This window comes from Microtus oregoni, unplaced genomic scaffold (genome assembly GCF_018167655.1).
Source record: "Microtus oregoni isolate MIOR12 unplaced genomic scaffold, Mior012 000183F_ref0000375, whole genome shotgun sequence".
Lineage (NCBI taxonomy): Eukaryota > Metazoa > Chordata > Mammalia > Rodentia > Cricetidae > Microtus > Microtus oregoni.
In genome coordinates, this window is record NW_024544841.1 from 420,894 (window position 1) to 490,591 (window position 69,698).

The 69,698-nt window shown below is 49.7% G+C and overlaps 3 protein-coding genes and 1 non-coding gene across 5 annotated transcripts in view; 2 read left to right on the top strand and 2 right to left on the bottom strand.

Annotated features, from left to right (window-relative positions):
* The window catches only part of Lrrc75b (leucine rich repeat containing 75B), an 11,420-nt gene extending 8,134 nt beyond the window's left edge, over window positions 1-3,286 (bottom strand). Inside the window, exons 1-2 of the mRNA XM_041647527.1 lie at window positions 3,073-3,286; window positions 199-327 (exon numbers count right to left, since the gene is read on the bottom strand). Coding sequence (XP_041503461.1) covers window positions 199-327; window positions 3,073-3,249 — 306 coding nt within the window. The 5' untranslated portion in view covers window positions 3,250-3,286. The remainder of the gene's footprint in view (window positions 1-198; window positions 328-3,072) is intronic.
* An 8,006-nt stretch (window positions 3,287-11,292) lies between these two features.
* On the top strand, window positions 11,293-28,527 carry Ggt1 (gamma-glutamyltransferase 1). The gene is made up of 14 exons (XM_041647526.1): window positions 11,293-11,579; window positions 16,163-16,306; window positions 16,804-16,968; window positions 18,660-18,790; window positions 18,923-19,009; window positions 21,496-21,688; window positions 21,970-22,127; window positions 23,112-23,261; window positions 23,767-23,903; window positions 26,483-26,670; window positions 26,902-27,029; window positions 27,131-27,243; window positions 27,336-27,449; window positions 28,251-28,527. Exons 3-14 carry the CDS (start codon window positions 16,808-16,810, stop codon window positions 28,395-28,397), a joined length of 1,707 nt encoding a protein of 568 aa, XP_041503460.1. The 5' UTR covers window positions 11,293-11,579; window positions 16,163-16,306; window positions 16,804-16,807; the 3' UTR covers window positions 28,398-28,527.
* A 2,930-nt stretch (window positions 28,528-31,457) lies between these two features.
* On the top strand, window positions 31,458-52,669 carry Ggt5 (gamma-glutamyltransferase 5). 2 transcript variants are annotated; one of them, XM_041647524.1, is made up of 12 exons: window positions 31,458-31,836; window positions 41,493-41,623; window positions 41,853-41,948; window positions 42,439-42,634; window positions 43,131-43,288; window positions 43,817-43,963; window positions 46,406-46,542; window positions 46,866-47,056; window positions 47,485-47,591; window positions 47,731-47,849; window positions 47,997-48,107; window positions 51,164-52,669. In XM_041647524.1, exons 1-12 carry the CDS (start codon window positions 31,664-31,666, stop codon window positions 51,308-51,310), a joined length of 1,713 nt encoding a protein of 570 aa, XP_041503458.1. In that variant the 5' UTR covers window positions 31,458-31,663; the 3' UTR covers window positions 51,311-52,669. The 2 variants fall into 2 exon arrangements, with proteins under 2 accessions (XP_041503458.1, XP_041503459.1); XM_041647525.1 differs by lacking the exons at window positions 31,458-31,836; window positions 41,493-41,623; window positions 41,853-41,948; window positions 43,131-43,288 and having other exon boundaries at window positions 42,594-42,634.
* On the bottom strand, window positions 50,274-50,375 carry LOC121445396. Its single transcript, XR_005973923.1, has one exon. It is a non-coding gene; the product is annotated as a U6 spliceosomal RNA (small nuclear RNA).
* Window positions 52,670-69,698: the final 17,029 nt, after the last annotated feature.

Here is a 69,698-nt window from a genome sequence, read left to right on the forward strand (position 1 = left end):
GTTCTGTGTTCCTATGGGTCTTCTGCTCAGGTGGGGCACGCAGCACTGCCAGTGGGAAACAGGTCTACCTAAGAGCCCGGCTTTAGGACTCAACAAAACAGCTCAGACCTGCTCCTGAAGCTGCTCTTGAAGACTAGCCTCAGGTCTAAGTGAGCATGAGAACCCAAGTTCCCCCAGGCCTATGCCTGCTGACCTCACCTTCTTGGGGCACTGCAGGTCCCGGGCCAGGTTCACCAGCAAGTCATGGGAGATGGGGTCCACCAGGTTAAGCAAAGCCACGTTCCTGTAGAGGATGTCAGTGAGGAGGTTCCCTTCAAGGCCCAGGTCCTAGGGGTGGTGAAGTGATGGTTGAATAAGCTGGGAGTTAGGGCTTTCCTTCTCCCAGCCAGCCAGAAGACATAGCCCTCGCTGGTTTCCAAGCTTCTAACCATCCCCTCTCCTCCAGTTTCCTGGAATTTCTCAACATATGGTGGCAGTCAAGTGTCTAGAGAAAGAGGGGCCATAGTATGGCCTCGAGGGGTGTGTATGTGTGTATGGGTGCATGTATGTGTATGTTTATATATGTATGTATGTGTATATATGCATATGTGTGTATGTGTATGTATGTATATGTATTTGTGTGTATGTATGTGTGTGTGTGTGTGATAATCGGGTTATTCAGGCTAGTTGTTGGGTGTGTAATGTCTTGTGATATCTCTTACTCCTCTAATAGCCTTGAATGCCAATGTTTCTAGCATTCCCTTTGGGCCCTTGTTTCCCTCCTATCCCCAAGGTCTCTTGAAATCTTTTTCCTCTGGGAGTCAGCCTCTTCCCTAGATCACGTTCCCCAAAGCAGCTCAAACTCAGCTTGCTCATTTGCTGGCCTTATGTCCCTGTCCATCCCTGTAGGACTCACCTAGCGTCCTTTCCCTCTATCCCAGTCATCAAGTGAATCTCTGTTTTCCCTTTGCTGCTGCCAAGCTTCAGACTTCATACCTAGTCACCTTTGCTCAGGGCTCCCAGCCTTCCACGTGCATCCCTGGCCTAGCCGGGTCACTCTGTGAAACACACGTGATCTTTACCCTTCGTTCTGTTGGTGAGGGCTAATAGGAGCCATGCCACCAGAAACTACAGAATCTGCAGAGTCATGGCTCTCTGGACTTGGCCACCACACCCTCCCCAACTTCCTGGGCTTCTTCTCTCCAACCAGACCTCGGGGTCAGGGCCCTGGTCCTTCATCCCTCAGCCTTCTCCAGTCTACACCTACAGGTCTGATGGAAGGCCCAGCATCTTGATTTGCTTTTATTTTTCAAGACAGGGCCTTACTGTATAGGCCTGACTGGCCGGGAACTTGCTATACATTCCAGGTTGGTTTGGGACTCAGAGACCTCCCTGTCTCAGCCTCCTGTATACTGAGATTAAAGGCATGCACACAAAGGGTGTTTTAGAGAACATGCAGGTGGCCTACAAGCACCCAACCTCCATGTGCCATCCTCTCACCCCTAAGCCAGAGAAGGATATGCCCAGTGCTGTCCTGAGCACACGGGAAGTCAGACCAGGCAGCAGGAACACAATGGGCCACAATTACAGAGTTCCTGCAGGTTATGGAACAGGATAGGGTCCTGGATACACCTCAAATCTCAACTTCTAGGATACAAGGAGGGGACTAGGTTGCTCTCTGAGGTTGGTTCACTCCCAGATGCTTCCAGGGAAACCGCAAGCTGGTGCCTTGGGCTCCACCATCCCAGATAGTGATCTGTATTTCTAGGCAATATGCCTGGCTGGCTGCTGCTTGGCAGTTGCTCTCCTGTTTGTATTTTCAATATGGTTCAAGCCACAGATGCCAGCTAGTGGGAGGATCCAGAAGGAAGGAGGCTTGGAATATGGACAGACCCAGACAGAGCCCCAGGCAGCAGCCTACCTTCCACTGGCCTGGTCAGTGTCTCTTAAAGTGACAGCCCCACTTTACCAGACTGCTGAGTCTACAGAGAGGACACTCAGAGGTGGCAGAAGAGCGGGGTTGGAAGTGTCCCTGGATTATCTCTGAGATTCTCTCTCTCTTCTCTCCTCTCTCCCTCTCTCCCCTCCTCTCTCTCCCTCTCTCTTTCCTCATCCTCTCCTCTCTTCTCCTCTCCTCTCATTATAGGTTGGTTCTGAACTTGCTACGTAGCTGAGGTTGACCTTGAACTCCTGATCTCCTGCCTCCATCTCCCAAGTGCTGGGAATACAGGCCTGGACCACCATGCCTAGTTTATCCTTCCTTCCTTCCTTCCTTCCTTCCTTCCTCCCTTTCTTGTGATAAGATCGATAGAGCTCAGTCCTCTCTAAGCAACGTCCCTAGACACTGTCTCTCAGTTTTCCGTCTGGGTCCTGGCTCATCACTTCTCTCAGTTTCTCCAGCTCTAAGCATCTACCTTCATGGTGGGGGCAGCAGCTACTGCAGGGGGTGAGGAGGCTGAATGGAAAGTGTTGTGCCCAGGGGAAGTGCTGGAATAGGCATCCCTGTCACCTAGGGCAACTCCAGACTCAGGATCTCTGGCTAGGGTACCAAATGTGTCTCCCAGGGGCCCAGATGTGGTATTGTCATGTACAAATGTGGTTGTGGATTCTCAGGGGTTCATGCTGCCTGTTAGAATGGGTGGTGCGTGCGCCGTGGCTTTGTCTGGGCTGTCATGATGTCTGTGCCTCCCAGGACCCTTTCTCTCTGATTCCGTGCTTCCTTTCTTCCTGCAGGATGGGGAGCTGCGCTCTTCCCATTGTCCTTCCGCATGAGATGCCCCTGCCCTCACCCACTCCAACTCTTGAGGAGGTCCAAATGCAGGCTCTTAGCTCCAGGCTGGTGGTCCCTCAACACACACAACACACCAGACTTCAAATCCCAGTGCCCCAACGTGCCAGCCCCATCTTTGGCAAGCAATCCCCTAGCCCCACCTGGCCCTCCCTTTCATCCGCGCCCACCCTCCATGCAAGAACCTAAACATCTGCAAAACCCACTATGCACGCTAGGAACCCACCCGCCCCCGAAGCTCGTAGCCCCGGCTCCGCCCTGACCCCCCCCCCCCCCCCCAACCCGGGCTATCCCGCTCCTCTCGCCTGGCGCAGGAGGCGCAGCAGCTGCCGAGCGCGCTCTGGTCGCCGCTCACGGAGCGTGGACTGGATCTCTCGCAGCCAGCGCACCCGGCGCTCGTAGGGAGCGGGCCCGGAGCCCTCTGCCGCAGGGGCATCAGAGCCGGCCGCTGCCCTTGCCCGTCTCCCCAGCCGCGCCCCCATGGCCGCTGCGGGCGGGCGCCGAGACGGTGGAAGGGAGGCGGGCTATCTGCGGCCGCGCCCCGCCCGGGATGCGCGGGGTGGGCAGCGCCGGGTCTACGGCTGCGCGCCCAGGCACTGGCCGCCAGCGTGGAGCCCAGGATCACTCCTCTTTGGCAGAGGTTTCCCTGTCGAGGGCCCCGCCCGCGAGGGACCTGGCGTTGAAGTTCTTTTCTGAGGCAGCCAGGGGAAATGCTGGGGACGAGGTGGCATTTGGCACCTCTCAATCAGTGCTGACTGACTGGGGGAATGGTAGACCGACCGTACAAAAAGTGCTTGAGGCGGGTGAGGGTGCTTTAGGCAATCCCAGCACCCGTCTTCAGGAATCGTCCCTGCGAGCAAGTGTATCTGTCCACCCTGTGTGGATGTTACCAGCCTTGGCAAATCCCGAATGACATTTCCTGCTTTGAGGGGGACAGAGACAGGCCTGTGCAGGTTGAGCATGGTTGGCTTCCTCTGACCCTCATGCCTGAGCGATGAACAGGCGAAGCCCAGCTCTAGGCCCTGTCATATGTTCCTAGTTGTACCTTTTCTGCCTAACAAAAGGGGATGGTGGTGCGTGCTGGGGGTCCCTGGCTCTAGCTCTAGAGGGGGTTTCCTTAATAGACCCTGTTGGAAGCCTGGCAGCCCTACCTAGACCCAGTTCTTAGCGTCTCACATTATATATACGTAGGAGGGGGCATTTATGGCTCTGCATTCTAGCCTCCGCCCCCACCCCTACCCCTAATTAAGGAACGTGTCCAGCCTGAGTCTGGGATACCCGGCTGGGCGAGTGTGCAAGCCTAGTTGAAATAAGTGCAGGGAGACCCATTCCAGGGCGTTTAGTAAGGGATGCCTGCCAGGATCCTTCCTTCCTTTGGGTCAAGCGTTTCTTGACCAGAAGCTGGAGGTGGAGGTGGAAGACCCCAAAGACAAGCCAGAAGTCAGCAGAATGGGAGTTACTTGACCACTCGCTGACACCCTGTCACCTCTTTTACTAACTCCTAGGTTTCCTCCGCGCCCCCCCCCCTCGGCAGCCTCCCATCCCCTCCTCTGAAGCAGTATTGTCCTAGGGCCACCTTGGCACGACAGGTTTCCTCCCTGGCAAACCTGCACGACTACCCAGGCTGCCCTCCCCTAGAGCCAAGGCTGTTGCTGAATTGACAGTGTGTAAAAGCCAGGGCTTTGACCGGCAGCCCAAGTGTCCCAGGGACTTCTCAGACTCCTTGCCCAGATCTGGGGGCCAGGTAAGCTCTCTCCCTCTCTCTCTTCCTCCCCGCACCCTTGGGGCTGGAGACAGACTTGGATGCCTCCCAGATCCTGACCATGTTGTTTCCCGAGGCTCAGCCAGGGCTAAGTATCATACCTTGGAGTATGAGAAGATGAAGGTGGGAGCCAGGGGGGAGGAGAAAGGAAGGGGATTGAGTACCACATTAGGAAGGAATACTGGGCATGCCTTAGTCCTGCGGCAGGTAGAGCATTGCCCCCAACCCTCCTCAATGACCCTCCTAGCCGAGAGATTCCTAAAGAACTTTTTCCAGGAAAAGAGGAAGTTTGGTATCTGGCCCCAGATGCCAGGGGGTGCTTTCCTTTGCCTGCCTTCTGGGTGTCTAGTGAGTTGTCTTTTGGGCACTGTTTTCTGGCTTACTCTGACTTAGACAAGAGCCCTCATAGACAGAACTGTCCCCTCCGGAGTGGGGATGTCTCCAGTCTCCATGTTTACTGAACTAAAGGCTGCTGGCTCTCTCTTCTCCTGGAGTTGTCCTGGGCAGCAGGTTTGTGGCAATCTCATGGCAAGGCAGACTAACTAATGCTGCCATCTCCATCACTAGGAATGATGTGGGGCATAGGGGTTTGACCTAGGGTCCTTTAGGGCGACCTTGCCACCCTTACAAAGTCCATGGGGGTATTAAAAAATGAGAGGCGGTGAGTCTGAGGAGGAGGACACCATCAGACTCTAGGCCTTGATGAGGACGTACGTGGCTCTAAGTGGGAGCTGCCTGAAGATAAGTATTGGCAACAGTTACACCATGATTGCTCTAAGCCCTTAACTACACCTGTGATAACCCACTGGGAGTAGACAGGAACCCAAGGTCTGGGTGACCCAGCAAGTAGGGTGGAGGGCTACAGAAGGGCATGGGACTGAACCAGCCCCACCTTTGGGGTCTTTTTCCATCCACCCAATGAGAAAGCACAAGTACACACACACACACACACACACACACACACACACAGAGAGAGAGAGAGAGAGAGAGAGAGAGAGAGAGAGAGAGAGAGAGAGCCAACTCTAGGCTGTTATCTCAGCAAGAAATTATAGCGTCCTGAGCTGAGCTTTCTGGTAACCATGATAAAGGACATTATCTTTGTGGTGTGTTTGGTTTTTCAGTTTCATTAGCCTAGGCTGGTCTCAGTCACGTCAACTGAGGATGGTCTTGAACTCCTGACCTTCCTCTGTCCACCTCCAAAGTACTGGGATTACAGATCTGAGCCATCACAATTGGTCACAGAGTGGTCTCGTAACCTTCACTGGGAAGGAGACAGTTTCCCTGAGCTTACGCTATCAGGAATGGGTTCTCTGCCTTCAGCAGGAATTGCCACAAAGGTAAAGGAGGCAATATCTGATTCAGATTCCCTGGCGGCTGAGTGCGTAGCCATATACGACGTAGGGTGGAACATTACTTTCCTGCGGTTGCTACAACCAATTGCACCAAGTTTAGTGGCTTAAAGCAGCCAAGTTCTGGGACTGGAAGCCCGGAATCCAAATGTTAGCAGAGCCATGCTCCCTTGAAGACTATGGGGCCAGATCCCTCTTTGCCTCCTCTCCTGAGCTGTCTGGCAGTCCTTGTGGCTGTGTGGCTTGTTCTTGTCCGACCTCAGCTTCCATCTAAACAGGGCTCTCTTCCCTGTGCAGCTGCTCGAACGGCCATCTTTGTAAGACCACTAATTACTGCATTTAGGGCCTACCTGAATCTAGTATGATCTCATCTTAACCAATTACCTTGTGAAGACTCTGTTTCTAAATAAGGGCATACCCTGAGCTCCCTGGTGGGGATGAACTTGGTGGCGGGGAAAAGAACACGCCACAGAAACCTCCACAAACCCCAGTTTCCTTGTCTGTGAAATGACAAAGGCATTTTAAGATTAGAGACATGAGTAAAAGGAGCCCGCATGGCGCAGCACTGCGTAAGTGTGCTTTTCTTTTCTAAGCAACTAATCCTGTGTAGCAGTCTTTCTTCTTTTGGTGCTGATCCCAGGGTCTTTTGCATGCTTGGCCATCCTTCTACCTTTGAGCCACACCTAGCTAGCGCCTCTTGACGGCTTTCCAAGGAGCCCACCCATGCACCCCTCAGCTAGCGTCAATCTCTTCCGGAGCGATGGCTGGGGGCTGTGAATGCTGCCCAGACTATGGCACAGGAAGCAGGAGTGGCAGCTTGCCCACAGAGCTGAGCACAAATAAAGATGGAGGAAGGTAGTGTTGAGATAGGGGCTATGCCGGAAGAATGGGCCAAGGTAGCAGCCTGTAAAATGGCCTGGCAGGAGCATTGAGTGCAGAGAGAAGGCAGGGCAGGCACGAACAAAGCAGGAATCTCTCTGCAGGGCAGAGGGGGCCTTTGAAGGGTTTTCCAGTGGGAGAGGAAAGTTCTAATTTACATGTTGAACAGCCCTGGAGTTCCATTAGAGAGACAGCAACATTATAACCTATGACTGGGTGTCACCAGGTGATAGGAGTGGCCCATAGGGGAGGGTGGGGGAGGGTATTAGGTGTGGCTTGGAGGAGGTCACAGATAGCTCCAATTGGAAGGGACCAGTGAAGGCCTCTGAGGGGCTGGACTCTGGCTTTTGTGGCTGGTAGAGGTCTGAGGAGGGCAGTTGCTTGCTCAGGTTTAGGCATGTTGACCTTGGGCATCTGACCCAGCCAGCGGCTCCGACTTGGATTCTGTAGGAATAATATAATAATAGCTCAGCATCCAAGAGGTAAGAGAGGCAGAGGAACTGCCGCCCAGGAAGGGAGCTCTGGGAATCTGGGTAAGCTGAGCATGGTCTGTATGGAAAATGTGGGGCAGTTTGGGTACCAAAAAAGTCACAGGGAATTGGTGGGTGAACAGGAGTGCTTGGCTTGTGGTCCAGGAGACGGTGGGACAGAAGTGAGTTGGTTTTCTGGCAGACTATAGCATGGGATGGGAGGGCCAGGACCTGGATAGGACAGGGCTTCTCTCCCAACTCCTTGGAGATTCCAGACACCACAGAAAATTACCAGGTTATACAATAAATGCCACCTGAGAAGGGGGGTGGGACAACCCTAGGGGGCACTCTGTGCCTTGCTTCTGAACTGTTCATCAGGCAGAACAGAAGCGACTTCAGATCTGAGTACCGCAGCCAGTCAACACTGAGGCTTGGGAGAGCTCCCGAGTCTCCTGAAGTCTGTCTGTCTCATTGACTCTTCTAGTTTCTTATCCTCTCTGGAGGGGAAACTGAAGCCAGAAAGGGAAAGGCTTCCCAGGTCCCCATACCAGCTCCCAGTGAGGTCAGGTTTGAATCAGGGAGACTTGAGGACCCATGTCTCTGTGGTTCTACCCTTGGAATTTGGAGTTGGACTTGTCCTACCAAGTGCCAGGCCGGTACTGCTGCTGAATGCTCCCCGGCGTTAAGCCGACGGTTCTGGAGAACCACACACTTGGCTCAGGTTCCGCTCACATCAAAGGTGAGTGCCGAGTGGTACCAACCCGTGGGATGACAGGACCCCATTTGAGGACTCCTTGATCCAGCCATTGTGGTCTGTGTGGTTCTGAGAGGTTGTAGCCAGGTCGCCACAGGGCACGGGTGTCCCCCTGCCTCTCTGATCTGTGGCCTCAGATGATAAGAAGGGTTTGCAACCAGACCCATCTAGAATGAGCTGACTCTTGTAGCCTGTAGAAGGAATCACAAGAGACAAGCTAGGACTTGACTCTGGAGAGAACTCGCCAACCACTCTCGGAGACGATGAGCTCCCCAGCGGGGCGGATGTGCAAGCTGACATTTCTAGGGTGCTGGAAAGTCAGACTTTCAGATTCTGTGATGATTCTAAAGTTGATCAAATTGTTACGATGGTTGAAGTCTGAAGCCAGTTTCATTCCATCAGTTTACTAAGTGGGGGCATAAAATGTCCCAGATGGTATCCTGGTTCTCGGCTTCCCGGGCGCGGAGGGCAGTCCTGTCTCAGGAGTTCTAGAGCGTGGGGAAGTGCTGCTTACATCTGGATCCACCCATTTTGCTTACTCACACTGAGTCTGCTGCTTAGACTATTGACCTCAGCTGTAATAACCCTTACCCACTGGGGGCTCACTACCTGCCCAGAGCTTCCTGGCATTCAGGTGTGGTCAGCCTTCTGGACCTAACAGTGACATAGGGCGTGGTTGGAGGCCACAGTGAGATGCCAGTTTCAGGAAGTGGTTGGCACAGCCTTTCCTTGATAGGTTTCTGTACTGCTGAGTGGCCGTGGGCAGAACCCCTCCCCAGCCCACTGAACTGAAACATTTGGTTTCCTGTACTGACAACACAAGTTAGCTTACTTGGTTTTCTCAGATGGTGTAGGAGAAGATGACCCTTTTGAAACAGGATGTACGTTGGCTGGGGGGGGGGGCACTTTGAACCCAATTCTCTAGAATATTCTCTTGAGAGTGTAAATGGAGACTGGCCAGGGGAACTGGAGTAACTCCTGAGTCTCCCCCTACCTGTGTTCCGAAGTCTCCAGTCTGGCCAAGGCCCCTGAGGCATGGACTGATGGTACCAGCACAGAAGGAATAATTTTAGGATGAAAGGCACGGGGATGGTGGCGTGACACCCGCAGGCTACCCTGGCGTGCAAAACCTCCTGCCGGGATCAGTACACCAAGAGCACAGGTCAGCGAGCCCTCACCCGTGTCCCCACCAACACTCCCTTCTCATGGCTGCCCTCTGCCCGGTTAGTTCCCTAGAACTAGCCAAGGAGTAAGAGGCACCCACAAGGGTCTTAATGAGCAAGCCGGGGTTAATGGGTTACCCAGCATGGTGATATATTCACCAACCTCCCAGGGCTCTCAAAGTCCAGACTGGCCTGGCTTCCAAGGTCTAGGCTTGTAGGCTTGGCTGCTCCTCTTTCCGGCCCTGACACCTTAGAGTTCAGTATGGGGGTACGGGAGGTCAAGAGTCTCCACACCATCCACGGAGCCTTTGCAGGAAGACTCTAAGTCCGCCTCCAGACTCGTGGGTGGGTTTCCTCCAGCGTCAATCCAGTCTCAAACCTAACCCTGATCCTTTTCTGGGGCTTCCGTCCTAGTGTCCGACCCTCCGAGGCCCCGGCCTCCCTACCTGGCTGAAAGCACTGTTTGGTTTGTTTTTTAATTTTATTTCCTGTGTATGGTGCTTTGCTTGCATGTATGCCTGCGGACGGCTTGTGTGCCTGGTGCTCCTAGAGACCAGAATAGAGAGAGAGTCAGATCCCCTGGAACTAGAGTTACAGTTATGGGGTCACCATGTGGGTGATGGGAATCAAACCTGGGTCCTCTGGAAGAGCAGCCTCTGCCTTAACCATGGAACTATCTGTTTGTTTGCTTGCTTGCTTTAAAACCTTTTAAATTTATTTTATTGTTTTGGAGCTAGAGAGACATCTCAGTGGTTAAGAGCACATACTGTTCTTGCTAAGGATTCAAATTCAATTCCCAACACCCACAACAGGCAGCTCACACCGCCTGTAACTCCAGCTTCAGGGGACCTGACACCCCTCTGACTTTCTCATACACAGACATACACATGTATACATAAGTAATAATAAAATATTCTAAATTTTATTTTATTTTTTATGTGTGTATGTATTTTGCCCACGTGTTTGTCTATGTACCACATACGTGTAAGTGCCCAAGGAAGTCAAAGAGGGCGTCAGAGTTCCCTGGAACTGGAGTTAGAGATGGTTGTGAGCCACCATGTTAGTGCTGGGAATTGAACTTGGGTCCTCAGAAGAAAGGGTAGTCAGTGCTCTTAAGATGAGCCGTCTTTTCAGCCCCAACATTAATCAATTTAGTGTGTGTGTATGTGTGTGTGTGGTATACATATTTGTGCTACAGAGTGCTTGTGAAGACTGGAGGACAGCTTTCAGAAGTCCCTTCTCTCCTTTGCCATGGGACCACGGGACTACGGGACTTCCATTGTCTCCTGTTCTCTCCCACCGTCAGGCTCAGCGGGAGCACCATTATCTACAGAGCCACTGTGTAGATCCAGAGAGCACAGGGTTATTCCCAAGCAGGTTGGGGGCCTCTTAGAAGAAGACTTCAGAGAGACGGGGAGTAGCTGGCGGGGGAAGGAGTTGACTGAATGAGGGTAAATGGAAGAAAATTGGACAGGCTATAGACTGTGAGATCCCAGGGCCTAGAGGTTTGGGATTTCCCCTTCTGTTGGAAACAAACCCCATCTCATTCAATAAGAGATTATGAGGGCTTAAATGGACCTTCCCCCACTTCCCCTGCCAAGTGCCCTACCCCCATTTCCTTTACCCAGAAAACTGAGGGATTAGGAAAGACTCTTGGGTGGTGAGACTTCCTCCAATCCAGTTAATCAAAATATTTGGAGTAGCAGCCCCTCCCCCGCTCGGGGGCCCAGATGGTCCAGAGGGCCAGCCTCCTCCTGGTAAGACTCCTTAGATCTGGTGGGGCCTCAGAGGACTTCAGTCATAACTTCTACTAGGTTAGGGCATCTGGCTGTACCCCAGCTCTATGTGACCCCTACTTGAACACAGAAGCCATAGCTGTCCCTTCTCTTCTTTAAGGTCTACTTGTCCCTTTGGGCTCAGATTTCTCCTTGGGAGCCTCCCAGGCTCTGAGCTGTCCACAGCCCTTTCAGGTCACATGGCCTCAGGGATTGGATTTGGAGCCAACCCTCTCTCTACCTGGAGTAGCTCCTGTACCTTTAAAACCTCCTCCCAACCCAGGCTGGCTGGGGGAGGGAAGGGAGGAGCTGGGTCACAGCTGGGGATGGGGACTTAGTCTTCCGCTGCTGTGGGACCGTGTGGAACCAGGACTGAATGCACCACATGTCTGGCTGTGCCACAGCTGCTGTGTGACCCCCACAAAGCCCTCCTCACCCTCTCTGAGCTGCTGGACACCGTAGGTGGGGCAAAATAGTCTTGGGGACCCCCCAAGAATGTATGAAGACTTGGTTCTGTCCCCTGGCTCTACCAGGCCACTCTGGGGGCTCTGGTGATCCTCTCAGAACCTCCCTGTAGCCACCTGCGCAGCAGGCGTGTACCACACTTCTGGATAACGGGGCAGCAGGCTTCTGTGCCCTGGTCCCTGTGGGTTCACACAGGTAGGCAGAGCCCTATTTCTTACCTGACAGTCGGGCTTGAGGGGGCCTGCCCAGGCTTTCCTCTCTTTCCTCTGCAAGTGTAGGGTGGTTGTTAAGGGTTTCAGGGTGGGGTCGCAGACTCTTCAGAAGAAGACTTTGGGCCCCGGAAGCGAATTTGGGATTAAGAGTGAAGAAACTGAGACCCAGGAAGGGCTGACAGTCCGGGCAGGAATGATGGTCAGCCTTCCACAGGCACAGGGCCCTCCAGTCTTGCCTGCCCCTCTCTGGGTTTGGGCTGGGGGTGGGGCAGGGACTGTTGTGCAATGAATTATTTACTCTGTCACCTCTAGGTCTGTGCCTAGGTGTTTTAAGCTCTTTCATCAGGTTCCCAGCAAGCAGTACTTTTCAAGTCATTGGAAGAGTATAGGTGTGTGTGTGTGTGTAAAGGGTATAGGTGTGTGTAATGGGATATAGGCATGTGTGTAAGGGGGTATAGATGTGTGTGTAAGGGGATTGTAAGTGTGTTTTCTGATCCTATGCTGTCCACACCAGTTTGGGCAGCAAATTTCAGGCAGATCCTAACTTTAGATTTGGGAGAAGTAAGTGTCCTGCCAGAGTACAGACAGGTCTGGGAGGCCAAAGAGATCTGTGTTCTTGTACCCAGATGTCCTTATAAACATACAGAGTGGAATGGGGTGTCCTGGCCCATGTGTGATCTGCAGACCTCCCAGGCAAACTGCTTTCGGCTAAACTTCGGTTTCTTTTCTTTTGTTTTCTTTCTTTCTTTTTGAGATGTCTCCCTACATAGCTCTGGCTGACCATGAACTCACAAAGACCAGTCTGACTCTGCGCCCCCTCACCCCACCCCGTGCTGAGGTTAAAGGCATGCGCTGCTATTAAACTTCATTTCTTGTGGGTGGGTATGTTTGACTCCTGTGGCCTTGAGACTTCATAGCAGCCCACACACTCCAGTGGACCAGCAAGATTAGCAGAGACGTTCCGGTCTGGCTGTCCGTCTGTCTTTCTTGAACCTACTTCTCTGCTGTATCTTGGGAATCTGCTTTAGTTGGCCTAGATTCAGCTCGGGGTGTATGTGTGATGTGTGTGTGTATGTGTGTGTGTGCTGGTGTGTGTGATGTATATGTGTGTGCAGTAGGTGTGTGTGTGTGTATTAGTGTGTGTGCATGTGTGTACATGTGTGTGGTATGTATGTGTACAGGATGCATGTGTGTGATGTGTGGGGTGTCTGGAGGGGTCGCACCGGCAGCATGGCAGCAATCAGCATCTCTGGGCTTGTGAGGTGTGTATACTAATGGATACAGGGAATCTAACACACTGAGTGCCGGAGTCAGGGAATTGTTCCTCTTGGCCAATGGGGAAGGGATTAGGATCCCAGGAGGGATTAGGATGCCCCTGAGGCAGACCTACAACTGGGTCTAGTTGGAACTTCATTGGTGAGCTTGTCAGGGACGTGCAGCAATTTGGGGCAGGAATCAGTGGCAGGATTGCCCTCTGGGTTGTGTGACTTTAGAACAGGTCGGGTCTTCTCTGGGTCTTGTCTTTCTAGGTTGCTCCTGTCACTGATTGAGCCTGTAGAGCTAATGTTCCTTGATTGGTAGCTGAACCGGTCTGGACGCTGAGGCCTTAGGCTCTGTTCCAGGAACACACCTCTGTCACTGACCAGTAAAGTACACCAAGACCTCTTAGATCTGGGCTATGGTCTAGTGCCAGGGGGCACCCCTATTCCACTGCCTCGGGAACATTTCAAGGACATTGTGTCTGTCTCTACAGTCACAGAGGGTCTTGGTGGGCTTTCTGGAAGGGCTCACTGGTGGCCTCTGCCCTTTGGAGGGGACCAAATCCGAGAAAGGGGAGCCCCTTTCCCAGGCTCTTAGCACGTCCCACTTCCCCGCCCAGGGTCCTCCTGGGGATGTGTGACCTTTAGTCACCTGGTGACAAGCCTAGGCTGCGCCTCCTCGCTGCCTTGCTGTCAATACTGACCATTCTCCCGGCTTGGCTGGACCTCTTACAGAGAACTCCCTACTCCACACCCCACTCAGAAGCCTCCAGCTGCCCTTCTGGGATGCTGGGCATCCCTTAGCTGACCTCTGGTCCCTTGGGATTAGGTAAGCGCACGGGTCCTGGAATACTAGTGATCCTTTCCTACCTTTGCCCTGAGGAGATGTCCAACCTCAGATCCTGATATCAAGTCCGGGTTGGGGCACTGAGCTGTTCTGCAAGGCTGACAGGCTTGGCTCTGGCTGCTTCTGGGGGAGGGGGAGCAGTCAGTTCTATGGCCAAGACGTCCTGGGTGGATCCTTTTACCTCTTCCTCCCCATCCCAGAACCATCATCTGAGGAAGGAGGGTCTCTCTCTTGGGTCCCCATTGCCTCCAGGGCCTCTGGGAAATCCATCAGAGTTACAGAGAGGGAGGGTTCTGGGTTTGAGGAGCAGTGCCTCAGTTTCCCTCCCAACACTGGTTTGAGTAGAGCCGGGGCTTCTGGCCTTCCACATTCCTTTAATGGATCTTTGAGAAAACTTGGGGTGGAGGGGTGGGAAATGAAAGCCCAGGCTTCCAGCAGGGTGTCTTCCGCTTGGACTGGGACATCTGTTTACAGGAAGGGCCAGCCTTCCCTGTCACACTGTCCCAGGAGGAAGGGACGGGGTCAGGGGTCAAGGCTGCCCACTTCCTTCCCCAGACTCTTTGGAAGAGGGAATCCTGCCAGGTGCCCTTCTAGGGCTGTTCAGTGGACAGAGGCATGGGTGGGTGGACACAGAAGGGTGAAGCATGTAATAATGTAGTCACTGAAACTCCTTTTAGTTTATAGCTCCAAACCTGGGAGAAACGAAGCCCGAGATGCCCCAGTTAGATCAGAGCGGCATGAGGGCACAGAGTGGAGCACTGGTCATGGCCGTTCCCTACCCTACTGCGTGGATGGGAGTGTTCTGTGCCAGTCATGAATGATGCCATGTATTGCTGGTCTGGCTCCTAAGACCCCTTGAAACCCCCAATGTGGCTTTCTCACCAAGAATCCTCAACCCTGACCTAGGCTCACCCCAGGGCTCAGGGTATGTACCCAGAAAGCTTGCAGGTCTAGAGAAGGGCTTAGACTGTCCCTTGAACAACAGGAACAGGGCCTGGTTGCCACGATGGATACGAGGAACCCTCCAGCTGCCTCTGGAGGACCAAGCTGGCCAGAGGAATTATAGGAATGAGATTGTGACCTCAGGTTAGATCCATGCCTGGATTCAGGCAGGGAGAGCTACACGGGATGGTACTGGGGACTTAGGATGGCATCCCCTCTGCCCAGGGCTCAGTTCTCCCCTCTGCCTCAAGAGTTGCAAATCTGCTTTCCCACATAAAATGAGGCATCAAATCCTGTTACACCACCCGCCACTCAACCCTCCAAGTGTGTGTTGGGGGGGGGGGCGAAATGGGGGAGGAGGGCAGGAGCTCTCCTATTATGGAGTTGGTAATTTTTCTTCTCAGGTTTGGGTACGGGGCAAGAACGCCATCCCTAGACCACGGGATACCCTGTCTGATTCTGAACTCGGGGACTAAAAAAAAAAAGGGGGACAGAATAATGAGAGAGAGAGAGAGAGAGAGAGAGAGAGAGAGATCCAGATCCAGAGAGTGGGAGGTAACCCAGGACTTCATGAAAAGGCTCTCTGGTAGATGCCACCCTTTGGAGGAAATGGAGTCTGGGAGAAGGGCACCCCGTACTTTGTCAGTGCATTTCTTCTTCTTGTGGGGTTACCTTCCTCCCCCCAGCCTCAGAGTAAGGCTGGGACTTTCTTTCTCTGTGTGTCTGGAAGGAAATCCCCAGGGGAAATAGCTAGGAACCAATTTTTTTTTTTTAAGATTTTTTTACTTTGTTTTCTGCGCGTGAGTGTTTTGCTTGCGTGTTTGTCTATGTACTATCAGCATGCCTGGTACCCACAGAGACCTAAAGAGGGCATCAGAGTGAACTGCCATGTGGTAGCTGGGAATGGAACCCAGGTTTTCTGGAAGAGGAGCCAGTGAGTGCTCTTAATCACTGAGCCATCCCTCCAGCCCTCTCCCAACACCCCCCTCTTTTCCGGAGATAGTATCTCATGCTGTAGCACAGGCTAGCCTCAAACTCACTAGGTAACCTATGCTGGGCTCAAATCCCCGACAATTCTGCCGCCTCCGCTTCCAGAGCGCTAGCGTTACAGGTGTTAGCCATTACGCTGTTTAACAGTCCACACGCGTTCTCATTCCAAAACACCCCTGCGATTGAGGGAGTGAGGATCGCGCCCTACAAAGGAGCCCCACAGCAGGTGAATACCAGCTCCGGCCTCAGGAAGGGCCTGGACCCTTGGATCCCTTTGTTCACGTGCCGCTCTTACTTCCAAATCCTGGGCTTACACATGAATGCCCAGGCACCTCCCTGCCCTGTTCCGTGACCCTTTCCCGGGGTAGCGCTTGAGCGAAGTCATGCGTACACACAAGTGGCTGGCGGTCTCTTTGGCTCCAGAGTTCAATGGGAGGCAGAGAACCAGCTAGAGGCAGAAGGAGATCATCACATCGGGCACTCCAGGAAGTGCAGGGCCCATTTCAGGTATAACTTTGTGACTTTCAGGAGTCCAAGGAGGTGGCCTGCTGCAGCAGACTCGGGGAAGACTGACCCTAGTTTTCTGCAGTGTGCTGGGGAGTGCTTGCCTGTCTACACAGCTGTTTTTCAGGAGCCACCTCCCCAGGGAAGGTGTGGAGCTCCTACTGGACGGTGAGTCCTGACCTGTGGAGCTAGTCTACTTACTTCAGGGCACTGTTGGGTCTCCTTGGAAGGCCACTCTAGGGGTCCGTGGACAGGGCCAGGCTCTCAGCTAGGGTAGGGGACCCAGAAGGAATGGGGCGTATCCTCTCCTTTTTGGAGTTTATCTCAGGGCAGTAGCATCTTGGCTTCTGTAGGCAGTTATCCAAGGCCTGTGGAGTCTGAAGGGTCTCCTTGGGAGGGTCTGTGCTGGGAATGAGGTCCATACAGGAATGAGCTCTGAAGATAAACAGGATTTGCAATAGCAGAGGTGGGATCCAGAGCTCCCGGCAGAAGGAATGGCCTGGCCAAAGGTCTGAGGGCTGGACAGCCCATGCGTGTTCTAGAAGGCTAAAAGGAGGCACAGGACTGTGTCCCTGAGGTTTGACTTCAGACTGTGCCCTGTGGGGGATGGTCTGGGACTTCCCAAGGCACTGTACCTGACCCTACTACTTCTCCCTGGGCAACAGAGCCATGAAGAATCGGTTCGTGGTGCTGGGCCTGGTGGCCGTGGTTCTGGTATTTGTCATCATTGCCCTCTGCATCTGGCTGCCCTACACATCTAGGAAGCCCGACCATGTGTACTCCAGGGCAGCGGTGGCCACAGACGCCAAGCGCTGCTCAGAGATTGGACGGTAAGTAGGTCTGCCGGCTCTAGGGCGAGGCGCCCTGGAAGACGGTGGCTAGTGAGCTTGGACAAGACTCGGGTTCCCCATCCAGAACTGGGCAAAGAGTGTTCGATGGACAGGGAGCTGCCCACCCTTTCCTTGGACTCTCTTGGTAGCCTCTGTCTAGGGGAAAAGGGACGGTGGCTCTGAGGCAGGCTATTACTTTTCCCACAGCCAACTTGGGCCCCTCTTCTCAGTTTTGTCTCCGAAAAATGCTGCCATTCCATTCCTGTTTTTAGATTGTTTTTTTTTTTTAATTAAAAATACTGATGTGGCCAGGCGGTGGTGGCGCACGCCTTTAATCCCAGCTCTCGGGAGGCAGAGGCAGGCGGATCTTTGTGAGTTCGAGACCAGCCTGGTCTACAAGAGCTAGTTCCAGGACAGGCTCCAAAACCACAGAGAAACCCTGTCTCGAAAAACTTAAAAAAAAAAAATACTGATGTGTAGAAGTGTTTTGCCTGAGTGTATGCTTATGCACCCCTTCCATGCCTGGTGCCCTTGGAGGTCAGAAGAGGGCATTGGATCCCCTGGAACTGGGGTACAGACAACTGTGAGCCGAGATGTGCGGCCTCGGGGTTGAGAATTGAACCCAGGTCCTCTGGAAGAGCAGTCACCAAACCATCTCTCTAGCCTCCTGCCATTTTAGACTTTTATCTCATTATATGTAAAGGTTCTCATTTAGAGACATAACCAGAAAAAAAACATGTTATTAATAAAAATAGCCTATTTTTTCAATTAAGTCATGTATATTTGTTTGCTTGGAAAAAAACCCTACATCTTCAAAAACCAAAATCTTTGCTAGGCATGGTAGCACACGCCTTTAATCCTGGGAGGATTAAATCTCGGGAGGCAGAGGCGGGTGGGGATCTCTGCAAGTTTGAGGCCAGCCTGGTTTACATAGTGAGTTCTGGAGCTACATAGTGAGAGCCTGTCTCTCAAAAAAAACAAAACAAAACAAAAAAACCAACTTTGGAGCTAGAGAGGTGGATCAATGATTCAGAGTGTGTGCTGCTCTTTCAAAGAGCCGGCCTCCAGTTCCCCTACGCCCGTATCAAGCAGCTCACAGCTGCCTGCAACTTCAGTCCAAGGGATCTGATGGCCTCCTCTGACCTCTGTGGGTACCTGCATTCCCCCACCCTCTCTCTTTCTAAGATAAAACAAATCTTGGGAAAAAAAGCCACTGGGTGGTGGTGGCGTATGCCTTTAATCCCAGCACTCAGGAGGCAGAGGCAGGTGGATCTCTGTGAGTTCGAGGCCAGCCTGGTCTACAGAGTGAGTTCCAGGACAACCAGAGCTGTTACACAGAGAAACCCTGTCTCAAAAACCCAGAAGCCAAAAATTTCACCTGTCATCTCAGCCCTTAGAATGAAACCCTGTCCCAGTAAAAATTAAAATAGGCAAACAAGCAAGGAAGCCAAAAAAATTGGGCTAGCTAAACTCGGCGGCTCGGCTCCCTCGGGAGGCTGAGGTTTGAGGCCAGCTTGGGCTTGTATAGTGAGTGTGACGCATTGTGAGATCCTGTCTCAAAACAGAAGGACCTAGTGTAGGCTCGTTCTTCTTTGGTCATCCTTTGGGCAGGGTGACCAGGGAGGGTGGCAGGGTGGTCCTGAAAGATTGGGAAGCCCTCAGACTCTCACCTTCCTATGTGCCGCCCGTAGGGACATACTCCAGGAGGGTGGCTCCGTGGTGGACTCAGCCATCGCGAGCCTGCTGTGTATGGGGCTCATCAATGCCCACAGTATGGGCATCGGGGGCGGCCTGTTCTTTACCATCTACAACAGCACCACACGTGAGTATCCAGGGTGAGAAGGGTGGGTGACTCAGTCCATCCCTCTTAAGACACAGTGACTTGGGACCACTGGGCTCCCTTGACAGGAGGAGTTGGGGATAACCCAGCCTGGCGATGTCTTTCTTCTTATAGGGAAAGCTGAAGTTATCAATGCCCGTGAGGTGGCTCCCAGGCTGGCCACCACTAACATGTTCAACAGCTCGAAAGACTCTGAAGAAGGTAAGCCATCGTACGGGCCACAGGTGTGGGTATGCAATCACAGGGCACACGCACCTGTCTGAGGCCTGGGGACAGCTCTGGTACCCGTGACACCCTCCTATAATGAATGGTTAGTCACCATCGTGAGGGTAGGGGTAGGTTCTTTCATTTCTTCTCCGTTCTACACCGGGCCACCTGTGTGTGTACACATGGAGAGGATAATCACAGCGGACCATTGGTGTCACAGAGGACCCGGGTTTGATTCCTGGTACCCACATGGTGGCTCGCACCGGATGTAAACTTCAGTCCAGGGGAATCTGATGCACTTTCTTGATCCCCTGCACCAGGCCATGGTACATTCAGGCCAAGTATTCACACAAACACACACACACACACACACACACACACACACACAAATCTCTTTGTAAAAACCCAATTAATTCTTCTTCTTCTTCTTCTTCTTCTTCTTCTTCTTCTTCTTCTTCTTCTTCTTCTTCTTCTTCTTCTTTCCGAGACAGGGTTTCTCTGTAGCTTTGAAATCTGTCCTGGAGATCTGTCCTAGCTCTTGTAGACCAGGCTGGTCTCGAATTCACAGAGATCTGCCTGCCTCTGCCTCCCAAGTGCTGGGATTAAAGGCGTGCGCCACCACCACCCAGCAACAAAATTACTTCTATATTGAACACATACAGAGCTTATTCCTTATCAACACCCCTAAGTTGGTTAAGTGGGCAGCTAGTTACATAGCCTTTCCACGGCATTATCGACTATGAGTAATTGCCAGGCAATCAAATACACAGGAGGGTACTTCGTATAAGGGATGCCGGCATCCGTGCTTTTCAGCATTCTTGGGGGCTTCTGGATGTTAAGAGATTACTCACGCTTCCCAGGGGTCACTGGGATTGCCCCCTTGCCAGGTGGTTTTTGTTGTGGAGGCTCTTGTATCCTCCCTGTACCCCTGGGGCTGGAGAGAAGACACCATGCTTATCCTTTCCTGCAGGTGCACCTGGTGCACCACCAGCACCCGGCAGAGTCTTTCTCTTCTAACCAGGCTTTAAGTGGGGAAGAGACTTTCTCAAGCTTCTCAGGGAGGTGAGCGGGAGTCAGTGTTGGAGATACTACTCAGAAGGGCTGGAGTAGATTTCAGAATAAGAAGGTGGAGGAGTGGGGGCAGGTGTGGCACCCAGGAAGAAGGTTCTTGGGCAATGCCCTCTGCGTGGCCTCTTCGGATTCCTCCCCTCACAACTATCTTTGGCTTCACATTTCTTGAGAAACTCAGGATGTATAGCAATGAAATCTCTTGGGTATGAGAATGCTTATAGATGCTTAGAATTCGCTGTTTAACGAATGGAAACCTCTTACAGTGCTGGGTACTGTTCCTAAAGCCAGGCTGCAAATCAGAGACGATCGATTGTTACTCATAGCCAGGACAAGTTCCAGGTGGCTGGGAGACCCGAACACAGGGCAGAGAGTCCGGCTTTCCCAAGTCTTGTGTACAACCATAGACCTGATACAGGATCTCCCATATGGAAGACACATCCACTCATCTGGGGCAGCGGACCTTAGTGCGCAGCCACCTGCTCCCATTCTGTACCCTGTAAGAAGCGTTTGGCCAACACTTCTTGCCTGTGGAGCTCAGCTATGATCTTAAATTTCATTTTGCCTAGAATGGGGATGTTAGCGCAGAGGTGGAGCCTTGCTCAGGAGGTCCTGGGTTTGATCGCTAGCACTGCCCTGGCAACAAACCCCTTCCCTTCCAAGCTGCTATAGGCCCAGCATTAAATGGGCCAGAAAAAGTGCCTGGGATGCTGCTGGGGGTGGTGGTGCCGGTGCTGCTGCGGGTGGTGGTGGGGCTGCTGCGGGTGGTGGTGGGGCTGCTGCGGGTGGTGGTGGGGCTGCTGCGGGTGGTGGTGGGGCTGCTGCGGGTGGTGCTGGTGCTGCTGCGGGTGGTGGTGGGGCTGCTGGCACTGCTACTGCTGCTGTTGCTGGTGGTGGTGGTGGTGGTTTTTAAAATGTGGTTCTGGGGAGCAAACCAGAACCAGATAGGCACTCTACCACAGAGTAACTACACACTGGCCCTTTGCTCATTTTCCTTTTTTATTTATTTATTAACTTATTTATTTTTAAAGATTTATTTATTATGTATACAGTGTTCTGCCTGCATGTATCCCTGTAGGCCAGAATAGGGCACCAGATCTCATTACAGGTAGTTGTGAGCCACCATGTGGTTACTGGAATTGAACTCAGGACCTTTGGAAGAGCAGGCAGTACTCTTCACCCCTGAGCCATCTCTCCAGACCCATTTTCCTTTTTGAATTTTTTCTTTTCTTTTTCTTTCTTTCTTTCTTCCTTTCTTTTTTTTGAGACAGGGTTTCTCTGTGTTGCTGTCTGCCTCTGCCTCCTCATAGTAGGGATTATGGTCCGAGTGACCAGTCTCTCTGTCTGTCTGTCTCTCTGTCTCTGTCTCCCTCTGTCTTTCAAACTCTGATCCCTTCATCCCTGGTTCCTAGGTGGCCTTTCAGTGGCAGTTCCTGGTGAAATCCGTGGCTACCAGTTGGCACACCAACGGCATGGGCGACTGCCCTGGGCTCGCCTCTTCCAGCCAAGCATTGAGCTAGCCCGCCATGGCTTCCCTGTGGGTAAGGGCTTGGGAATGGCCCTGACCAGCAAACGGGAAATCATTGAGAAGACACCTGCCTTGTGGTGAGCAGTCTAAGTAGCCCAATCTGAGAGGGGTTGGGGGAGCTGTGTGCTCTGCTTTTCAGGAGCCTGTCGTTCAGTGGGGTTAAGTTGTTAAACTTCTCACTGCATGTGTATAAGACACATTGAGAGCCTGGTTCAGAAGTCACAGTGTTGACTGTGGCCCGAACAAGATGGGACCCTAGAAACCCCAAGTGAGAGAATAGCCCACCCGGGCTCAGCGTGAGGTCTGACGGGCCCAGTTTTCTGCATCTGCTGTCTTACACGTGGCCTCTCTGCCCCAGCGAGGTGTTCTGCCGGCAAGGGAAGGTGCTTCGGGAAGGAGAGATAGTGAAGATGCCGAGGCTAGCAGATACGTTGGAGATCCTGGCCCAGGAAGGTGCCCAGGCCTTCTACAATGGGAGCCTCACAGCTCAGATTGTGAAGGACATCCAGGAGGCTGGTGAGTGGCCTCGAGTGAGGAACTTCAGGGGCAGGAGCGCTGAGTAGGGCCCAGGCTCTGAGGTGCTTCCTGCCTAGGTTGGCCTCTGCGCCCTCAGGGAGCACTTGGCAGAGGAGGGTCAGTGTGGATTCATAGCATCTGGCTCATCCCTAGCAGCCAGGCTGCATAGGAAACTTGAGTGTGAAGAGGGTATAGTAGCCCTTAGGGCTGAGGAGGGGGTTGAGACTGAGGCTCTGGGAGGAGGACCTGTGAGAAATGAGCTGCAATGGCCGTGAAGCAGAGAGTGTGGGCCAAGGGGAAGACTCAAGGAGGGTTACAAGGTCTGAGGAAGAATTTCCGGGAGGGGTCTTAGCGGGGCATTGGGCGGGGCAGCCTGAGGGCTTGGCTGTGGCCTTGTCCGTGTTATTTTTTGTCCTGTTTCGCGAAGTGCGGGAATGAACCTGTTGACATTACCTCCGCAAATCCTACTTAGAACCAGTTCCTCAGAGAATCCGGCGTTTTCTTTCATCTGCTCCTTAGTTAGTGAGGGAGGGGCCCCATAGAAGGAGGAGGACAGGGGCAGGCAGTCTACACTTGGGAAAGACCCTCTGACTGTAGAGACGGAAGAAAGTCGATCAGGAGGCTGTTGTGGAGCCTGGCATAGGTGGACGCACCATTAGTGTCCAGGGCTCCCAGGGATGGTCAGGGCGACCAGTGTAATGGCCCCATGGTCCCTTCTGTTGTTATAGACCATCTCCTCACTATGGTCCAAACCTGCCATTCTACTCAGTGGTGACCAACTCCCTTCTTAAACAACCCTAACCCCACGGTGTACCCTTGACCATATTTCTTGGTTTCGTCCTGTACTCTGCCCAGTGGTAAACCAAGTCCCACATGGTACAGTCCTGTCCTCAGCCATGGTACAATGCCACCCCACATCCACTGAACTGTCCCCAGCCATGGGACAGTGCCACCATGCATCCACTGAACTGCTGTCCCATGCAGGAGGCATCATGACGGTGGAGGACCTGAATAACTACCGTGCTGAGCTGATTGAGAACCCAATAAGCATCAGCCTTGGAGACTCGACACTCTATGTGCCCAGTGCCCCACTCAGTGGGCCGGTGCTGGTTCTCATCTTGAACATCCTCAAAGGTGAGCTCTGTCTCTAGCCCCGCTAAGGGGCAGGCGCACTCTCCAGGATCACTCTGCTGGTGCTCCGTACTTGCTGGGTCTCTTTGCCCTGTATCTTTCCATCAGTGAACTGGTAGAGGGTCCACCCTGCCTCATGGCTGTGGCCTCCTGGAGGCAGTGTTGGGAGTGCAGGGCTCCGCATGGCGGGTGGGAGGGGGCAACAGTAGCTGGAAGAGGAAAGATGTTTAGGAAGAAGAAGAGGGTGGTAGAGGCCTTGTCCAGAGTGCGTTTCTGGCTAGTTTAAGTGGTCTTCCAGAAACCTTTGGACCCTTGAGCTGCTCCCCTCACGTCCATGTTGGTATGCCCTTGGCTTAGCCGCATCTTTCTCAAATGGCCACTGCTGTTGGTTACTGCATATTTCTTTTCCAAAGGCGAAGTGTAGGGAACATAGCTCAGAGATGCATTAACCCCCCCGAGCCCCTCCAGGCCCCAACTGCCTGCCAATGTGTGCTTGGGTACCACTCAGGATACAACTTCTCTCCGAAGAGCGTGGCAACCCCTGAAGAGAAGGCACTGACCTACCACCGTATCGTGGAGGCCTTTCGGTTTGCCTATGCCAAGAGGACCTTGCTTGGCGACCCAAAGTTTGTCGATGTGTCTCAGGTAAGGGGTTACCCCACAGTGGGTGGGAGACCTGCCAAAGGGGTACTGGGTGAGCACTGAAAGACACCCCACCTCTAGCTTCGTACATGCTTTCTGAACCCATTAATACAACTAAGTCTGATTTCAGGGTAGACTTGTTACACTACACCCTGACCTCCATTTTGTAGAGCTCATAGTGCAGGGTAAACTGAGGAAAGCAGACTTAAGAATGGATAATTGGTGTGTTGTTATCCCCTCTCCAAGTCCCCCCCCACCCGAACCCAGGTTCCTATCTCAGATCTTTCACACATGCTTGGGCCTTTGACCTAGAAGATTCTAGAACTCTCTATGCAGAAGCAAGGAATGGGTGGAAAGGTTGCATCCTTCAGGAATAATGGGGAATGTTAAGACTAGGAGGGCAGAGAGCCTCACTCTGTAATCAAAATGGCTTCAAGGTCAAGGCAACTCTGTTACCTCAGCCTCTTAGTACTGGGGTTAAGGGCATGAGCCACCAAGCCCAGCCCCCGCTTTCTTCCCTTTTGTAAAAATGTACCCACAGACAAGCCGGTCTAAAACATCAGTGCACATTGGCATGCTTTTCCTGGAGCCCCTGCTTGACTGCAAGCGTTCGGATAGAAGTCTTTTCCTTTCTCTTTTCCACCTCGTTTGCTATCCCCACGCTCATCCCCTGAATGGGTTAACCACGCCACAGTCCAGGGTGCGCTTCCTACGAGCAGCAAGGGCTTCCTTCACTCACAGAGTGGGAAGTCAACCTCAAGGTCACATGACTCACATTATCTGCCGGTAGTGGGGCCCCCACCCCAGGGTCTCAGTACCTTTTGGGTGCAGTGTTCATCCAACCACCCCTTACACTTTGCCACGGTACTTTTTTGTTGGAAGACCATTTTGTGGCTGTGTCCAAACCCGAATGCTCAGAGATCTGCCTGCCTCTGCCTTCTGAGCGCTGGAATTCAACGCTTATGCCACCATGACCCGCAAGGCCATAAGATTTATTTGATGCCAGTGAGAGCGTGGTGGAGTGTGGAGAGAAAAGAGAAAGTTTGAGATTGCCCAGACAAGAATGTTTTAGGGCTATGGGGGAAGGGGGACAGGGTATCTTGCGTGGCGAGGAAGAGAGGAAAGTGCCTTGTTAGTGTAAAACTTAGATGACATGGTGGAGGTGAAGGCGGGGTGCAGTTAGTTAAGATGGACCGGTAACCCTAGGATGTTCCAGTGTCGGTCCGCCTGGGCTCTGTACATTTTCACTGGAGGAGTGAGAATGGCACCTGCCATTCTGGAACCTGGGGATCTGGGGAGTGCCTTAGAGTTACAGAATCACAGGCAGGTAGGGTGTCTGGCCTTGCACTATAGCGACAGGGACCTGGAGTCGGCTAGTAGGTGGAGCTAGAGAAAGCTGCCGGGAAGCCTTAACTGAATGTAGTCTGGGGTTTAGCATCTTATTCCTAGAGTCTGGATACCTGGGGAGCCTGTTACAGAAGTACAGACAGACTCTTAATAGAGGATTTGTCAATAGCTGAGAGGCAAGGGAGACAGGCAAAGGCTGCTGTAGGGTAGTGACCTGATTGGCTTTTAGCCTAAAACTTACAGGTCCAAGGGTCCCTTTCTTCCTGGCGGCCCCTTCATTTCCTCTTCCTCCCCATCTTCTCTTGCCACTAAGCTTCATTGGCCATCATGTGTCCATGCTGTGTTTGTGTCTTGTTTGCCTGTAAATTTCACATATGAAACTGTTCATGGGCCCATCTCCCCAAGCCATGTTCTCCAGTGTGTCTTGGGTGTGTGCCCCAAAGCAAGCAAGTCCTTACCTAACCCCTGCATCTGCTCCTCTGGCATTTCCCAGCTAACGGCAACTCCAGGTCAAAGACTCAAGAACATCCTCTATTCTTTTTCTCCCACCCACAGTGGTATCTTTCTCTTCAGTCTGGTTGTCCACAGCATTGTCCATGGCCTCCAGAGGGACCCTATGGAAATGTTTCCCAACCTGCTTACTCCTCTACCCCAAGCTTCTGTGTGTCTTATAGCAAAGACCAATGTCACTCTTTATAGACCAATGAGACCTTCAGAATGGGTGCATGCTAGCCAACACCCTGCATCCATTATTCTTTGCTATCCAGGGTCTTTGCACTGACCTTTTAGGTTTCATTCTGGGCTCTTTTAAGGTACTACTTGCACCAAAATGCCTTCAGTTTCCTCCCTTCCATCCCTGTCTTCTGGCCTCTCATTTCCAGAATTCTCCCTGCCTGCTAGGGGGGCAAGACCCGTGAGTCTCTTCCCTGTTGATTCCTCAGCTCTGAGCACGTGGCACAAGTCCCATACATAATTGCACAGACCATAGATCGTGGCGAGAGTCCAGAGGCTTGAGGAATGGGCAGACATCAGCTGGAGGTTAGGGTGAGGGTGTCAGACAGGATTTAGGAGGTACTGTCCCTGGTGCTGGGGAGGTCCTGGTTTAGCATAGAGGTAAGTTGCAGTCAGATCCACAGCTGGGGCTTCTGGAGGCTTGCTGGGACAGTCCTGTTGTATGTACTCCCTCCACCCTCCTTCCTCCGAACCTCCTCAGGCCAGCTCTGGGGTCTCGGCAGGTGATCCGCAACATGAGCTCAGAGTTCTACGCGTCTCAGCTTCGGGCCCGGATCTCTGATGGAACCACTCATCCAACCGAGTACTATGAGCCCGAATTCTACATTCCTGACGATGGCGGCACTGCTCACCTGTCCGTGGTTTCGGAGGATGGCAGCGCCGTGTCTGCCACCAGCACCATCAATCTCTAGTAGGGGCTGTGCGGCTGCTGGGCAGTACTGGGACATTGGCAGTGGGTTGGGGCTATCTTTATTTCCTATCAGGGCCTCCCTCTTTCATTTTGGGAAACAGAGGCTCCCCCTTGATAGCATGCCTGGGGTTGTCCCCCTAGGGGAGTACTCTTGGCCTGGTGTGGGTGGGCACCAGGTGGGAAATGGCTGGGTTGTATGTCTATTGTTATCTGATCTGGCCCTATCTTCAGTTTTGGCTCCAAGATCCTCTCTCGGGTCAGCGGTATCCTATTTAATGATGAGATGGATGACTTCAGCTCACCCCAATTCATCAACCAGTTCGGGGTGTCCCCCTCACCAGCCAACTTCATCAAGCCAGGTGCAGGGTGGGAATCCTGGGATTAAGGGCTTGAGTTGGGAGGGGGCTGGTGCCCTGACTGGCAACCGACCAGCCTCTCCGTCTCCTCCTATGGACCACAGGGAAGCAGCCACTTTCATCCATGTGTCCGTCAATCATCGTGGATAAGGACGGCAAGGTGCAGATGGTGGTGGGCGCCTCAGGAGGCACACAGATCACTACATCCACCGCACTGGTATATGCCTTGGGCCCAACCCTTCCTGCCCCCCTCTCTCCCTGCCCTTGTTCCGGGGCTGTGCTGACCTCTTGGCTGCCCTCTCCCTGCAGGCCATCATCAACAACCTGTGGTTTGGCTATGACGCGAAGAGAGCCGTAGAGGAGCCCCGGCTGCACAACCAGCTTTTGCCCAACACCACAACAACAGAGAAGGACATTGATCAGGTAGGCCGACCATGACAATAGAGAAGGACACTGATCAGGTGGGCCGATGACAATAGAGAAGGACTTTGATCAGGTAGATTGATGACAATAGAGAAGGACATTGATCAGGTAGATCGATGACAATAGAGAAGGACATTGATCAGGTAGATCGATGACAATAGAGAAGGACATTGGCCAGGTAGGCCAAGAGCCGAGGAAACAGAATCATGGTGTGGGATTAAAGGACATCCTTGACTGGAGACTTGGCCTCTTTTCAGTCACCAGAGCAGAGTGGCTACTATCCCCTGTCCAAGGCATATGGTCCCCAGGCCCTCAGCATGGGTCGTCTTGAGCCCTTGCTCAGTGACAGCCCAACAGCTTGTCCCAGGAGATCTTACTGTAGTGATATTTTATTTGTGTTTTAATAAATAAAGCCTGCCTGAAGTACAACAGCCCCACTGGTCAGCCTCACAGACCAGGCAGTGGTGGCACACACCTTTAATCTCAGTAGCCACACTAGTTTGCCATAGAAGTCAGGTGGTAGTGGTGCACACCTATAATCCCAGCCCTAGAGAGGAATATAAGACAGAGGAGACAGCTCTCAGCCTCATTCTGAGATTCCTGGAGCAAAGGATCACCATTTTGGACTGAGATAGAGGTAATTGTGCTGCACCTTAGAAGCCCAGGTGCCTCTCTCTAGTTCTTCCTGGTCACTTGACCGGAAGTAGCACTAACTGGGCTTGTGAGGCCCATGACCATACAGGTCTAGTTTCGGCCACATCCATGGCCTTATTGAGACTCTTTTTGCCCTCTCACCCCCAGGCGGTGACTGAAGGCCTGAAGACTCGGAACCACTACACGGAGGTCACGCCCACCTTCATTGCCGTGGTCCAGGCCGTCGTCCGAACAGCCAATGGTTGGGCAGCTGCCTCAGACTCCAGGAAGGGCGGGGAGCCAGCTGGCTACTGAGAGCTCAGAAGAGGCAAGACCTACCTGCAATCCAGAAACGAGATATTGATCAGGAACAAGAGTTGGACTTTGGAAGACCTGCTGCCCCTGAGTGAGACAGCAGCATAATAAATGTGGCCAACTGCCAAGCTCCGGGAAGTCTTGCTGGGTGGACTTTCAGTATCTTGGCCTTTAGTGTCTTGTTATGAAATGGAGACATCTGGCTGGGAGAATGATTAGGCAGAATCCTAAGACCTACTACCTCAACCTTTAACCTTTAACCCAGTGTGTTTGGGAGTTGGGGATCCTTATCCTAAATTGTCCTAGGCAGTAACATTTCCCAGTAGCAGCCACTAGAGGGCGCCCCGACCATGCCGTTAACTGGGATAAAGCAACCCCTTAGCTGCGTGGAAACCTTGAGACTGCTTCACATCCAGGGTAGGTGTGGGCTCTTGTTGCCCAACACTTTTGTAGGTAAAACCAAAAGGGAGCAGAAGTAAGGCAGCTTGGCCAAGGCCATAGCTGAGGTCACTTCCTGAGCACAGACCCGGAGTGAAACCCACGCTTGTCTTGCAAGAGGCCCAGTTCTCAAGTTATCGGAAACTCACAGATCCATGAGGAAAACACTGCTCAAAGTGGGTGGGCCCGGAGGAGCACTGTTAGGCATGGTGTCCCTCCTTGTCTTAGTCAGGGCTACTATTGCTGTGATGAACCTGAGAACCAAAGCAACTTAGGGAGGAACGGGTTTATTTGGCTTGCACTTCTACACCGCAGTTCACCATCAAAGGAGGTCAGGACAAGAACTCAAGCAGGGCAGGAACCTGGAGGCAGGAGCTGATGCAGAGACTCTGGAGGGGAGCTGCTTATTGCTCTTCCTGGCTTGCTCAGCCTGCTTTCTTACAGACCCCAGGACCCTCTGCACCAGGATGTTCCCACCAGCAAGGGGCTGGGCTCCCCTGCGTCAATCCACTAATTAGGATAATGGCCTGCAAGCTTGCCTGCAGCCTGATCTTATGGAGTCGGTTTCTCAGTTGAGGCTCCCTCTCTGAAGACTCTAGCTTGTGTCAAGTTGACGGAAAACTAGCCAGCACATGCCCAAAGGGCAGCCCCTTCCGATGTCCCTAGGTCTGTAGAACTCATGGCCGTGAACACTAGGTCAGGAGACCTCGAAGACGTGTAGAGAAGTGGGCCATTGGGGTACTCACAGCTGAGGAGCTAAATATTGCCCCTAGAAGTGAGCACAAGTTGGGGTTCCTGAGGGAAGGGGCCCAGTGGCTGGAGGAAGGGCCTGGGAGCTTCCAACCTGTCCACAGGAAAGCAGGAATTTGTCCTGTAGTTATGCTCCATGTCTGGGCCCTAGGAGTCTCCGTCTCTGGGGTTCCCTGGGGAAGACAGAAGCTGGGCCAGAACGGGTGGCAGTCACTCCTCCGTCCGTGTTTGCAGGGGAGAAGGCAGGCTTCTTAGGCCAGCATGTTGAGGTGTGGCTTGTCACAGTGTTCCGTGCCCCATGGAACTGGCTAGAGAGGTTCATGCCCCCAGGGTGCTAGAGGAGTACCTTACTCTCCCAGACCTCTGTGGTTTAGCCCAGAGCTTCTCTGTGGTTTGGGAACTTGAGCAGCTTTTCCATCCCATTGCCATTTCCCCGTCGCTTCTGGAGTAGAGACCTTCAGAGCCACCAGAACAGGCTTCCCCCCAAGTTCAGTATGATACCAGTTCTTGGAGAAGTCTGACCAGGGCAGGGTGGGGGTGGGGGAGATAAGTTACCCTTGAGTCTGCTTGTCCCTCATTGCTTTGTCTCGAGAGCTTTGAGGACCATGACCAGTGGGTGGGCTGGCCCACACTCAGGAATGTGCTCTGGCTCCTGGTGAGCAATGACATGGCCATGCGGGGGACAGTCGGGATAGGGAAGATTCCCACAGACACTAGTCTCTCCCTCTAGGCAGATGTGGGAACAGGCTTACAGGAAACGGTGTCGCTGGCCCACGCTGAGCCGGGCCTCTGGATGGGAGGCCCTGTGTAGATGTAGACATTCTCTCTCTGGCCCTCATTTTTGGGTGGTACCAAGCAGGGAGTACAAAGATGCGAGAGAACCATGCTCAGTGGAAAGATGGCAGATACTGAAACTCTGAAAGTCCAGCCCTGAGCGCTTCTGCCCTGTGAGCCTGTTAAGTCTGCTCAAGAGAGCAGCACCTCGCTGAGGCCTCTCTCCTCCAGCTGCTCCCACTTGAACATCCTGAGGTCACGCAAAGACAGGACCCAAGCCAGACCGGCAGGAGGAGTAGGCTCACCAGCACAGGCCCAGTTCTGAGTACCACTGTACCCAGGGAGGCAGACTAGCAGCCAGTGGGGCTCTGAGCTGCAGAAGAAGTGAGGGTACCCGGGCAGGACAGACTCACCCCCGAGAAGTCTAACTTTGCATTTCTGGGTCACCATGTCCTAGAGTGGATGATGCAATGACACTGGGTGCCAAGGGCTACACATGTGGCCCATCTGCTCACCCCCTTCCTCCCCTTACACGCCTATGTATGGATGAGGCTGTGCCAGGCTGTGGTAAACGGTCCTGAGTGGCTGCCCTGGTTCACTTTCAGCCCCTCCCTATGCCATGTGGGTGCCTAGATTGAGCTGATGCTTAGGTAGGACCACCTGGGGGTATGGGGCTGAGCAAAGGAGTTCCACCCTGCAGGAGACACCCTGACCCTGAGCAGGTGGGAGCCAGAGAAGGGCTGAGAGTTCTGGGTGCCATTCTGGATGTAGCAAGTGTCATATTTCAATGGCAGTGGGATGAGGATCCCCCAGGGGCCGTGGTGCCGGCAAGAAAGGCCGCAGGCTCCACTGGCAGTGAAAGAGTTAACAGCAGCAGCTGGCCCTTCTCATCAAGAAGAAAACTCCCTGTCCTGGCCTGCCTCCAGGGCCAAGCTGTAGGAGCTAAAAACTGGAAGTTCAGACCTGTGGCCAGATCTGCCTCTGTAGCAAGTACTGGAGGAGGGTCTGTCTGTTTGTCTGTCTGTCTGTCTGATGTTTGTCTCTCCATAAACCCATCAGGCTTCCTGCTGATCCTCTGTAAACCTGCCTGCCCACCTAGCTGTAAGCCTGTTATCTTTTCTGGCCAGCTGTCAGGCCTGTGTGATAATTTATCTCTATCTCTGTACCCATTGATTTTTTTCATCTGTCTGGTTGCTCGAGTTTACCTGTATACTTTCTTTCCTGTTCATCTGCCGGTCCGTTCATTTCTCTGTCCATTGCCCTGTGCCCACCTGCCTCCCTCTCTCTTCCTGAACCTCTGAGCCATGGCCTGGAGTCACAGGGCCACAGTCTGCCTGGTCCTGCTAGGTCTGGGTCTGGGTCTGGCCATCGTTGTGTTGGCTGTGACCCTCTCTCACCACCGTGCCTCTTGTGGCCCCGGAGCCTTTGCACATGCTGCCGTCGCCGCTGACTCCAAGATCTGCTCAGATATTGGACGGTGAGTAAGTGCTGGGTGTGAACTTGGTGGCTCTGAGCAGCTGACTGCTCCTGGAGACTGTGTGACTGTGGTAGGGACCCGTGAGTGCCACGCTGACTGTGTGTTTGGCCTCTGACAGCAACCCCAGGGCCCTTGTGTGGAAGGCCCTTGTAGGTGCGTCCATAGGGGAGGTGGGGACTTGGGACAGCGTTGCAAAGGTATTGTGACACTATTGCTCAAGAAGACCATCTAGACAGTGCTGGTTGGAAAGGTAAACTAAATGAGGCCTGCTACCTTGTCCCTGCCTGTCCTGAGCAAGACTGGCTCTTTTCCGGGAGCCTGGGTAACAGGCTACAGGGTTCCATGTGGAGGTCCTGCCCTTCCTGCCATATACAACGCTTCCCAGGGCCGGGCTACTTCTCCAAGTCTTTCAGAACAAGCACACACATACACATGCACACACGCACGCTTGTGCACACATGCATGTACACACACAACACTCTCAAGGACATATGCATGCACACATGCATGTACACATGCACTCGTGCACACGTGTGTACACACACTCACCACACTCATGCACACATGCATGTACACACACATACACGACCGGTGCCACATCTACCAGGACCTCTCTATGGTAGACTCTGGCCTCCGTGAGTGGAGTCGCTGATGACGGTTGGTGGACTAGGAGAGCGTGACAGAAGCCACAGTGGGTGTTTCCTGACCTTTTTCCAGGAAACCCAGCCCATGAAGGCTCCTGCTACCCACCACGCTGACTGTGGCAGGAAGCCACCTCTGGTCCCCTAAACATTGAGCCCCCTAAACCTGGGCAAGCCTCTCCTTCCTTCCAGCCATCTGGGCCTCCTTCCCATCATATTAGCCTGGTAGCCCACTGTGGGGGCCCAAGTGCTTTATACACCCAGGGCTGGGGCCTGCAGCAGGGAGAATAGTGGGCTCAGTCCAAAACACCAGCCTCGCATGCTTTCTTTTGCTGTTCTTGAATCCACCCACCCTTCCTTCCTTCCTCCCTTAATCCACCTGTCTAGCCCTTCTTTCCCGCCTCCCTTGCTCATAGTAGCTCCCAAGCCTGCTGACCTGGTCCTCTGAGCTCCCAGACTTTCTGTCTCCTCCTTCACGTCTCCACTGAACTTGGTAGTAGCTGGGACTAGCCGTTCGGATCAGTAGAAGCGGTCCTTTCTGCTCCACATGCTGTTCCCAAGGGAGGCAGGAGTTGAGATCAACTGTTTCTTTGTGCATGAGATGCACTGTCTACTTAATCCTCCCAAAATGCAAAGATGTAAATGAGGTTAAAGTGTGTGCACATGCACATACTCAGGCCCCACAGAGAACCTGCCAGACAGGCAGCCCTCTCTGAGGAAGTTCTCTGAGCAGTGCTTGGTCCATGAGGGCTGGACTGCGGTTGGTGCTTGGAGGAGCATGGGGCCTGTACTCTCTTGCACCCAAAACTCTCCCTCAAGCTCTCTCTGATGAAAAGCGGATGTGGGTTCCCCTCCTGTGTTTTGTCAAACAACTCTCTCTGCTTCCTGTTCTTGTTTTAAGAGCCTAGGAGTGGGGAGGGAGCCTCCGGCCCCAACTACTTACTGTGAACAAAAGTTCAGGGACCATAGCCAGGCGAGGCCTCGGAAAGGCGCCCCAGCTGCTGTGACCCCTGGCCAAGAGCTTTTCATTTGATTTAGGAAGTCTGTCCAGGGGAAGAACCTGGGCAGTGTCATGGCGGGCCATCTCAGTGGGCCTGGGGTTTTCCCCTGACTTTTGCTGCTGCTGCTCCCGCCAGGGTGGGAAGACTGTGGAAGGGGCTGTCTTCCTCAAGTCCCCTGCCCATCTGCTTTTACCTCAATCTGTCCAGCTCTGGGCACATATTGACCTCAGCTTTATTTACCAAAATTGCAGAAGGTAGGGCTCCCTTGGGGTTCTGGGGAGCAAGTTTCTGGAGGGTTCCCATCTGGAGTGCAGCCTGTTGTTTCATGCCCACCTGGTGTCTGAGGGTTGCATTCTTGCCTCAGAGGAGAGCAGTAACACAGACCAAGCTATAGCACCATGTGAGCCTCAGTTTCCCATCTGTGACATTTATGCTGGTACCTCCCTCATAGGATGGCTGTGAGCATGCAGGTAAGTTCACCCCCCCCCCCACCACACACACACAATAGACATGTTTCTTCAGTAGCTCTGTATAGTGTCATCTGCCTGGGTTGATCCAGACATAGCCAACATCCCAGACCTAAGGGAAGATTAGCGCGTGGCTCTTATCCGGGTCCCTCCCTTCCAGGGCCTTGGCTTTAGTTTCTACTCTTATGTCCTCCTGGCCTGAAACTTGTTCCATGTCCTTCTTGGTCTCGGTATTCCTGGCCACCTCACCGGGAAGTGACGGCCTTCTCTGACCGCCGGGCTCATGACAAGGCGTGCATGCAAATGCCCGTGTGAGTGCACACACGTCTGAGTGAGCATGTCACGGAAGTAGTGGTGACAGCAGCCTGCTGGTTCCTTGGGGACAAATGATATGAATCATTCGCCTGCTGACAAAAGCGATCACATTTCTCAGCTGAGGAGAGTCAGGCTCTGGACACCGAGCTACCTGCCTCTTGCAGCTGGCTAGCAGGAATATAATCCTACTGGAATAGGACTACTATGGTCCCAGGCTCCCGGCTCATGCCTGTGGTTGGGGGTTAGAGATACATGTGGGCAGGTCATGAGCCCTTCTCTTACCTGCGACATCTGATGTTTTTGTTTGTCATATGTCAGATATGTGAGGGGCGGATGTCTGGCTCAGCGGCACGGCTTTACTTAACACGCATGAGGCTCTGGGTTCCATTTCCAGAATGGAAAAATAATACGTGGTGAACACCTCTAATCTGTCATGGCCTGGGGACACAATGGTAACCAAGAGGGACAGGGTCCCGCTGTTGGGGAAGGAGATGCAAACAGATCTATAACTATGTTAGATGGTTGGGTATGGTAACTGTTTATCTGAAGTTTTTGTTCTGTGAAAAAAAAATCTCTGTCTCTCTGTCTCTGTCCTACCCACCCCTCTCTCTCTTTTTCTCCTCTCCCCTTTCTGTGTTGATCAGGACAATCCCCTTGGCTTAGTCAGCCCCAGGATTACAGTTGTGAGCCTCACGCCTGACAGCATGGGGCGCTTCCGCTACTCTCTTCCTGCCATTTTTTAAAGATTAGCTTGTACATTAGATCTTCTCCTTCTCCTTCTTCTTTTTGAGATTTATTTATTATGTACACAGTGCTATGTCTGCATGTATGCCTGCGGGCCAGAAGAGGGCGCCAGATCTCACTACAGATGGTGTGAGCCACCATGTGGTTGCTGGGAATTGAATTCAGGGCCTCTGGAAGAACAGCCAGTGCTCTTAACTCTGAGCCATCTCTCCAGCCTTAGATATTTTTTTTTTATCTTATTTCTCTCCCTTTAAAACACAGTGAGTATTTGTATTCCTAGCATAAACTCCTTCTTTTTTTAATGCTCACATTATCACAATATGACCAGTCGGTGTCCCTTTAAGACAGAAACTATATATTTTCTACTTTTTAGATTTATTTGTTTTATTTTTATGTATATTAGTATCTTGCTGCATGCAGGGAGCTGGACAGGATCGCCATTACAAGATGGCGCCAACATCCTGTCTTGTTGGAAATAAACAACTCCATATTTGGCTATGCCTTTGGGAGCTGCGTGTCCCTTGCTTCCCGCATGCACAGTGGTTTAGAGTCCTTGGGCCTATCCTGATGCAGTCTAGTGTCAGCTGATGGTGGCAGCCAATCACAGGGCGACCCGTGTGCCTACTCCCTATATAAGCCGCTTTAGTGCTCTAGGGGCCCCTCGCTTCCTGCTCTCCCTCAACCAAGGGCACTCCATTAAAGCGTGATCTGAGAAGAATCCTCGTGTGGTGGTTGTTCTTTCTCGCTGGTCGAGAAGTTCGCCGCAGCTGCATGTATGTCTGTGTATCACGTGTGTGTCTGGTGCCTTCAGAGGATGGAGACACTGAATCCCCTGAGACTGAAACCACAGGAGGCCATGAGCCACCATACGGGTACTGGAAGTCAAACCTGGGCCCCGTGCAAAAACAGCTAATGCTCTCAACTACAGAACGACCTCTCCAGCCCACAGCTAAGTTCTTTCACACGTGTGTTAGTCAGGTTTCCATTGTCGCAACAAACACCTCAGATAGTCACTTGTAAAATGAAATGCATTTGGCCTGCTGTCGGCAGGTTTGCCCACTGCCTGTTTGTAGTAACAAACACCTCAGATAGTCACTTGTAAAAGCCCCCATTACCTGCTTCTTTTTTTTTTTTAAATAAGAGTTGCCTTGGTCATAGTGTCTCCTCTCATCAATAGAATAGTAATTAAGACACATCAAAAATATTCCACGATCACCCAAGACTGCCAAGTTGGGAACTAGGCATTTCATACATGGGGGAATCTCCCCATCCTACACTCATCAGTCTTGGAGACCATTCCTGTCTACTAACTCAGGACATCTCAAGATCAATTTGCATATTCCATTGACCAGACCTGAAGTCAATCAAGGATGGTATGCATGAAGGAATTATGCATATGTATTTCAGTTATTTTATATTCTGGTTGGCCTAGAATTCACTAAACAGACCAGACAGCTTTGAATTTGCATTTTTCTCTGGCCTCTGCCTCTTGAGCACTGGAATTACAGCCATGAGTCTCCGTGCCTGGTTTGCGGATGGTGCTCGGAAGTAAAAGCTGAAAGCTGCTGCTTCCATTCAGAAACTAGAGAAGTCATGTCTGGGAACCATACGCTTCCTGGTAGCTCCAGTTCAAATCCACAATAGGGTTCTTCCAACACACACACACACACACACACACACACACACACGTGCACACACACACACGCATGCACATACACACGCATTGCCATGGATATAGAAATCTACAACAAGCTCATTATTTGCTTGTCTAAATTTCAGAATTGTTTCAACAACAGTATTAACGCTAATAATTAATTTGATGTTCAATGTTCGAGCAGACTAGATGTATTAGTTATTTTTCTTTGCTGTCATGAAACATCACGGTCAATGCAACTTCAAGGAGGAAGAGTTTATCTGGGGGCTCACAGCTTCAGAGGGGTAGAAGTCCATCACACTCCTGATGCAGAGCATAGCAGCTGGCAGGCAAGTGTGGTGCTGGAGCAGCGTTTGAGACCTCACATCCTGATCCACAAACTGAATCAAGCTGAATATTTTTTTTGGTTTGTTTTTTTCAAGACAGGGTTTCTCTGTGGTTTTGTAGCCTGTCCTGGAACTAGCTCTTGTAGACCAGGCTGGTCTTGAACTCACAGAGATCCGCCTGCCTCTGCCTCCCGAGTGCTGGGATTAAAGGCGTGCGCCACCACCGCCCGGCCTGAATATTTTTGAAATCTCAGAGCCTGGCCCCCAGTGACATACCCACTCCAACAAGGCCACGCCTCCTAATCCTTCTTAAATAGTTCCACCATCTAGGGACAAAGTATTCAAACATATGAACCTATGGCGGCCATTCTACCTCTACTACACCAGACAAAGTATATTTGTTGCTGTTGTTTTGGTTCATGACTTATAAATTACATACAACTAAACATAAAAATGTCCTTATGTGGGGCTGGAGAGGTGGTTCAGAAGTTAAGAGCACAGGCTGCTCTTCCATAGGTCCTGAGTTCAATTCCAAGTAACCACATGGAGGCTTCTATCTATAGCCATGAGATTTGGTGTCCTCTTCTGTCATTCAAACATATATGTAGGAAGAACACTATGTACATAATAAATTAATAAATCTTTCAAAAAAGTATATGTCCTTATGTAATGGAGCATCATGTGAAAAAAAATTTAAATGTTCATTTATTTTTCTAATACAGTGATTAGTTTAATATATTATTAGATTTTAAGGTTTTCTTTCTTTCATCCTTTTCATTTTTACTTTGGAATAAGAAGTCAAAGGTACTTAAAAGGTCATGTTCCCACTCTTCACCATATGGGCCAAGCAGAGGTATGAGTCTGTGTGTGCGTGTGCTCTATGCAGGTGCTCATGTATTTGTGTGTGCATGTTTGCAGATGCACATGGAAGCTGAGGCTGGCACGGGGTATCTTATTTTGTCATTCTCCATCCTGTGTTTGGAGACAGAGTCTCTCAAACATCGAACACACCAACTCAGCTAGGACTTCCAAGGGCTGATTTTTTTTTCTCCCTGAGACCAGGTGTCTCTGTGTAGCTCTGACTGTCCTGGAACTCACTCTGTAGACCAGGCTGGACACAGACTCACAGAGATCCGCCTGCCTCTGCCTCCCGAGCGCTGGGATTAAAGGTGTGTGGCATCTTTAATGGCCCAGTTCCAAGTACAGCCATTAAAGGAACGCACCACCATGCCTTATCCTGTTCTTAGTTGTTACTTGTTGGAATGGTTTTTGTTTGTTTATTTTGATGTATTTGGGCAGGGTAGCCCTGGTTGGCCTGGTACTCACTATGCAACCCAGTTTATCTTGAAATCATAGCGATTCTGCTCCAGCCTCTGAGTACTGGGATGACAGGCAAACATCCCAACACCTCGTTTGGGTTTTAAGGGTTTTAGATTTTATATTGATGTTGCAGGGCCCAACTTCATCAGCTGTGACCCCATATGGGGTAGGAAACTCAGCGTAGGATCCCCCAAATGACAACTGTAAAAGATTTCTGAATGAATGACCAAAAATTATTTCAAAATTAAGTAAATTCTAAATCCGAGGTATTCCTAGATCACTGGTGTTGCACACATGCAGCCCTGGTTCTGAACATGCGGCATGCGTGCTTTGTATTATGTGCATCAGCTTGCCATAAAGCACAGGTGAATGCTGCCAGAAACCCCTAGGCAGCCTACACTCTGGCTGTTGTGTGCTGCGAGTTGCCGTGTTTTACTATACGTGCTGTGTCTTCTGCTCTTATAGAAACATAATGCTTTTAAAGGTGTTTACTGTTTTTCTTCATCGGCATTCCTCAGTATATAGGAGCCAAGTTAGAGTGTATTATATAGTGTGAAAATGCTTGATTCTAAAAGTTATTGTTCCAATTGCTGACTTGAGTTTCAAAAAAAATTGTTAAATACATTTTGTCTTGTGATTATGAGAGAATTTTTAAAAATTTCTGAGAATTCCCTAGATATACTTTGACCATCTTATTCTACATATTTATGCAAATGTCTTTCTTAGTATTGATGATGATAAAGCCAAGGTGTCAATCAACTGAAAAATGCTGAAGATGTTCTCTCTCTAGAAACATAATTAATTATTAATTTGGAGTTTAGCTCATTATGCAAAAATAAACAAGCATATCCATGTCATTAATATGCAGGTTTGTTTTTTTATTTTTAATAAGTGGAAAACACAGGTGTGGTGACACATGCCTGTCATTCCAGCATGCTGGAGGTAGAGGCAGGGGGATCAGAAGCCATCTTTGTTGCATATCCAGTCTGATGTCAGCCTAAACTGTATGAGACTCTGTCTCAAAAGGTTAAAGAAAAAAAAAGGCAATTGAATGGATACTAAAAAATTGTTTTAAAATAAGTATCTTCAGTACTTACACCAGTAAATATTTTATTTATATACCCAGAGTCATACAAAAAAGTCTCACTCAAGAAAGGTGACCCCGTTCTTAAAGAATACTTTTAAGAAGCTTTAGTATAGTTCAACACAAATGAAAAAAAATCCAGGCCTGGTGGCATAGGCCTATTTTCCCACCTGAGGGAGACTGAGGCAAGGGGGTTACAAGCTCAAATCTCGCCTAGGTTACCTAAAATACACACATGCACACATACACACATGCACACATACACACACACACACATTGTCAATAGCAAAAGCTTTGTCTGTGTCTGTGGCTAGAAGCAGTTTTAAATTGATACATTTTAGTGACTCTTCAAACCATGGCTTGGTTTGTTTTTTATCCACAGCTTTGTTTTTTATTTTGCTTTTGTTGTTGTTGTTTATTGTTGTTGCTTTTTAGACAGGCTCTCATTGTGTGTCCCTGACTGTCCTGAACTTACTACAGAGACCAGATTAACCTAGAACTCAAAGCTCCGTCTACCTCCCCCTCCCAAGTGCAGGTATTTTTTTTTTTTTTTGAATTTTCGAGACAGGGTTTCTCCATAGGTTTTGGTTCCTGTCCTGGAACTAGCTCTTGTAGACCAGGCTGGCCTCAAACTCACAGAGATCCGCCTGCCTCTGCCTCCTGAGTGCTGGGATTAAAGGCGTGCGCCACTACCACCCGGCTCAAGTGCCAGTATTAAAGGTATGCACCACACACCACACTTGGCCTCAGTTCTGTCTCTGAAGTGTTAGTGCCTCTCTGTTCTCTCCTGTCATCGCAGAACTCCAGGGTCCCAGGATTTCTACCTTCCTTTATCTTTTATATCTCTTAATTTACTTCTTGCACGTTCTCTTTTTCTCTACCCTGTTTGGTGTGTGTGTGTGTGTGTGTGTGTGTGTGTGTGTGAATGTACATGTGTGTGATACGTGTGTGAAAGTATGTAGGTGTGTATGGGTGTGTCTGTTCTATTGCTGTGAAGAGACACCATGACCAAGGCAACTCTTACAAAAGAAAACATTTAATGGGGGGTTTGCTTACAGTTTCAGAGGGTTAGTCCATTATCATCATGGCAGGGAAAATGGAGGCAGGAGTGCTAGGCATAGACAGAGAGGAAGAGCCTGGACCTCAAAGCCTCCAACAAAGCCACATCTCCTAATACTTCTAATCCTTTCAGACAGTTCTACTTCCTGGTAACTAACTATTCAAACATATGAGCCTATGGGAGCCATTCTCGTTCAAACCACCACAGTAAATACGAATGTGTGTTTGTGTATGCTTGTGTGTGTGTGAGTGTATATGTGTGTATACATTCGTGTATGTGTGTGAGTGTATATGTGTGTATACATTCGTGTGTGTGTGAGTGTGTGTATACATTCATGTGTGTGTGTGAGTGTATATGTGTGTATACATTCATGTGTGTGTGTGTGAGTGTATATGTGTGTATACATTCGTGTGTGTGAGTGTATATGTGTGTGTGAGTGTATAAGTGTGTATACATTCGTGTGTGTGTGAGTGTATATGTGTGTATACATTCGTGTGTGTGTGTGAGTGTATATGTGTGTATACATTCGTGTGTGTGTGAGTGTATATATGTGTATACATTCGTGTGTGTGTGTGAGTGTGTGTATACATTCATGTGTGTGTGTGAGTGTATATGTGTGTATACATTCATGTGTGTGTATATGTGTGTGTGTGTATATGTGTGTGTGTGTGAGGGTGTATATGTGTGTATACATTCATGTGTGTGTGTGTTGGCACATGTACCATAGTGAACCTGTGGGGGTCAGAGATAGTTGGAATGCTCCAGGGGATGATGACAGCAGAATCATTTGAAAACAGAGAACAACCTTATATATGGTACAGGGAAGTGTAAATGCCTTCCTGCTTCGCAATCTATTGGGTATGAAGATGGACTAAGGAGTACCTGGATTTGAGGAGGCAGTGTGTTTTCTCATCTAACTTGGGGTTTGGGGCCAGAAGATACACCATCAACCTGTCACTGTTTCCGAGTAATCACCAGTCACATGAGCCAAGGAAGAGATGGGGTAGGAATGCCAGATTGCTGATTCTGTGTCTTGTCGCCTAGAGCCATCCTCCAGCAACAGGGCTCACCCACGGACGCCGCCATCGCTGCCTTGATCTGTACTGGTGTCGTTAACCCACAGAGCATGGGTCTGGGCGGAGGGGTCATCTTCACTATCTACAGTGCAACAACAGGTGGGCCCTGTGTGATTCCCCGTGGGGAGACAGACTTATCTTTAATCACGGGGCACTCATTTCTTGGGCTTTCTTGCATGCTTCTTCCTTGGTACTCCTGGTACTCTTTGCCCTGGCTTTGCCTCTGTTGTGTGGAGCCCTGGTGGTAGGTGGCATTTTAAGGGTTAACAGAGATGGAAACCAAGACCTAGAACAGGTTGGAGCCATCTCTCACCCGCCTCAACTCCAGGGAAGGTGGAAGTCATCAATGCTCGGGAGACAGTGCCAGCCAGCCATGTCCAGGGCCTGCTAGATCAGTGCACAAAGGCCCAGCCACTGGGCACAGGTAAGGCCTTTGGAAGGGTTCTTTAGACAACCTCACTGACACCAGTATGGGCCTGTCCAGAATACTCCCCTGCCAAGGGTCTGTATGACTCAGGCCGTGATACTCTGACATTGGGACATTGGGGATGGCCTCTGGACATGAGGGAACTGTGGACCCCCTGATCTCCTGTGGTGGGTTAGAGGTCTTCTTTTGGGGGAGACTCTGAAGAAAGGGGTATTCTGAGGGGAAGACCAATCTTGGGACGCTCAATGGGTCTGGGCTGGTGGGACAGGGATCCTGGGTCTAGTTTACTTGAAGGCAGAGTAAACTCCAGCAGGTAGCCTGGTGCCTTGGTGGTGGTATTCTTACGTGGACTTTATATGGAAGGCATTGGGGAGCCACAAGCAGTCTATGCCGAGAACGGTGTGGTCAGGCATGGGCTTCAGAAGCTGGGCGAGCAAGTTGGTGTGAAAGGGTTGTGCCAGGCTGAGGTTGGATGCGTATTGCGCAGGGGCCCAGTGGATTGGGGTTCCTGGGGAGCTCCGTGGCTATGCTGAGGCCCACCGCCGACACGGCCGCCTGCCTTGGGCTCAACTTTTCCAGCCCACCATCGCTCTGCTCCGAGAGGGTTTCCGTGTGCCCTCTGTCCTCAGCCAGTACCTCAGCCACAACTTCCTGCGGCCCTTCTTGTATTCGTCATCCCTGAGGTGAGTGGGCACTGTAACGCAGCTCTCAAATTCACATCCTGCCTGAGCACAGCCACCAGACAGCTGTGTCTCGTCATTCTTCAGCCAGAGGGTCGAACCTGAGGTGCCAAGGCCCTTATAGCCAGGGTAACCAACGCTTTCCTCAGGCTAAGCGCGGCTTATCCCTTCTGCTCTGCCTTCCTTCTGCTTCTCTTTGGGAGTGGCAGACAGTCCTCAGCTCACCCCTCTGCCACCTCAGTGATAGGTCTGCCCAGTAGGTGACAAAGTGACTCTGGGTGACACAGATAGACCAGAAAAGTTGCAGGGCCAGGAGTGAGGGTGGTGATCCAGCCCCAGCTGTTACCAGAGAACCAATCCCTAGTGGTTCTGTGCTGGGGCCGCCGCTGTTCCCCCAGAAGAATCCTGAAGATTTCTCTAGAGCCCAGAGGAATGTGAGTGTCCTCTGGGAGCTGGCGTCAGTCTGAGGTTGCCTCCTCCCCCTCCCTCCCCATCCCAGACAGCTCTTCTTCAATGGGACTGAAACCCTGAGATCTCAGGACCCATTTCCGTGGCCTGCCCTGGCCAACACCCTGGAGACAGTGGCCATGGAGGGTGCAGAGGCCTTATACACAGGGAGGCTGGGCCGCGTGCTGGTGGAGGACATTGCCAAGGAAGGTTAGCCACGCACCACGCTGACGCCGCATCACCCAGCCCAGCTAGGGAAAGAACCACGTTCTGGGCATTGGGGTGGAAGTCCCACCTTTCCCCAGGCTCCTCAGGACGACTGGGTGCTCTGGGATTCAGGAGGGTGCTGCTGGGGTTCGGGAGAGGCCAGGTGCCCATCTAGTCCAGCCTAACCATGGCTAGCCTTTGGGGTCTCTGCAGTCAAGAACCTCAAGCGGCAGGGCTTTCGGCATGTCTGCCTGTAGAGGAGCAGTAGCAGGCTTGGGTGGCAGAGTTGGCCATCTTTCTCTTCCTATTTCCCACTTGCCTTCCTCTGGTCTCTACCCTTCTGCCCTATACCACTGGGTGCACTGGTCCCCTTTGGGACTGCACCATTTGCTGGCGAGAGGAATTCTTTTGGGTGTCCCTGAGACACACTGCAGGCAAGAGCAATTCCTTTGGGTGTCCCCCAGAAGCATCGCAACTTTCTTGCCCTTTGGCAATCTCCATTTGCACCTGGAGCTCACCGTCTCTCTCCAGGAAGCCTGCTGACAGTTCAGGATTTGGCTGCCTTCCAGCCTGAAGTGGTGGCCCCCCTGGAGATGGCCCTGGGAAACTACACCCTGTACTCACCACCACCGCCTGCAGGGGGTGCTATTCTTAACTTCATTCTCAATGTGCTGCAAGGTAAGCCCTTCCTCAGGTCTCCTCTCTGTCCTTGGGCTCTGCCCTGCAGGGAGCCTGACCTCCTGGTTCACCCCTGACTTTGGTGAACACATTAGCTTTCTGTCATTGTAACACCAGGCTGGATGCGGCTACTTATTAAGAAAAGTTTATCGCTGGGAGTTGAGCTCAATAGGAGAGTGCTTGCCAAGCTTGGCCCCCATCAGATGAGCCCTCTTATAAGAACTACCAGAGTCACATGTGGGACACTTCCCAACAGCAAACTCCCTGTGACCTAAAGTCTTATCAGGTCTTCCTTCTTAATGGTTCAGCCACCTCCCAATGCGGACACTATGGGGATCAAAGCTCCAATCCCAGTGGACCCTCAGGGACACCCATGACATAATCCCATCATAGCGTATGGCCCTTGACTTTTTCAACGTACACTACATTCACAGAAGCATGCTATCCACGTCAGGACAGTGAGTTTTACAGTTGGTCTCTGTCTCAGGAACTGGCCCAGATTGCAAGGAAGGAAATAGCATCCTTTCCCTTAGTGCGTGTGTGACTCAGTCTCAGGGCATGGGAGCAGAAGGCCCTGCGGGTAGCGAGCTGCATGTCAGGTGTGTATGCTCCGGGTTGACACGCAGCGCAGGGAACCACAGCCTGCAGGGCCTGCCTGAGGTCTCACAGTTCCAGAAGCCAGAAATCACACAGCAGGTTATACACAGGCCAGGCTCAGTCTGGAGTCTCTGGGGAGAATCTGTTGGCTCTCCTCACCTTTACTGCATCACCCTAGGCTCTGCGCCCAACAGTTCAGACAGGTACAAAGCCTTCGACATGCCCCATGTTTCCCTATGGCTACACTTGTGATTAAAAGTTTAATTATAAATTAGGGACAGTAAGACACATCCTTTCACCTACAGGAAGCCCTAAGTGATTTCTCTTTGGTCTATACAAATCATCATCATTGCCATCACTGGTTAGCTTTCTGTTACTATGCCAAATATCTGGGATTAAAACCCACTTATAAAGAGAAATGGTTTCTTTTGTCTCATGGGTTTGTAATTTCTGCCTGTGTTTGGTTGGCCCCACCGCTTCTGGGCCTGCAGTGGGGCAGCATGCTATGGCAGGGATGGGTGATAGCGCAAAAACTCCCTCTCAAGGCTGCTGGGAAATGAAAGACAGGGAAGGAGAACACAGCCCCATCTGAGCACATGACCTAACTCACCATCCTCCCAGGCCCCGCCTTTTAAAGTGTTCACCATTCCCCAACAGTGTCAAGCTCAGAACCAAGCCTAGATGTTGTGCACCAGGGCCATTCATTGTTCAGTAACAGAGGTCACCTTGGCATAAGTCCTTCAATATGGTGACAATTGGTTTCAGCGTAGAGAGGGTTACTAAGGTCTGCTCAGAAGTAGAGCTCATGTCTAGCATGTCCTATCTCAGTACTGGGGCAGGTATTAATAAGGGATTAATAGCCAGGCAGCAAATACAGTGTGGCTACATTAGACAATAGAATGAGTCACGTCCTTGGTGTGATGGAGCAGGATGGCTCAAGATTTAATCATGCTACACAGAATGGCACTTAAAATGGACGAATTGTTTATTCTGGAACTTTCCATGTAATATTTGCAAGCTATGATTGACTGCAGGTAGCTGAGATTGTGGAAAGTCAGATCACACACAAGAGGGGGACATCTCTTCTCTTCTGTGTCTGACTTATAAAGTGTGGGGGCTGGAGAGATGGCTCAGAGGTTAAGAGCACTGCCTGCTCTTCCAGAGGTCCTGAGTACAATTCCCAGCAACCACATGGTGGCTCACAACCACCTAAAATGGGATCTGATGTCCTCTTCTGGCCTGCAGGTATATATGCAGACAGAGTACTCATACCTAAAAAGTACATTTAAAAATGTGTGCTGGGCAGTGGTGGTTCACTCCTTTAATCCCAGCACTTGGAAGGCAGAGGCAGGCAGATCTCTGTGAGTTCAAGGCCAGCTTGGTCTACAGAGTGAGTTCCAGAACAGGTTCCAAAGCTACACAGAGAAACCCTGTCTCGAAAAACAAAAACAAAAAAAGATGTGCGTGGCTTGGTGCAGTGGCCCACACCTTTAGTTCATGTACTCAGGAGGCAGAGGTAGTTAGAACCCTGAATTTAAGGCTAGCCTGGTCAACAAAGAGTTTTAGGACAGCCAGGGCTACATAGAAAAACCCTATCTCAGTGGGGGGGAGAGACACACTTGATCCTCAGATTTAGGGCTAACCTACTAATCTATACAATTCAGGGTAAATATTGCCTCTCAAAATCCTTAACATATTTTGCCATACACTGTGATAGTAATTCTTGTGCTATATAAATCAATATTCATGGATCCTGAGAGGTAAAGAAATGAGTATATATTTTGGGGGGCCAACATTCACCTCACTACACAAGGTAACCCCCTTGGACCCCCACTACCTCCCAAGGGTTCAACTTCTCGGCAGAGACGGTGGCCCAGCCTGAAGAAAAAGCGAACATGTACCATCACCTTGTAGAGACACTCAAGTTCGCAATAGGGCAGAGGTGGCGGCTCTGGGACTCTTATAGTCGCCCGGGGATACAGGTAAGGCTCCCTGGGACCGATGGTGTCCTCTTCCAACCCTTTCCTAGAATACAGCATGGAGGGAGGGGCAGCATTGGCATGGGGAAGGTGGAGGAATTTCTTTGTAGTTCTGGGCAGGGATATCCTGGCAGCAGTCCCCAGGGCTGCAAGGGACTCTGAGGTGGTAGCTATAGTGGGTAGGATCTGGCCTTAGCATGGGCTCAATTACCTTCTACAACAGACTGGAGAAAGGGTCCTCCCAGGGGGAACGAGTTCACCCTACGCTCTGCTTTGAGGACCCTGCCTGGCTCCTCATTAATTTGCTATCTGACTGCTCACTCCAGAACACCTCCCAGAACCTTCTTGGGGAAGCTCTAGCCCAGCACATTCGCCAGAAGATCGACGGCCGCGGTGACCACCAGCTCAGCCACTACAACCTGATCGGGGTCAGGGGCAACAGGATGGGCACTTCTCATGTGTCGGTGTTGGGAGAGGACGGCAGTGCTGTGGCAGCTACCAGTACCATCAACACACCGTGTGTGGGACCTGGGGAGGGGCAGGGGCAGACAGGGCTCAGGGGCAGGTGGGTAGATTCCTCCTCCTTTGCTCTTGACTCCAAAGTCTCCTTTGACCCAGTTTGGTCTACACCCTCCGACCTCTCCTTGTTAGTCCCTAAGCAGGCAACACCTCCCTTTTGTTTTTCCCACTGTCAAAAAAGATCTGGCACAGGGACGTCCTTGCTGACAAAAGCTATTATTTGGTGGCCCTGAGCCCGGTCCTGTCTGGGTTGGGCCTTACACAAAAAGGAGTCCTGATGGGAGCCAAAGGGGATCTTTGAGGTCCCTGAGTGGTTCTGGGCTCCGGTGTGCTGGAAGCACTTTTGTAAGGGATCCTCAGAGGTTGCAGCCCTGTGTTGCTGGGAGCCAAGGCCCCAAGTTCAGACCCCACCTTACCCATCTGCAGCTTCGGAGCCATGGTGTACTCACCCCGGACAGGCATCCTCCTTAACAACGAGCTCCTGGATTTATGCTGGAGGCACGGGCCAGGTTCCACTGCCACTCCTCCACCTGGTAAGAGAGAAAGAAGGGTAGGTGGGCCACTAACCCCTGGGCAAGTTACCCCCATCACTGAGTACTGTTAACTTAGCAATGTATGAAGGTGGGGTAGGTGGTACCCCTAGAGGGTGTGGGTGATGCTTGTTGGCCCCAGTTCCAGGTGAGCGCCCACCGTCTTACATGGTACCCTCCATCTTGGTCAACAAGGCACAGGGATCCAAGCTGGTGATTGGTGGGGCTGGTGGGGAACTCATCGTGTCTGCTGTGGTCCAGGTAAGTCTGAGAATTCCTGGCTAGAATGTTGCCTCTCTGGTGAACTCCCTGGGGTGGGGATGGGAGTGTGGCAGTGGGATATCCTGTGTCCCTTCTCTGTGTCCTCTTATTTCTTTCAGACCATCACGAATATCTTATTTCTTTCAGACCATCATGAATAAGCTGTGGCTTGGCTTTGACCTGACAGAAGCCATTGCAGCCCCCATCCTACACGTCAATAGCAAGGGCTATGTGGAGTATGAACCCAAGTTCAATGAGGTGAGGCTGAGGTCCCACCGGCCTCCTGAAACCCATGTTGTTCTCCCCTGTAAAGAATTCGGTAACTTCCTGTGCCAGAGAGACACACTCCACCTCCAGGGCCATGAAGACTTGAGAAGTTTAACGGGAAGACAATAGGTCTGTCCCATGGCATCCAAGTCAGAGAGTAGGCTGTTGCCTGAGCATCTCCTGGGCTGAGGACTTCAAAATCTTGTTCTGTGTACGCCGTTTCCAGGAAACTAGCTTTTCTGACTGTGGTCAGTTAGCCGCTCCTTCCTGGCGCCTTCTTCCCTCATGTGGTGAAACTCAGAGTCAAGAGTTTATTCACAAAAGAGCTCAGTTTTCCCGTGGGATTTTGTTCTGGGTCATGGGAGGTCTTTCTGCCCTTATGTCCAAACATCTGATTTCCCCACTAAGACCCTGGAGCATGACCAGTGGCTGAAATCTCTTTACTCTCTGGTTACCACCTTCCTACCCAGAAAATTAGCTTTCTGGGAGTTTTCTGAAGCTCAGTGGATGCACTGTGTGGAGCACATATAAAGATTAGCAGCTTTGGGGCTGGAGAGCGGGCTCAGTGGTTAGGAGCACTTGCTTGGTGGTTCTCAGCACCCATACGGCAGCTCACGACCACTCTGTGAACGCTGTAAGAGATCCAACACCCTCTTCTGACCTCCACAGGCTCCTGCGTGTGTGTGTGTGTGTGTGTGTGTGCGCGCGCGCGCGCGCGCGCACGCACGGAGGGGGAGAGTAGATAAATGTTTTAAAACAGGGGCTGAGAACCAAACCTGGGTCCTCTGCAAAAGCAACAAGTGCTCCTTAAGTGCTGAGTCATCTGTCTGGTCAGGTTAGATATGTTAAATATATACATGCATTTTTGACTTGTAATATTTTCAAATTATGGTGGATTTATTGGGGCACATCACCCCATTATAAGTTGAGCAATCTCTGTAGTGTTGAGAACTTGTTCAGATTCTGAGGTTCAAGGCATAACCCCTTGGACTCAGATTCTTGGCATTTTAGCATCTGCGCAGGGTTCTCCCAGGGACCTGAGACGTTCTCTCAGAGCACCGGGTCCAAGGAACTAATGTCTAGAGGATGTAAGAGCCAAGACATGTTCTTTTAAGCTCGTACTGCTTGAGCCTTGGCCGTTGACTCTTAACTGAAGATCCATTGTCAGTGAGTATCAATTCTCAAGACTTGGCACTCTGAGATTCTTGGAGCATTCGGAAGATGACACAAGGTCTGGGAGCTGGGACAATGAAATCCAGAGCCTTGTGAAGCCAAGCTTGTCAGCACCCTGAGTGTTCAAATGTCAGTTATGCAGATGCAGGCTTTCGCTGGTGAACCCCATCAATCCTGGCTTAGAGACCTCAAGTCTCCAAGGACCCTCATAAGCAAAAGCCACCACCAAGGCGAGGAAGGGCTTGGAGTTTGGCCACTAAATTCTGAGAAACGGAGCCTCCAAGGACTGAAAGTGTAACTCTGGCTTTAGTACTGAGGTCCTCAGCCTCTAATGTCAAGGTCACTGGGCAATTCATAGAGGAAACACGGAAAAATTAAGAGCCCTCAAGGCGTGGCTACAGATCTCACCTTGCCAGTGGCTCAAGTCACATAATGTCACCTGGGCAGCAAACGATTATAAGGACTTCAGAGATGCTGTTACACCTGGACATCTGTAGAGTATCGGGTCACCGTGAACAAAATTCTTGGCCCATTAATCCGGAACAGCATATGGAGACGTGGGGCTGAAGAAATATAGTTTTTAGGATTTTTGCTCCCTTGTAACATGATAAATGGCAGTAGTGGGGGTTCATACCCCAAGAATATAAAGTCCTTAACATCTTAGAAATCAGAACTGCCGGGCAAGGCCCTTCTTTAGTTTCTACCTCCAAGTTCACAGATTTAGTATCTTACACCTGAGAATTAGGGCCCCATGTTCTGAGTGTCCCCCACTACTTCCTCCAGGGTTTAGTTTTCTTGGATACAAACAAATTTGTTTGCTTTAAAGACAGAATTTGGCTCAGGCCAGCCTCAGACTTGCTATGTAGCCGAGGCTGATCTCAAATTGACAATCCCCTGCCCCTGCACCCCTACCTGGCTTGATATAGGAGTGAGTGTGCCTTTATGTTTATCTATGCATTCACACACACACACACACACACACACACACACACGAAATGCTTCATGAATTTACAAGTCATCCTGAGTGAGGGCCATGTTAATCTTTCTGTATTGTTCCAGATTTAGTGTCTATCTGCCGAAGCCAGCACAGTGCAGTGCACGCATACCCTGGACAAATGGGATCAGCAGCCTTGGGTCCTCCTAGACACCCCTTATTAGCCATAAAGTTATAGGCACCCCCAGGTTCTATATGGTTTGGTACTACTCAGGTTGGTGGGCCTGGGTACCTAGTATCTAGTGCTTTGTCCTCCTCAAGGTCCCAGGGTATCTATGGACTCCAAAATTGTGGCCCTTTAACCCAAGTCGTCTTCTTTTTTTTTTTTTATTTGTTCATTATGTATACAGAATTCTGTCTGCATGTATGCCTGCAGGCCAGAAGAGGGCACCAGATCTTGTTACAGATGGTTGTGAGCTACCATGTGGTTGCTGGGAATTGAACTCAGGACCTCTGGAACAGCAGGCAGTGCTCTTAACCTCTGAGCCATCTCTCCAGCTCCCTAACCCAAATCTTCTAAAACGACCTTCTCCACAGAAGCCCTGAGATCACCTCAGATTTGTCCTCTGGGTCCACAGTGAATTAGACCCATGAACAGAATGAACTTTGTTCTTGATGGGTTGTTGCTTTGAGCTGCCCCGTCCTTGCCTGGTCCCTGCAGCCTCTCACATCCCTCTGGGATCTCCAAGCTGTAAACTCGATGCTCTAGGACCAGTTCCTGCCCACAGTCTTTCCCTAGCCAGGATCCTGGGGCTCCCTTCCCCCAAGCCCCTCCTTTTCAGGTCTGTTTTTCTATTTTTTTGTCTGGCCACTCCCTTGCATAATGGGGGGACTTGAGCTGCCCTCTCCCTCTCCATGAACGCTTCTCTCTCTTTTTCAGGAGGTGAAGAAGGGACTGCAAGACCGGGGCCAGAGCCAGAGCCCGCGGCTCTTTTTCCTGAACTCTGTCCAGGCTGTGTCCCAGGAAGGACCCTGTGTCTATGCGGCATCTGACCAGAGGAAGGCTGGAAAGGCTTCAGGATACTAAGAGAGCTTTGCCCAGAGGTGGGATCTGACCCTAGATGAGTCCTGGGCTTCAGATGGATGAGGCTGTAGATCTAAGTGCTCCAGGACCTGGAACCTTTGCTACGAGATCAACCTGGGCCTGCAGAGGACAGGGACCAGCTCGACAGATGAATGACTGAGAGGGAAGGACTGACTTGTCCATAGTCCCTTCCCAACACCTCTGGTGACCCTGCTCTGCCTCTTCTAGCCTCCCTCGGCATCATGCCCATATTCCAACTGGTGTGCCTACCAGTCCAGGATTAAAGAGGAGCCATACTGTGGGCTGATTTGGTGGTTCTCAGCAGTTAGGGGACCCCCAGACAGTGCCCAGTGATATACAATACACCTCACACTCCTGTGGTCCTTCATGGCTCCATTCACCATCAAAACTGGGGAACTGGGCAGTGAACGGAGGGCGTCCACCTCTACCCCGCTCAAGCTACAGTGTGTCTGGGGGCTTCACAGTGTGGCTGCCTCCCATTTTGCCTGCCAGTGAGAAGGCAGGAGTGTGGCTTATAGTACTTTCCCTCAACTCTCGTGAGACCCTAATCCCCTCCAGGAAAATGTCGATTGAAGCAATTTTTTTTTTTTTTGATTTTTTGAGACAGGGTTTCTCCATAGCTTTTTGGTTCCTGTCCTGGAACTAGCTCTTGTAGACCAGGCTGGCCTCGAACTCACAGAGATCCGCCTGCCTCTGCCTCCCAAGTGCTGGGATTAAAGGCGTGCGCCACCACCGCCCAGCTCCTGGCTCAGGTCTTAATATTGCATGTTCCCGAGACTAGGGCTCATTCTTGGTAGTACTGACATGTGAGATGAGGTGACTTTTTGTTGCTTAGAGCTGTCCCTACATGGCACACCCGTGGCACAATAGCATCCCTCATATTCCCGCAGACACAGCAGCACAACTCTCTGGACAGGGTTATACATCCCTGGTTGAGCAGTACTGCTTTGGATGAGTGGGAAACTCTGCAGACTATCCAGTAGGGTGCCTGTTATGAAGGACTTCCTAGAGGAACCTAAGCATCTTGTATCACACTCCTGGGAGCATCAGGCATTTCTGGGTCACCCCAAGTATCTGCAGGAGTTGCTTTAGTAAATCCAGGGTGCCACAACAACCTGCATGACTTACACATGCATCTTAAAGAAATCCATCACTCTGCTTCAACGGTTAAAAAGCTCTTTTTGAAAAAACAAAACTCTTTTTGCTAGGACCTAGGTTTTAACTCCCAGCACCCACATGATGGTTCATCACCATCTGTAACTCCAGTTTCTAGGGATCTGATGATCATTTCTGATCTCTATAAGCACCAAGAATACATGCAGGCAGAACACTCACACATAAAATTAAGTGAATAAATCTAAGTTTAAAAATTAAAAGCAAAATTGATGACTCATAACTCTGAAAACCAGGCAGTCTGAGATAAAGGTGGCGGCAGGTTCGGTGTTTGGAGAGGGCTCATTTCCTCTCAGATGGTCTGTCATATGGTGGAAGGAGTTAGGTGACTTGCTCGGGTTTCTTCAAAGACGATAGGGTCACTCCTCACGATGGGTAGAAGATTGGTTCCAGGACCTCCCGAAAGAAGACTCAAGTCTGTGGATGCTCACATCCTTTATATAAAACGAAGCCGTGTTTGCATCAGCTGCTTGTAGAGTCAAGAGCTGGAAGCTCATGGAAGGTTCAGTGAGATACGGTTGGGATCTTTTGGTGTTCCTGATTACAATCAGATTTTCTTCATCTTCACCGTGGCATTGTGGTAAGGTATGGACTCCCGTCCCTTGAGTTGAGACCATAAAATTCTCTACTCCCTCCTGACCACAGCTTCTCTCTGGGCATGCACTTCTGTGCCTAGCTACAGGATCATTCCTGATTTTATGACGGCATGCTTCAAGCTTCTTCATCTTGCCCCTCCATGTGCATGTCTATCTCCTGCTACATCTGTGATGATGGAAGTTACAAAATAATCCAACACTAGCTCAGAATTAAGTATAATAAAGGGTTATTTATTTAGGGGTAGACTCACAGATCACAGTCCTCTGGACAAACAGGGAAGAGGAACCGAATCCAGCAGCTGGAAGAGAGAGCAAGCACACTATTTACGTCAGCATTTATAGTATAAGAGGCCAAGCCTAAGTCGGCTGGTATCTTGAAGGCTACTGGCTGAAGGAGTTCCTACAGCACCTCCCCCTTTTGTTTGCACAAGAGAGTTCTAAGCCTAATACAAAACTATATACAATAAGAACAAATATCAAGTATAAAAATTAGAATTACAACCAGCATAAACAATGGTGCGTGTAAGTCCAAGATACCACTGCTTGCTTAATTTCCTTTAGATCATTCATACCTATAGGTATCCACCTACATTCTTTGGCTCCTTTGGGGCATTTAGAACTTGATGGTTTCTCAGAGGTGTTTACAGGGTAGGAAGCTAAAACCCTGGGTAAGCCATCTCTGACTCTGACACATACTGGTGATGTTAAACCCTGTCCTTTTACCTTCCCTCCTGCCCATCAGCTCAAATATTTTCCTCAGTTGTTTCAAATCTCTTTACCACTGTCTTTTGTAAAGCCTGAATCTACTGGCTTGTATATATTTTTAGTGATTTCACTGAGGCACCTAGCCTCTGCTCCTTATTCTGCACATGTGATTCCAAGGTCTAAAGTTTTTTCCTTTTAAGATAACACCTCACCCTTGGACATTATTTGGATAGCGTGCAGATTGCCTTCCTGGAGAGATACTCTGTCTGCTAACCTATCATAAGATTTTTAACAGATTTTGATTGTCAAATTCAACAGTATGAATTTGTTCAGATAATTTCTCAGTACCCTTTGACATGGATTGAATTTTGTCCGTCAAATTAATGTTATCCTTTTCAATGGTATTAATTTTTTTCAGCTAACTTTTGTTTTTATGATGGTATTAATCCTGTCAGCTAGCTGTTCATTGTTAGTCTGTAAAGACTGTGTCATTTCTAAAAGTGCCTGATTCTTGGCTCTGTTATCAAACCATTTTCTTAGGGATATAATATGAAAAAGAAAACTAAGTCTCAATATCCGATAAATGGGTGTATCAGGAAAACCATATAAGCCTTACAGAATACCATTCATAGTATAAGCAAAAAGGTTATCAAAATCCTGGATGGATGGATATATATATATATATATCTCCAAGTTTACTGATTTATTTATTAATCAAATAATTACCTTTGTTATGAGATTTCAGTATATTGCTGTAGATATAATAATCTTCATTGGCCACTGGGTGTCAATGTTGCAGTCGCATGGCAGTGAGGTGCATTGGTGGTAGCAAAAACAGTCCAGCGCCACTTTGATTACACACACTGGTGCCTGGTTAAATACTAACAAATATGCTTTGCTCTTTGCTTCAGAGCAATTAAACCAATTCTATACATGGAGAGAGGGTTTCTCTGTATAACAGCCCTAGCTGTCCTGGAACTAACTCTTGTAGACCAGGCTGGCCTCGAACTCACAGAGATCCGCCTGCCTCTGCCTCTCGAGTGCTGGGATTAAAGGCGTGCGCCACCACTGCCCCGCTAGAGTGACAAAATCTTTACAAGAGAATTTTTCCACAGCAGTGTGAGCTATAAGCGCATGGCCAGAGTGGTACTGGATGAGCAGAAGGAGTGAGAGGGAGCCTGAGACTGGAGAGCTAGAAGGTCCGTGGGACCCGCATGCTGTGAGCTTTGTCTGATCCTTCCATGCTTATCACAGTGAAAGGAAAGGCACAAGATACTCAGGCACGCAGAGGGGATGGTGTAAAACGACGGTGCTGTGGAATTGAATTCAGAAAAACTTTTTTTTTTTTTTTTTTTTTTTTTTTTTTTAAATATTTATTTATTATGTACACAGTGTTCAGCCTCCATGCCTGCAGGCCAGAAGAGGGCACCAGATCTCATTACAGATGGTTATGAGCCACCATGTGGTTGCTGGGAATTGAACTCAGGACCTCCGGTAGAGCAGTCAGTGCTCTTAACCTCTGAGCCATCTCTCCAGCCCTCAGAAAAACTTTGAAACTGTTTCTCTGTGAGCACTAGGCTGCCGGATAAGTAGAGCATGGGATGGAGGGGGGCGTTTCTACGGTGGGAAATGATGTTGATAATGTGAATGGCAGCATCATTCATCGGGCCGTAAAGCCGCTCATTGCCTGTGCAATGCCTGTTGGATCCAGGGAAATCATCCCTTTATGGACGGGTCATCTTGGCACAGGAGAGGCATGCCAAAGGTGGTAAGCAGTGGGCAGATCAAGCTGCCTCGTGGGCATGCTGAGTTTCTAAGTCTGTTTCTGACTTAGAAAAGGTGGTGGTTTTGCAGCCCTGCTCACGGAAATTTCTATAGCTCTACTTGGTCAATAAGAAAAAGTCAAACGGAAAGAACTTGGAAAATGAACTAAGTTATAGGGAGTCAAACAAGGTGATGTTTATCTGGAACATGGTGCCTAGTAGTACCTACTCCTAGGGCGGTGGAGGGAGCAGGGCGCGGAGGAGGGCTGGCGGGCTTGCGTCATGCCCCTCAGCTCCACAAATGCTGTTCCATACGAATGCTGGTTCAGCATTCCTTTGAAACTGGGCCCGCCAGACCAGTTCACCCCGACTTGGGAAGAAGGCCAGTAGACATCCCCTGCTGCTGATAGTTCTTGGTTCCACTGTAGCCACAACAGTGTGCCCGCTGGTACAGGACACCAGAGGATGGTTGCAAGCCTTCACACAAGGGATGTGTAGGAAGCACTGTACTACCCACCCAGTCCCAGGTATGTTCCAGGCAATGAAACCTGCTCAAACACAGACGTGCTATGAGATAATAGCAAATCTTCTCTACAAAGAAGGGCATTCGGGCTTCATTCTTCACCTAGCTCAATGCGTATGCTGACTGCGTCTTCTCATTGGGAGAGAGGGAAGGAGTCATGGATTTGGGGCTGTGGCTCAGCGGTAGTGTTCACCTGCCAAGTTTGAGGCCTTGAATTTTCTAGAACCACAATAAACAAACACTTAAAAATGGAAGGGGAACATGGGACTGGGAGACTCTAACTGAAAGCCTCTGCAAAAGCACTTAGCAGCCCGTCTCAGACCGCGGGCACCTGTTACCATTTCATTCCCACAACAAACGGCATGAGCTGGGCCTTCCGGCAAGAACCAATACAAAGGCAGCTCTGATGGAGCTGACCTAGGCTTCCTCCTCAGAAGAGCAATCTTGAGCAGTGATTCCTGCCTTAGAAGAGGTGGAGCCACTGCCTGGGAACTACCAATCACAACATGAAGTAGCCTGTCTCGGTCCACTGTAGTGGAAACCCTGCTCTACACAGTGGAACATGTATCACAAGTCAGTCTTCTCAAGAGCTTCCTGACTCCTGGGCCACAGGCAGTGTTAGGCCTGGCTACCTCTAAAACAGCTTCCACCAAGATGGCTTACATACACATAAATAAAATAAAAAATAATAAGGATGAACATCAAACCTCCAGGGCTTTGGAAAATGTGAACATACATAATATAGAATATAACATAATATATTTATTTGTAATAGATCAACAAGCTACTGAATAAACTGAAGGAAGTGTAAATGCATAAAATAATACATTAGAATGGAGAACTAACTATAAATATAGATATAGAAGACGTTACAATATTATATTAAAAAGGCAAAAAATTTGACAAAATACTTTCTAGGACAATATAATTAAGGTTTTAATATTTGGGACATATTTAAACTAAATACCATTTATCTAAAATGTAGGTTTATTTGGCATCTTATATTCTTATTTGCTGCTATGTCAAATATGAATAACTAATGAATATGGCATTAAGGTCAAAGATCTAAACACTGCTGACTGTGCTGGCTAGTTTTACGTCACCTTGACACAAGCTGGATTATCTGAAAGGAGGGAACCTTAACTGAGAAAACGCCTCCTTAAGATCCATCTGTAAGGCATTTTCTTAATTAGTGATTGATGAGGGAGGGGCCAACTCATTGTGGGTGGAGCTATCCCTGGGCTGGTGGTTCTGGGTTCTAAGAAGAAAGCAGGCTGAGCAAGACAGGAAGAAGCATCTCCTTATAGCCTCTGCGCCAGCTCCGGCTTCCAGATTCCGGCCCTGCTTGAGTTCCTGTCTTGGCTTCCTTCAGTGATGGAGCACAAGCTGGGAGTGAAAATAAACCCTTTCATGGTGTCTCATCACAGAATAGCCACCCTAACTAAGACAAATTGAGACCAGGATAGTGGGGTATTGCTGTGACAGGCTTGTCTAGGTTGTTTATGGGCCGACTGTGGAAGGACTTTGGAATCTTGGGCTAAAAGTCACCGAATGTTGAGAGCTCAGTGGGCTGCTGTGTAGGAACTTGGAAGATGAGAGCGTCGAGAGCAGCGGGGATGACGGAGGCCTGGCTTGTGAAGTTTCAGAGGGAAGCAAAGATGCTACTGGGCCGTCCGAGCTAAGAATCGGCGATGTCTGGCCCAGCTGGAGCTTATGCATCAGCTGTGATTAACAAGAGGCCAGAGCCATTAGAGTGAAATCTTCGCTTTGCTGGGATAATGGACGCTGGTCAGCTGGGACTGAAGAATCAGCTGCGATTAAGGAGAGACCAGCATCGCTGAGGTGAAATTTCTGAGAAGTGTTTTCTAAGGGTCAGCACACAGAAGCTGTGTCCCAGAAAGGGGCACGGTTGTGCCTCCTGCTGCCAGCTGAACTTGGCAGTGCAAGAGCCCCAGGCAGTGTTGATTTTGAAGGCTTAAATGGACTATGGAAAGCAGCTGAGGTTTGGCGCCACGTGGCAGGGCTGGAGTCCCCAACGAAAGCCTGTTGGTGAAAGCGCAGCCCAGTCACAGCAAGGGACCCTAGCATTTTGGAGATGCCAGTCCCATGGGATGGCCACCAAGAAGAGCGGCAGGTGTGGATCCAGTTGGAGCCCAGCAGACAAGGCGCGTGTGCTGCCCAGGGTGGAGCCGGAGAAGCGGAGGATAGCGAATCCGAGGTAGCTGGGCGGTGAGTGATTTACACTTTGGTAGTTTCGTTTGCTTTGCTCAGTTTGCAACAGCGCCCTGGGTTCTCCCCTCTGAAGTAAGGAAGTATTGACCTTATTTTCGATTTTATGGAGGGCCACCGTTCAAGTGCTGAATTTAAAAAGAGATCTTAGACTTGGATTTTTAAACCAAATTTTAAAGTGTTTGAATTTGTAAATACTGGGGACTTTTAAAGTTTGTAAATGTTTTATATTGTGACATTGATGCTAATTGGTGATCTGGTGGATGGACAAGGAAAGGTTTTGGCATAATCATGATATGTTTGTGAATCAAGTTGACAAGGCTAGTTTTTTGTTGTTGTTTTTTGGTTTGTTTGTTTGATTGAGACAGGATTTCTCTGTGTAACCCAGTTGTCGTGGAACTCACTTTGTAGACCAGGCTGGCCTCGAACTCAGAGACCTGCTTGCCTCTACCTCCCCAGGGCTGGAATTAAAGCTGTGAGGCACAGCATCTGGCATGACCCGGCTAGTTTTCCGTCAGTTTGATACAAGCTAGAGTCATCCCAAACCTGGCAAAGACAGGACAGACCAAATTGTGCTTCCTGTGCAATACAAAGTCCTAAATTAAACATTGGCAAGGGGAATCCAGCTGTGTACGCAAAGGCGTGGCATGTCCCACCTGTTTAGGCGGAGCTGGCTCTAATACTTCAAGAAAAATGTCTTAGTATAGCTACGAACACAACTTTGACCTCTGATCTTTCACTAGAAAGGAAAAACCACAGGGCATCTCCAGAGGACAAAGCATTTGACACCTGGCAGCATTTGGCGTCTGTTCTTTCGTATGTGTGTGGAGGTAGAGTGTGTGCCGCTGTACTCAGAGGACAGCTTTTGGGAGTCCGTTCTCCCCTGCCACCTTGTGGGACAAGTGCCTGTACCAAGAGAGCCACCTCACTAGCCACACATCCATTTTTTAAGATAAATTTTATGTGTATGTGCGTGTGATTATGTGTATGTGCGTGTGATTATGTGTATGTGCGTGTGATTATGCATGGGTGTATAGGCACCACTTGCATGCAGGGAGCCATGGAAGCCAGAAGAGGGTTCTGAAGCTTCTGGAACTGCAGTTTTCAGTAGTTGTGAGCTACCATACGAGTGAGTCCTGGGAGCCAAGCCTCTACAAGACCAGGAAGAACTTCTAGCCACTGAGATATCTCTCCAGCACCCCCACAGCAACTCTTTCTTCTCTTTTTCTTTTATGTGCATGGGCGTTTTACATAGATGTCCATGCACCATGGGCACCATGGGATGCCCACGGAAGCCAGAAGAGGGCAATGGATCCCTTGGGACTGGAATTAGACTGTTGTGAGTTGTCTGTCATATGTGTGCTGGGAATCAAATCCCAGTCCTCTGCAAGAGCAGCCAGAGCTCTTAAACACTAAGCTATCTCTCCAGCCCCCTCAGCCCCAACCATCCATACACGAAAACAAAACCAAACAGAGAACTGTGGTATAACCCATCATTTGGGGGGCAGACACAGGGTGATTGAGAGTTTGAAGCAAGCCTGGGCTACCTAGCAAGTTCTAAGACGTCCTGGCTAGAGAAGGTGAGCTTGTCTCAAAACAAAATAATTTAAAACCCTAAATAAAAAGAAATGAAATGGATGGAAGCTCCCTTAACACAAATCTACATGTAGAGATATGAATAGATATAAATATATATGAATATATATACTTTTCAAGATTCTCTCTCTCTCTCTCTCTCTCTCTCTCTCTCTCTCTCTCTCTGTGTGTGTGTGTGTGTGTGTGAGAGTCCAGAATAGGGTACCACAATCCCCTGGAGCTGGAGTTACACGTAGCTACAGGTGGCTGTGAGCTGCTCAGCATGGGCACTAGGAACCGTGAACTCTGAGAGAGCAGTAAGTGCTCTCTCCTGACCAATGAATATGTATCTTAAAACAATAGCAAGTTTTGTTGGGCACTGACCATGGCCTAGGTCTGTTGCTTTACCTACTCAATTTACAGAATTTTTCTTTTTGAATCAGGGTCTCACTATGTAACCCTACTAGCCTAGTGTAGGCTAGGCTGGTTTTGAACTCACAGAGATCTGTTGACTGAGGTTTTCTGTCCTGCCTGGTCCTGCAGCCATTAAGTTCCAAAGAAATTACACAGAGGTCTACATTAGTTATAAACTGATTGGCCTAGTAGCTCAGACGTCTTATTAACTAATTCTTATTACTTACATTAGTCCATAATTTTTGTTTGAGTTAGACACGTGGCTTCGTACCTTTTTTTTTGGTGAGGCAGTTACATCTTGCTTCTTCTGTGGCTGGGTCACAACTGCAGAAAGAGCTTCCCTCTTCCCAGAATTCTCCTGTTCTCAACACCTTGTCTCTACTTCCTGCCTGGCTATCAGCATTTTATTAAATCAGCGTTTTATTAAAATACAATTGACAGGGTACAAACTATTGTCCCACAGCACTCCCCCTCCATTAAAAAAAAACCAAAAACCAAGAACTCTAAATCTAATATCCTTTGTTTAGCTTTTCTCCTGACCATTAGCTATAACAACTTGTAACCAACATTCTAAACAAAGGAAAATATCCATAGTCCATTTTTGGGAATGTGGGTCTAGTTTTCCAGGATACTTCTTGCTGGTTGGGGGCACTGATAATCTTATGGGGACCTAAAATATTTAGAATTATGATCAAGTCATGACTGGAGTATCCTGTAAGACTTGATCATCTCAGGCAGCAGTCTGAAATCTGTTCTGGATGTAGAACTCAGACATCTGGGCCATCTGTTCCTACCGGAGATTTCTCAGGTGGTCTTCCTTGATCAAACCTGATTTTTCTTAACTCAGAATGAATCCACAGCCTCTCATTTCCTGTGGAAATGAAAGCAAAGCCTTTTCTCCAAAGTAACATACATTTTGAATTCAATTTTGACGTCAAGGTATTTCCAAAATACCTTGGACTAATTCAATAGCATTTATAAACGAATATCTTTTAGTAGCTGTTGCTCCTTCCTCAGCTGTCAAGCAGTTCAAAGACAGCATAACAATTTACAGTATCCAGACTCTCAGCATTTTCATCTTTACGTGGCTTTACTCTAAATTCTATTTCTTTTATTTTTACTTTTAATTTTTTGGCTTTTTGGGACAGGGTTTCTCTGTGTATTTTTTGGCTGTCCTGGAACTTACTCTGTAAATCAGGCTGTCCTTGAACTCACAGAGATCTGCCTAGATGCATCTGCCTCCCAAGTGCTGGGAATAAAGGTGTGTGCCACCACGCCCAACTACTCTTGTTCTTTATTTTTTATTTTAAGGACTTTAACCTTTTTCTTTTCTCTCCCAAGCCTGCATATATTTTTTTTTAACACACTGTAAACCATTTAGGTTTTCTTCGTCTTTGAATCTCTCTTTACTGTATATCTCTCTTTTTCTGACCACGAGTCTTTAATTTGCTAGTCAATATGGCTAGGATTCAAACCGTGGCTTTGATGGCTGGATCCAGCCCATTCTTCAGCTTTCTGAGATTCCAGCCCCATGGCGGAGGTACCGGCTGTAGCCACGTTTATTGCCACAACTCTATGGCATTTCAAGATCCCTGCCACCAAGCAAGCTGCAGCGGTCTGCTCACAAACCACACTCAAATGCTCTGTAGCTGGACCTCCTGCCTGAAAGAGTCAGAGTCTGCGCTGGCAGGATGGCCCAGAGAGTCAGCATTTTAAAAGGGCATGGCTTTTTTTCCTTCTATGGCTGAAAACCAAAAAGCATGCAGTCAGCTTTTCATCAACACCATTTAAGTGTTTTGTGGCAGGACCTGCAAGGTTTTACAGCTAAAGCTGAGTCAGGAAGCCTCTCTTAAATGAGAGTGCTTGTCTCTAGCAAACAGAGCCCACTTGAGAAAGTGCTGCTATCAATAAACTGTGCTTAACTCTATTCTTTTCTGTCTAGAATTACTTCCCAAGCTCTTTCAGGCTTTATGTGGATGCAGTTGTCCATATGTTGGGCACCAGAGATCTGTTTGCTTCTGCCACCTGAGTGTAGAGATTAAAGGTGTTTTCTCAGAATGCCTCAATTCTCGGAATTCTAATGAAGGGAATTAGAATGATCTCAACTTCACAGATGAGGTCACTGGAGTGTTAATACTCCCAGGGTGAGCCAGAATAAACACCAGGGTGAAACAGATGAACTTACGAGTGATCACACTAAACTCACTGGCTCACCAATGAGCCATAGGAATAGTCCTGGCGAGAAGCAATGGATGTCTACTCACCCCAGAGAGGGACTTGTGGATCGGACAAAGTACAGGCACTGCTACCGAAGTCCAACTTGGTAAACCAGTGAGTTTAACTGGGATGACTTACAGGAATATGGGTAAAGGGTTACTGACAGGAGAAGAAATGATTCTGAAGACAGTGGCATCACCAAAGCCCACCCCAGCATGAGCGAGAGCTCACAAAAGCTGGGAATCCAGAGCATACTTCACAGCCTGAAGGCAGTTCAACAGGCTGAGAGTCTTTGCCTGGTAGCTCAGCTGGTCTGAACCTCTTCTAGGCAGATTGGTGGTTTGGGTTTCTTCTAGGCCAGTGGTTTTCAATCTGTGAATCAAGACCCCTTTTGAGGATGGAATGAGCTTTTCACAGGGGTCAAAACAGCAGCAAAATTACAGTTACAAAGTAGCAATGAAATAATTTTATAATTGGGGGTCACCACAGCATGGGGAAACTGTATTAAAGGGTCACAGCATTAGGAAGGGTGAGACCCACTGCTCTAGGCTGCCCCGCTGGTCTTCTCTTCCAGGATGCTTGAATTGGTTTCTTCCACCAAACGAGCTTGATCTGAGCCTCTTCGAGAACCTTACAGCTTGTCTTGTCTGAGAGTGACTCTCAGCAGTCTTTATTGCTTATATAATCTGTGGGAATCAGAGGTCTAGTGAATCTGGTCAGTTTCAGGGACTTCCTGAAGCTCTTTTGTTTCCTTTCTGTCTTAAGGAGCTTTCTGCAAGATGGAGGGTTTCAGTACTGGGAGGAAACTGCTACACCCCACCATCTTTCCATCCCCAAATGTAACAAAACAAACAAATAAAAAAACCTGGTATAGCAGAGGCCAGAGGAATGGCTACAAATTCAAGGCCAGCCTGCGCTATATAACAAGTACCAGGTTAGCTAGGGCTCTATAATAAGAAAGACCAGTTCTCAAAAAAAAAAAAAAAAAAAAAACAGGAGGAAAAAAAAAAGGAATAAACTATGTGAGCCAGAGGTGTAATAGTTGCCTAGCATAGTAAATTCCTGGGGTCTTGCCTTAGTATAGAGAAAATGATAATTAAAAGAATTTGGGCCAGTGAGATGCCTCAGAGGCTAACCAAGGCTGACTACCTGGGTTCACAGAGTAGGAAAGGATGGAGTCCCACAGTTGCCCTCTGACCCACACACGTACATCATCTGCACAAGTGCTTCCATCCCCCAGTGTAATGTGTAAAGGAAAAATTAAAGCACTAAAACCCTTTATTTTATATTACTATATGATAGCAAAAAGGAAGATGTATTTTAAACATGAAACCACATACAGAGAGAATAAAACAAGTAGAAAAATGAAGTCATCACTGAACATGGTGGCACACACCTTTAATCCCAGCACTCAAGAGGCAGAGGCAGGTGGAGCTTTGCGAGCTTGAGATTAGTCTGGTTTATGTAGGGAGTTCCAGACCAGCCAGGGCTACACAATGAGACCCTGTCTGGAAAAATAAATAAAAATTAAAAATACTTACTTTTTAATTTTAAAAGATAACATGGGAAACTATCTTAAATAGCTGGTGGAGAACTTAAAGAAAAATTTCAATACATAATATGATGTGGGGCCCATTTCTTTAATATTTAAATATTTATAACTGATGGCCGAGATCCATTAGAAACCGTCACCGGGACATGAGTCACTTGTCCATTAGAAACATCACCCCACATGACTCACTCATCCACAGCAAGAGTCCTTCAAATGCAGAAAGTTACTCAACCAAACTCATAAATCAGCACCAACAATTAAAATAACGCTGAGATCTGGGAAGGGCAAAATAAACAATTCGCAGGGAGAACCTTCCTCCAGGAATCCTCACAAACAGAGCCGGGAACAGCAGCAGTCTCTCACAGACTCTTCCAGAAAACAGAGGAAACGTTTCCCAGACTTTAGACAAGTTAGCGTAAAGCTGACAACCTTCAAGAAGGCGACAGAGGGTAATTTTAGAACAAAGGCGTGAGGGAGCCAAAGCCAAGGATGCAGAGCAGACCTCTTCACCAAGAAGCGTTAGATTCTATCAGAGAAACAAGCATCGCCACTCAGCGCTCTCACAGAATAAAGAGAGGAGCAAAAACTGATCACCTCAATCAGCGTGGCAAAGCATTTGATAAAATTTGGCAACATTTACTCATGCTAAAAATTTGGAAATAGGAAACTTCCTCAATCTGATAGGATGTGGCTTTTTAAAAAAAAAACAAAAAACCCTACAGTATAGAGAAGTTGTCTGACGCATCAAAGTCTGGTAAGCAGTTTACTATGTGTAGTAAACAAATGTCTTGTAATAAAAAGTAATGCAAACACATGTCTAGTAATAAAGATTAATGCAACAATACTCATAAAAAATCCATAGTAAGGCATCATACTCAATGACAAAACAAAAAACATCCTTCATTTTTACATCAGTCACTTGCTTTTATCTTTCCCTTCAGTAGTAATATAAGGGAAATCCTGGCCAGCACACACACACACGCATGCACACACGCACACATGTGGGCGGGCACACCATACACACACACACACATACACACACACACGAGGCATAAAGATCAAAAGGGAGAAATGTGGGTGGGGGTGTACTCAATAGCGGAGTGTTTGCTGGAGTCCCTGGAGTCCAAACCCCAGCAATGGGAAAAAGCGAGGAAAGCCATCAGGGGCGGGGGCAGTGTTAGCTAGAGGCCGTGCACAGGGAAGGCTTGGTCGTCAGGTCACTGTCCTATTGGTACAGAGTAAGCAGACTGACCACCAGAACGGAGCAGGGACAGCAGACCTCTGACAGAGAACACACGCAGTCCAGTGGGAAGGGACAGCTTGAATAGAGCCGTTGAGTCATCTGGACAGGAACAATTGCAGTTTGACCCCCCCCCCACCTGAACAAACAATCTATTCCAGATGGTTTGAAAATCTAATTATGAAATATTAAACAAGAAAACAGAAACCATCCCGTGACTTTCAAATAGTAAAATAACCAACTCTAAGAGAAAAAAAAAAAAAAACAGTCCATGAATCAGACTTCATCAACAATAAGAGCCAGACCGAGGATCAGGAATTAAAATGTCAGCCTGGGATTCAGAGCCAAATCCTATCAGGAAGAGGAAGAGGAGGAGAGGAAGAAAGGGAGGAAGGGAGAAGGGAAGGTTTACTCTGAATTTGGAAGTGGCCTTTGTGCAAGCCCGTAATCCGGGCCTTGGGGAGCAGAGCCAACTAGATTAGTCTAAGGTCATCTTCAGCTACACAGCAAATCCAGACCGGCTAGGGCTAAATGAGACCTCATGTTTAAAAAAAAAAAAGCCAGAAAGATTTACTTTGAAGGTTTCAGTTTATGATGCTTTGGGGGGCTGTGTTGGTAATCATTACCCACAGTGCTTGGGGGAGGAAACCCACTCCTCAAGGCTGGGAGCAGAAGCAAAAAGAGGCTGGGTCTTCACCTTCACTATGAGGGCGTGGCCATGGACTGGGAGACCTCCCACTAGAATCTACCTCTAAAAGTTACATCGCCTCCCAGTAAAGGGTGACAAAGTCTTTAGCAATAGGGGCCTCTGAGGAAGCATTTATCCCAAACGCAAAAGATTAGATGGAATCTGATTGATTAATTAATTAATTATATTTTCCCATGATATGGAATACACTTGGCAAAAATAACCAGCTTCAGCCTCGCATCTTAAGCCAGATGAGCCTTGTGAACATAGAGCTAAATATTCTAAATATGCAAAAATATCGCCCTGCAGCTCTATTTAAGGTGAATGCCAGGCAAAGCTGAGCTATGGCGGGGTAAATTCACACAGTGCCAGGCAGGACAGTGCACCCGTGATTTCAGCACCCAGGAGGCTGAGTTGGGCTAGCAAGACACTATCTCAAAAAAAAAAAAAATGCCTGGCATGTGTGAGGCTTGCCAGAGGGAAAAGGGAGAGAGGGAGAGAGAGGTGGTGATGAATTGCTAGGGTGGGCACAGTTCATACTGGCCCAGTGTTTGGGTAGGTGGTGGTTGCCTGGGTGTGGTCAACTTTGGGCTAATCCATGGAGTTATATCCTTAGCTGGCCTGGCTAGTAGTTTTTCTGCATATAGGTTTTGGGTTTTGGTTTTTTTTTTTTTTGACAGTCTCATGTCTTTATGCATAGCCCAGGCTAGCCTCAAACTCTTGATCCTCCTTTTGTCTGGCTTCCCAAATCCCAGAATTAGAGATCCAACATCTGGGGTTCTCGCACGTTTTTCTTGGCCGTGTTTCCGGTTAGAAGGAGCCACAAGAGAGCCTCTTGTAATAGTGGACAGGAAGAAATGTCATTCTGGGGGCTCGTCCTCCCTACTGCTAATCTGTGGGTCAGCCTTCAGCTCTGCAGTCCAGGGCTGAGTTTCCGTGAAGGGTTCCAGCTCCTGAAGGCAAGCTTCGTCGCCTGCGGCACCTCCAAGGAGACCCCCCCTCCCCAGCCACATTTCCTATTTCACTTTTATAATTCATTCATTTTTCAAGAATGGTTTATTGAGTTCACTGCCGGGGAACAGTGGGATGGGTAACAGCTAGAATACAGCCTGCTTGTTATTCATACTTTACTTCTTTTAAATTTTACATGTATTTATTTATTTTGCATGTGTGTCTGGGTGTGCATGCCACAGCTCATGTGTGGCAGTCAGAGGACAACCTGAGGAAATCTGTTCTCTCCTTTTGTGTTCTGGTGTCAGACCTGGCTTAGCGGCAAGTGGCCCTGACCTGTTGCTCCATCTCGCTGCCCCGCCCCCCTACGTTTTTTGTGTGTTTGTTTTTAACTTAAAGGCATATTTATTTGTTTTGGGGCATGTAGGTCAGAGGAAAACTTGCAGGAGCTGGTTCTTTCCTTTGGTCATGTGGGTCCTGGGAATCAAGCTCAGGTTGAGAATCTTCAAAGCAAGCTCCTTCACCCACTGAACCACTTGGTCCTTAATTCCTATTTTTAAAGACAAGTTAGGCCAGGTGTGGGGCCATGCATAGTCCCAACTACTACAGAAACACAAGCAGGAGAAAAGCACAATCTGGGGAGTTCTGGACCCACCATAGCAACAGGATGAGACCTGATCTCAAGAAATAAACAAAGCCGGGTAGTGGTGGTACACGCCTTTAATCTCAGCACTTGGGAGGCAGAGGTAGGTGGATCTCTGTGAGTTTGAGGCCAGCTTGGTCTATAAGAGATTGTGCCAGGACAGGCTCCAAAGCCACAGAGAAACCCTGTCTCCGAAAACCAAAAAAGAAAGAGAGAAAGAGAGGGGGGGCGGGATAAACAAATTGGGCTGGAGAGATGGTCCAGAGGTTAAGAGCACTGGCTGCTCTTCCAGAGAACCTGAGTTCAATTTCCAGTAACCACATGGTGTTTCACAATCATTTATAATAGAGCTGGTGCCCTCTTCTGGTGTGCAGGCATACATGTAGGCAGAATACTGTATACATAATAAAAAATCTTTAAAAATGAATTAATTATTTATAAACAAAGGGGCTGGGGATGTATCTCTGAGTGCTTGCCTGGCATGTCAAAGGCTCTGGATTTGATCTCTGGCAGAGAGAGAGAGAGACAGAGAGACAGAGAGAGAGAGAGGGGGAAGAAGAGGGAAAGGAAGAAGGGATGGAAGGAATTAAGGGGGATGCCTGGCTTAGTGGCTCTCCTCATCTCAGGAAAAGAGGGTCTGATTCAGGAGGACCTGGAGTTCAAGCCCACCTTGGCTACAGAGAACTTGTCTTAGAAATAAGTGAGTGAAATGAGCTGTAAACAACAAAGGCCCGTAAGCCAGGCATGGTGGTCCTCAGATGGCTGGCTGAGGTAGGAGGGTCACTGTGAGTTTGAGGCTAATTTGACTAAATAGTGAGTTCAAGGCCAGACTGGGCTACATAGATTCTAAAAAAAAAAAAAAAACCAAAAAAACAAAACAAAACAAAAAAAACCCAAATAAACAAAAAGGAAAAAACAAGAAAAGAGAAAGAAGGAGAAGAGGGGGGAGGAAGGAGGGACGGCACATGGGATGCTGGGGCAGGAGGTTCAGTGTTGGTTTCACTCAGGGAGTATCAAGCCTGGCCTTTGATCCCCAGAAGTCCATCCCCGCTCCAGCTATCGGAGAAGCAGGTCCCGCAGCGGTGGGAGGGGTGCACCAGCTGTCTCTAAATCTGTCCTCTGCTCTGTGTTGGAGCCTGAGGTCCATGCAGCAGGAAGTTGGGAGGGAAAGAATGTGACCTAGGGCAGGGGCCCCAGAGCTGGCTGGAACGCCCTGTGCAGACTGAATCCCAGGGGAAGCACTGACTTGGCACCTGTTCCTGTTGTCACGGGTGACGAAGGTTTCCCTCAGGAGCGAGGACCCTTCATCGCACATCAGGCCTGGGAGTCTACACAGCTGAAGGCCAAAGCAGGGGAATGTGGGTCACCTGCAGGCTAGGCTCTGTTAACCCCAATAGGTGGATCCCACAGATCAGCTGCAGGGAGGGTGAGCCCCCAAACGACATTTCTTCCTGTTCGCTATTGCAAAAGGATCTCTTGTGCTCATCCTAATCAAAGGAGGAGAAAGTAAAGTGTGGGAAACAGGCAGTTTAACTAAACTGACAAAGGTACCGAGCTCCTCCCCGCCACATTTGGCAAAGAGTAAAGCCAGAGAGATGTCCTTGTGCAATGGTGAGTTAGTTGGTGGTGTTAGGGTGTGTCTCTGTGTGTGTGTGTGTGGCTTTTGGCTCTAGGAGGGTGTTGTGTGTCCCAGTTCATCAGCCAGCCTGTGTAGATTGCTTCTCCAAGGAGGGCAGACCTGATTGCAGGACTCTACAGTGTGGAGCAGCAGGGGGACCTCAGTAGGGTGCCCCGCGGCTGCCGTGTTCCACGAAACTTCTCAGCTGGAGGCTGCTTCAGCACTGACATTTAGTTTCAAAGCTAATGGGAAATTCAAGGCCAGGTTTTCATAGCTCTCTTTCTGGTGTTTCACGCTTTTAAAGCCAGGTGTGGTGGTGCACGACTTTAATCCCAGCACTCAGGAAGCAGAGGCCAGCATGGTTTGTACAGCAAGCTCTAGGCTGATCCAGGCTACACAGTGAGACTGTCTCAAAAATATTATTTTTGCAGCAGAGTTTCAACGTGTTTTCAGGCCTGAAACTCAGCTTCCCAAGTGTTGGGA

Bases quoted from the DNA above. Each gene is read 5' to 3' on its own strand.
- Ggt1 (XM_041647526.1), top strand. From the start codon at position 16,808: ATGAAGAATCGGTTCGTGGTGCTGGGCCTGGTGGCCGTGGTTCTGGTA. The intron at 23,262-23,766 runs GTGAGCTCTGTC...GGTACCACTCAG, and splicing joins CATCTTGAACATCCTCAAAG to GATACAACTTCTCTCCGAAG. The intron at 27,244-27,335 runs GTATATGCCTTG...CTCTCCCTGCAG, and splicing joins TCACTACATCCACCGCACTG to GCCATCATCAACAACCTGTG.
- Ggt5 (XM_041647524.1), top strand. From the start codon at position 31,664: ATGGCCTGGAGTCACAGGGCCACAGTCTGCCTGGTCCTGCTAGGTCTG. The intron at 31,837-41,492 runs GTGAGTAAGTGC...CTTGTCGCCTAG, and splicing joins ATCTGCTCAGATATTGGACG to AGCCATCCTCCAGCAACAGG. The intron at 42,635-43,130 runs GTGAGTGGGCAC...TCCCCATCCCAG, and splicing joins TTGTATTCGTCATCCCTGAG to ACAGCTCTTCTTCAATGGGA.